At 44.4% G+C, this 71,884-nt stretch overlaps 2 protein-coding genes across 5 annotated transcripts; both read left to right on the forward strand.

Moving 5' to 3' along the window:
* Positions 1 to 22,142: 22,142 nt before the first annotated feature.
* Positions 22,143 to 53,442, forward strand: HOPX (HOP homeobox). 4 transcript variants are annotated; one of them, XM_043906678.1, is made up of 3 exons: positions 22,143 to 22,270; positions 44,754 to 44,913; positions 52,638 to 53,442. In XM_043906678.1, the coding sequence occupies exons 2-3, from the start codon at positions 44,770 to 44,772 to the stop codon at positions 52,713 to 52,715; spliced, it is 222 nt and encodes a 73-aa protein (XP_043762613.1). In that variant the 5' UTR covers positions 22,143 to 22,270; positions 44,754 to 44,769; the 3' UTR covers positions 52,716 to 53,442. The 4 variants fall into 4 exon arrangements, with proteins under 4 accessions (XP_043762613.1, XP_043762612.1, XP_043762611.1 ...); XM_043906677.1 differs by lacking the exon at positions 22,143 to 22,270 and adding an exon at positions 44,221 to 44,342; XM_043906676.1 differs by lacking the exon at positions 22,143 to 22,270 and adding an exon at positions 44,246 to 44,342 and having other exon boundaries at positions 44,757 to 44,913.
* An 8,444-nt stretch (positions 53,443 to 61,886) lies between these two features.
* LOC122696188 (40S ribosomal protein S11-like) lies at positions 61,887 to 62,360 on the forward strand. The gene has a single exon (XM_043905865.1). It carries the CDS (start codon positions 61,887 to 61,889, stop codon positions 62,358 to 62,360), a length of 474 nt encoding a protein of 157 aa, XP_043761800.1.
* The last annotated feature ends 9,524 nt before the right edge of the window (positions 62,361 to 71,884 follow it).

Below are 71,884 nucleotides of genomic sequence, written 5' to 3' on the forward strand. Positions count from 1 at the left end.
GAGTGCAGAGAGAGCAGCCAGCGGCACAGAGAGCTCAGAGCCAGCCTGGGGGCGGTGGGGGGTTGCTGTGGAGGCTGCCCACACCCCACTCCAGGACGGAATGACCCTTCCCCCAGCTTCCTGGAGTGCTGACACTGAGGCTCACACCCGAGTCCCTCCCCAGGCGTACAGAAGGCCGCTTTGCCCAGAGTGTGCCCCCTCCCTAGAGACAACCAGAGATTCTTCTGTGTGGTTGAACAAAGGTCCAGCCCTCTTGCTTCAACTTAGAATAACTTTTCGAGGACATTCCACGTCCAAGCTTCCTGAGGAGCTGGTGGGGGCATCTGCAGCAACTTCACCCCAGTTCAATCTCTCCCTCAGCCTGAACTTAGCTGCTGTTCCCCAGAGTTTCCCCATCCCCACGCCTTTCTAGCTTCTTGTACTCAAACATGCATCCACCTAAATAAAGGCTCCAATGGGTCCTGCCCCCTCCTGGGAAGACACCTCTGAAAACTGAGGAACGGAAGGAGTCTAGAGGGGCTCCTAGGGCCCCTGAGGCCCAGCCTAGTGCAGGAGCGTAGAGGGGTGATGCTCGACCTGTGTTGGCTGAGAAAGCCTGAGTGAGTCTCTCACTTCCCATAGGCCTGGGCTTCTGCTGGAACAGTAAGGGATCGCTGACCTGCTCAGGAGGGTCCCAGACATGGCACTTGAGGAGGTGGGTGCCATGGGCCTGAGGAGGCCTCAGGGGTGGGGTCTGCATGGACCCACACTGATGACCACATTTGAGTAAGGGGACCTCAGAAGGGGCTGCTATGATGGACAGCGATACAGAGAGCCCAGGATTCTGGCCCTTCACTTCCAAGTGTTGATACTGTACACACACTCCCTCTGAACTTCCTTAAGGAGAGAAAGTCAGCCTGGGGATGGGCAGAAATATAGTTTACATGGGCTATGAAATCATATTTATCAAACCTCCATATGACCTCCAAGCCAAAAATAAAAAATTAAACATAGATTAGGGGAAATATCCAGCAAACAGGAAGAAAACAAAGGATTATTAATTTTTTTATATATTTATCTATTTATTTCGCTTCACTGGGTCTTAGTTATGGCAGGCGGGATCTTTGGTTACAGCATGCCAACACTTAGCTGCAGCAAGTGGGATCTAGCTCCCTTCCTAGCAATTGAATCCAGTTCCTCTGCATTGGGAACTCAGAGTCTTAGCCACCAAACGACCAGGGAAGTCCCAGGACTACTATTTTTAATATAAACCATCCATACCAAGTCCACACTGATGGATGAGAAAAATACAAAGACCCCCAAATGGGGGGAGGGTCTCTTATTTGCATATATTACCTTATTTAGCTATTACTTCAGTTGTCTTTTAAGCAGGTGCTATGTTTTCTCTGCCTGAAGAATGTGACGGACAGGAGAGGATGACCACCACCCAGTGGTGGAATCAGGATTCAGACCAGGAGACTCACTCTGTAGACACGGTCTTGATGCGTATGTGGTATATATAAATATATGTATATACATACATATTTGCAGTTAAAATATTTATGAAGACAATTACAAACATTAAAAATACCAATGAGATAATGTTACCTGAAAGGTGGATGCACGCGCACAGTGATTTGTGATTTTCCGTGTACATGCATCTCTGAAGAGGCTGTAATCATGATATGCATGATGGTGATCTTTTCTCTTATTTGTAGAAGTCCAAAAAGTAAGTATCAATCATGAGCCGAGGAGTGAAGTCATTTGTACACAGTTCAGGTGTCCACACTGGACCAGCTCCCTCTCCTTCTTACTCTACCACCCTGCTGCGTCACGCCGGGCTATCATTGTTGGTGTCATTGTTTGTCTCCCCAGACAGCACCATTGGTTCAAAAGGGAACTAGGGATCAGAGAGGTAAAGTGTTTTGGCCAAGGCAGCACGGCTGGGAAGAAGACAAGCATGGACTTAAATCCAGGGTCTTCTAGATTTGACACTAGTTTTTCTGACTTCTATTAAAGTTTCTATTTCCATTCCACTATTCTACTTCCTTATCTATCTAGGAATTGAAGCCTGTTTTTAAAATACACTTTTTATTTTGGAATAATTTTAGACCTATAGAAGAGTTTCAAAGATAGTATAGAGAATTATGTATGGTCTTCTCCGGTTTACCCTAAACGTTAACATCTTTCAAACTTAACTTTGTCAAAGTTAAGGAATTGGTATTATTATTATTACTATTATTAACCAAACTCCAGACTTTATTCAGATTTCACCAGTTTTCTCATCAATAATCTCTTTCTGTTCTAGGAACCAATCTGCATGTGTGCATGATAAGTCATGTCAGTCATGTCTGACTTTGTGACCTTACAGACAGTAGCCTGCCAGGCTCCTCTGGCCATGGGGATTCTGCAGGCAAGAACACTGCAGTGGGTTGCTGTGCCCTCCTCCAGGGGATCTTCCCAGCCCACAGATCTAAACTGCATGTCTTATGCCTCTGGTGTTGGCAGGCAGGTTCTTTACCGCTAGAGCCGCCTGGGAAGCCAGGAACCAATCTAAGATACTGTATTTAGTTGAAACCCATTTTTCTTTCATACATTAAAAGCATCAAAACCCACTCTTTAATTCCAGTGGAAAGCACTGTACAATTCTGGCTGTGGTTTTCCACGTCTGCTCAAACAGCTTTCAGTTTTTTGAACATCTTTGGGGAACCATGATTCTGACCATCATGAGGGCTTTGAGCAATGGAGTAATGATCACTCTCGCTGCTCTGTTGAAAACAGTTGTGGGAAAGAAAACAGGGAAACTGGTAAAGAAGCTAAAGCAGTAATTCAGCAGAGAAATGCTGGTGGCCAGGATCAGGGGAGGGGTTGCGGAGGAGGGAGTTGAGGTTGGATAAGTGATGGTAGGTTTTGTGTGTCAACTTGACTAGGCTATAGTCCCCAGTTATTCAATCAAACATTGATCTGGGGAACTTCCCTCATGGTCCAGGGGTTAATAATCTGCCTGCCAGTTCAGGGGACACGGGTTCGATCCCCAGTCCAGGAAGATCCCACGAGTCATGGGACAACTAAGCCCGTGTGCCACAACAACGAGAAGCCCGTGCGTTGCAGCCAGAGAATAGCTCCCACTCCCGCAACTGGAGGAAGCCCAAGAGCAGTAAATGAAGACCAGCACAGCCGAAATAAATACATTTAATTTTTAAAAATTATTTTTAAAAAACCCCACTGATCTGGGTATAATTGATGTGATTATAACCCACCCACATTGATGTGATTAAGTTTCTACTATTCTGTTGCTAAGCCATGTCTGACTCTTTGTGACCTCATGGACTGTACCAGGCTTCCCTGTCCTTCACCATCTGCCAGAGTTTGCTCAAACTCATGTCCATTGCGTAGGTGATGCCATCCGATCATCTCATTCTCTGTCATCCCCTTCTCCTCCTGCCTTCTATCTTTCCAAGCATCAGGGTGTTTTCCAATGAGTCAGCTCTTCAAATCAGGTGGCCAAAGTATTGGAGCTTCAGCTTCAGCGTCAGTCTTTGCAATGAACACCCAGGTCTGATCTCCTTTAGGATGGACTGGTTGGATCTCCTTGCAGTCCAAGGGACTCTCAAGAGTCTTCTCTAATGCCACAGTTCAAAGGCATCAATTCTTTGATACTCAGCCTTCTTTATGGTCCAACTCTCACATCCGTACATGACTATTGGAAAAACCATAGCTTTGACTATCCGGACCTTTGTCAGAAAAATGATGTCTCTGCTTTTCAATACACTGTCTAGGTTAGTCATAGCTTTTCTTCCAAGGAGCAAGCTTTTAGTTGACTTTAAATTGGGGAAATCATCCTAGATTCAGGGTGGGCCTGATTCAATCAGCTGGAAAGCCTTCTGGGTGGAACTAAGGTTTCCTTGATGAAGAAGTTCTGCCCACGGACAGCACCTTTGGCTCATGCTGCGTCTTCTCCTGCCCTTCCTCATGGCCCACACCACAGATTTCAGACTCATCTAACCAGCCCTACAATCATTTAAGCCAGTTCCTGGCAATACATCTCCTGGTTCTGCTTCTCTTGTTGAACCATATATACAGATACAGATATTGAATACATTTTGTGATTTAGGTTGTTTTAAATATGAAACAAATTTCTAACGTGGAGCTGACAGGACATGCTGGTGGACTGGAAGTGGGATGTGAGGAAGAAAGGAGTCAAGGATGATTCCAAAATTTTCACCCTGAGCAGCTAGAAAGTGGCTTACTAGTCTCTTTCTAAGGTAGGAATCAATCAACTATGAAAATCATCCAAAGGAGCCCATTCAAATGACATGAAAAAAATGCCCCATTTCCTCCCAAGGAAGCCCCTTTTGAGAGAGAGGGCGTCACAGGCAGGAATGGGCAGGAGAGCCTGGCCAGCCTTGAGGTGGGCAGGCTTCAATCCAAGGGGGGAAATAGGGACTAGAGTCCCCCTATGTTTCCTGCCACTCATCCAGAGATAGTATGGTTTTATCCTGATTCTGGAAGAGCAGATCTTTTCACTGTCCCCTGCTGTGAACCCTACCTCCCCCACTGGTGTGCACTGTGTGGAAACAAGTTAGCTAAACCCTGAGCCAAAAACAAGCCGGGAGGGCTGAATAGAGACTTTATGAGTACATGCTGCTCTTTGGGCTTCTTTTTCCTGTGAAGGAACAGGGTGTGCTTGAAAGCAGAAAGTGACCTGGGTTTTTTATTTTGTTTTTTAAAAAATCTTCCTGGAAGGCAGAAAGGAAAAAGGAGAAAAGGAAAGCACAGCATTTGTTTGTCACTCGTTCGGCTCTGGTGAACACGGCGGTGGGGCCTCTGATCCCAACCTGGCCCTGAACAAAACTGAAGAAATGAAAGGGGCGTTTCCATAAGTCTGGCTGCTCAGAGAGACACTGAGGCGGCAGAGCTGTGAGGTACCAGCCCACACACCAAGACCTCCATTTCTTCTGCCTTCCAGAACGCAGCCAGCAAACTGGCAGTACTATTTCACCAAGCCTCCCCAGCACATCAGCCGTTCACAGAGAATGGGAACCTCCACCCCTGTGGGTCTGCAGTGAATGCCTCAGTTTCTAGCCTGGTTGTTGCCAGTATAAATGTCTAAGGGGTTGTCCAGTAAATAAATCCATGGATTTCCCATGTGGCACAGTAGTTAAGAACCTGCCTGCCAATGCAGGAGACTCGAAAGACGCAGGTTCGATCCCTGGGTTGGGAAGATCCTCTGGAGAAGGAAATGGCAACCCACTCCAGTGTTCTTGCCTGGAGAATTCCAGGGACAGAGGAGCCTGGAGGGCTACAGTCCATGGGGGTCACAAAGAGTCAGAGACAAATGAGTGACTGAGTATACACACACACACACTGGTAAATAAATCAATAGAGCATCTTTCATCTGAAGGGGCCAGAGACTGTGCTTCTTCAGTCTCAGATAAACAGCCAATGATTTCATGCCAGGAAGCACTTTGTTAAACCAGCTGGTTTCCAGAACCTTCTTTCTCCCTCTCTCTCCATCTGCACTGGACCTCCAGTGAGAAATCAGGAGCAGGCCCTTTGACCCAGAAAAGGATCAAGGTGTTTGTTTTTCCTATAAAAGCCAAGTCTGGAACTTCTCTGGTGGTCTAATGGTTAAGAATCCACCTTCCAATGTAAGGGACATGGGTTTGATCTGTGGTTGGGGAACTAAGATCCTACATGTCTTGGAGCAACTAAGCCCATATCGCAACTAGAGTCCATGGCCATCAACAGAAGATCCTGTGTGCTGCAACTGAGACCCGATGCAGCCAAATAAATAAATATTTTTTTAAAAAGCCAAGTACTCAGGTTTCAGGTGCACTTTGAGTGATTTCTGCAGGGTCATTGCTTCCTCTCCATCTGAAAGTCTCATTGCTGACGGAAAATTGGATGAGATCCTAATTGCTCAGGTCTGTGCTGCAAAGAAAGTGAAGTATTTTTGTCCTACCTCCCTCTGCCCTTGATCGCTACAGGAAAGGGAGAAAGCCCCAAGGAGTCTGGTTTGGGGTAAAAACATGCACTGTACAAGATTTTCATGAAGATTAGACAACTTGGGCCAAGGGCTTGACAACTTGGAAGCTGCCAAGGGCTCTACAGATGAGATATACAGAAGTCTTGGCTGAAAACCGATTTAGATTGACAAGCCTAACGCAGACACGAGAAGCTGAAATGGCCTCTGCAGTCTCTGGAGGGGCGGGGGGCAGGGGTTTTAGCCAGACAAGGATGGGAACAGAATCTCCCAAAAGAAGACTAGAAGAATTCTCAGCCCAGCAAAAAGCTGAGGAGAGGGGACTGCGAGTGATGTAAGAGGATCTGTGTGGTTTTCCCATTTCTAGTCTCCAGGGCTTTATGTGTATGAAGGACACACTCGGTGCCAAGGGCGCGGCCCAGGGGCCTGTGGGAAACCAGCCCCGGGAGCCCCCGTCATCTCTGTCACAGTGCACAGGGTGAAGGACATCCAGAGCGTGGGATCCCGGGAGCAGAGGGAATTTTGGCTTCTATATGGTGTTTCCAGACTAAATATTTCTTCCTTTCTGTTCATGAAGCTTCTTTTCTGATGATTCTGGCAATGCAAGCCAGCATAAGGACTGCGCTGACCATGCCTGTCCCACATCTTTCCAGCTCTTTCCAGCAGTGCTTGGCAAAGGAAAATGAGGATGGAAAGTGTGAAAGCAAAATGCCTCAGAAACATGCAGAAGGGCCCGCTGCTGGGGAAGATGAGGACAGAGCTAACGTACACTGACTGATGACCTGCTACGGGCCAGGCATTCTTCTAAGTATTGTTTATCATTAGCTCACTTGATCCTCAGTACAGTCCTATGAGGCAAGATAATTCTTGTTGCCACTTAATGCATGAGGAAGCCAAGGCATAAAAAAGTAATTCTCCCAAGGTCACGAGGGTAAAGTCAGGCTTTGAACACAGATCACCTACCTGCATAATCTTCCATTAAATGGATATAACATATTTCCCTAGCTTGTCATCAGAAAATGAGGAAACAACATGCCAGAAAGGGTAAGACACAGGGTGGACTATAAAGATGTAGCTAAAGAGGTACTAAAGATGTAGCATCACAGCTTAGAATGTAAAATGGTTTTGACTACTGTATCAGTAACTTACTCTACAAATAAAAGAATATCTATGGGGCTTCCCAGGTGGCGCTAGTGGCAAAGAACCCGCCCGCCCCTGCAGGAAACTTAAGACATTTGGGTTTGATCCCTGGGACGGGAGATCCCCTGGAGTAGGGCATGGCAACCCACTCCTGTATTCTTGCCTGGAGAGTACCACGGACAGAGGAGCCTGGCGGGCTACAGCCCACGGAGTCGTAAAGAGTCAGATACGACTGAAGTGACTTAGCATGCACACAGACTATCTAACCAAAATTAATTAAGCATAAAGACATTTATTCTTTCACATAGCAATAAACCTAGATTCAGTCCAACTTTAAAGGACTGGATCAAAGATGTCTTCATGGATCTAGATATTTTCCATCTCTTCCTGGGTAACTCAACCATGTCTCCTCCTACTCACAAGATGGCTGCAGCAGTCCCAGGCACCACATGTCAACAAGAATATATCCAGCAAAGGAGCTTCCCATAAGGCTCTCAGCAGATGTCACAGGTCAGTGGTACTAAATTGGATCTCATGCCTGTGCCTTATGCTGCAGGAGAATCTGAGGATGTGAGTAGCTACAATTCATAGCTCTACTGAAGGACAAGCACCTCCACCAAGTCAGAATGAGGTGGGGTAAGGGGTGTGGTGCCACTAATTCAACCAGCTACTTATTGTTTTTATATTTCACTCGTCTTTATCTCTAAGGTGTGGATACACGAAGAACAAATCAAGGTCATGACAACACTAATTGCTAAACCATGACCCAAAGCCAGCTCTAGTCGTGTTCCTGATCTGAGGCTGGGTTTAGATTTACGTAGCTCAAAACATCCACTTCCGATGCTGCTGTGTGGTTCCCTGAAGAGACGATGCCAACAGTGAGACCCCGTGTCCCCATGGTGTCATGGGTGGTGGCAGCCTAGAGTCCCTAATTTTAGTCCTACTTTTCCCCACCAATTTAGAAAGACTCTATGTTTCTCTTTTATTCCTCAATCAAATATCTTCCTGCTCACTCCAAAGAGAGAGCTGAACAGTTAAACTGGATCATTTCCTCTTAACAGAATTTTTGTAAAATCCTAGAAGTGTCTCACGGCCACCAGAGAGACGTCAGCTGCGTGCAGCACCAGAGTGACAGGAACTGTGACTGTTAGAATTAAGTTCAGCTGCAACAGGGATGTTAAACATGGCCTAAATATGACTGCTGTGTATTTCTGTCTCGTGTAAAAGTCCTGATTTAGCATTTCAGGGCTAGTCAGAGGGTTCCACAGCATGTTCCAGTGGTCATGTATGGGTGTGAGAGTTGGACTGTGAAGAAAGCTGAGTGCTGAAAAATTGATGCTTTTGAACTGTGGTGTTGGAGAAGACTCTTGAGAGTCCCTTGGACTGTAAGGAGATCCAACTAGTCCATCCTAAAGGAAATCAGTCCTGGGTGTTCATTGGAAGGATTGATGCTGAAGCTGAAACACCAATACTTTGGCCACCTCATGCGAAGAGTTGACTCATTGGAAAAGACCCTGATGCTGGGAGGGATTGGGGGCAGGAGGAGAAGGGGATGACAGAGGAGGAGATGGCTGGATGGCATCACCGACTCGATGGACATGAGTTTGAGTAAACTCTGGGAGTTGGTGATAGACAGGGAGGCCTGGCGTGCTGTGATTCATGGGGTCGCAAGGAGTCGGACATGACTGAGCGACTGAACTGAACTGAACTGAACTGAATGTTAACTGAGCTTTATCTATTAATATGTATCAGTCCTGGGTAGGAGCTCTTTACATATTCACTCATTTAATCCTCACACCACCACTATGAGGAAAGGATTGTCATTATCCTCATCTTACAGATGAGGACACTGAGAGATTTGTTGTTGCTCAGTTGCTAAGTTGTGTCTGACTCTGCGACCACATGGACTGCAGCATGCCAGTCTCCCCTGTCCTTCACTATCTCCCGGAGTTTGCTCAAACTTATGTCCACTGAGTTTGTCATAGCTTTTCTTCCAAGGAGCAAGTTTCTTTTAATTTCACGGCTGCAGTAACTGTCCACAGTGATTTTGGATTCCAAGATTAGGTGTCTTAATAAGATTGTGTCTTTAGTTAGTGCAGAGCTGAGAGGCGAACCCAGCTTGTGTGATTTCTGAGCTCGAGAGCATAACCACCCATCTGCACCACTGTACCCCACGTCACAGACCTCCCACCACCCCTCTCCCTCGGTCCTCTGGCTGTAAGACAGTCACAACAGGAAAAGTAAAGCATATGCTAAGAGCTAATTGGTAACATGAGACAGTAGGGGCTGAGTGCTGAACTCGTGGTGTGATTCGAACAGGGAGAGGCTCCAATCCCTGGAGTGAGCAGGGAAGGCATCACAGGGGAGAGGGGCTGAGCTGGACTGTGACAGATGGAGGTGGGTGAGCCGGGTGTGGGGGATGGAGTGGGTAAAGGCTTGGATTCCCCAGGTGGCTCAGTGGTAAAGAACCCTTCTGCAGTGCAGGAGTTTCAAGAGATACAGTTTCAATCTCTGGGTCAGGAAGATCCCCTGGAGAAAGAAATGGCAACCCACTCCAGTATTCTTGCTTGGAAAATTCCATAAACAGAGGAGTCTGGAGGGTTACAGTCTGTGGGGTCACAAAGAGTTGGACACGACAGAGAACGCACCACCACAGGCTTGGAGGTGGGGAAGGAAATAGCATGTTTAAGGAATAACAAGGAATCAGTCCTGGCTAAATCATAGGATTCTTACAGAGGAGTCCTGAGGAAGACATTTGGAAATGAAGATTGGAATTAGATTAAAAAGAAACTTGAATGTTGTTCTAGAAAGCTGAGCTGTATTCAGTAGACCCTGGGTAGTCATTAGGGGGTTTTGAACAGTGAAATCACATGATGGAAGCAGTTTCTTGAGGAATAATGTGGTGGTGGGAGGGGTGACATGGAGCTTGGGAGACGGGCTAAGAGGCCCTCGAAATGGTCTGGACATGAGGTAATGTGAACTTGAAGTGTTAGCATAAGGTATGGATGGAATGGAAGGGACATGAGAGGCATCGCTAGAGCAGAAGTGAGGTGACTGGTGAGCTGGGAGCCCGGGAGCAGGAGGGGCTGGGGGTGACTGCCAGTTGTTAAGGGTGAGTGATGGGAGAACACTGTTATAAACAGAAGCTCTGACTCTCACAGTCAGAGAGGAACCCCGTGTGCCATCCATCCCCTGAGAGGTCTCTATCAGGGTACCTGGACCAGCCAGTTGTCTTCTCGTTCTTCTTCGCTGCAAAGTCCCACTTCCTCCAGAGAAGAATCTAGGGTAACAAGGGAAAGCATGGATTTAAGGTCAAAGATAGGAATTTAAATCTTCCTTGATTGTTACCAGCATGGGCACATTTCTTATGGCACATTTCTGTCACCTTGGACACATTTCTTCATTTCTCTGAGATTCAGTTCTTTTAAGGAGGATAACATATACTTGATAGGGTTTCAGGGGGCTTCAATAACACGAAGCAACCCAGCTGGGGCAGTGGTAAAGAATCTGCCTGCCAAAGCTGGCAGTTTCAATCCTTGGGTCCAGAAGAGCCTCTGGAGTAGGAAATGGCAACCAACTCCAGTGTTCTTGTCTGGAGAATTCCATGGACAGAGGGGCTTGGTGGGCTACAGTCCATAGGGTTGCAAAGAGTCGAACGTGACTGAAGTGACTTAGCACGCACGCAAAACATTGTGAAGATTTTATAACTGAAAACCTAAACTAAGACTATATAATGAAACTGAGCACTAAATTGGGCTCTGAGTTACTCAGCAGCCAATGTGAAATGAGAAATAGGATGAATTTACTAGTATTGATTATGAAAATAAGTCTAAATGATTATATGCACATGCTTAGGATTTGTGTGCAAGACACAAAGATGGTACCTTGATATGAATATGAGATGCCTCAGTTTATATTCTTGCTCATAAAGAAGTCCACATCATGTGCTATTCCACCTTAGTATCATATAATCAAAGTATCATATAATCAAAGTGAAGCATACCTCACTAAATATACTTCTGTCTAGTAAAAAGCCAGTCACAGTTTTAAAGTAAATGACTAAAGAAAAAAGCAAGGAAAAGGTATGTTTGATACCTCAGGAGAGGAGAATGTAATTTGGTAAATGTAATTTTGCTTCAATGGTCTGCCTAAGAGGAACATGCTGGTCTGAGTGGCATCTTGAATTATCTTAAACAAGATAATGTGCATGCCATTGGTTTCCCTTCACTCGAGTATAAGACCAGCCAATTACATGCAATCTTTCCTCACCAGAGAAATAACTGAGAACTTTGTAAATACTACAGGCCATTATGTGCCTACCAGTCTTCAGGGAAAGGCTGCCACATAAGATGTCTGGCACCCTTTCCTGCAGAAACTTCCTTGAATTAAGAATAAAGGTTGCTATTATTGTTTTTCGCATAGCACAAGACCGAAGTACTGGGGGCGGGGCTTGTTTCTAATAGAGTTCGTGATCAAGAAGATGACAGTGTTATAGGACTAGAAGGAACACATTCCATATCTTTAGTAGTAGTATTACCATATGGCCTGAAGTTCCCAGATCTCACTACTCAGTAAGTACCAAAGAAATTGCTCTGCGATGCCCACCTGCTGACTCATATTCCAAAGCCTTTCCTTAAGATTTCCGGGCCTTACAGGGGAAGTCCTACAAACACTAACAACAAACCTACTCTCAGTGGGTATCTGCTAGTCATCCTCCTTGTTTGCTGGGCATGTACCAAACCCTGCCTTTCCTGCTGCCCCTCTAATGACTGCAGAGCAAGGGGGAAAGTGGGCATGTGGCTTCTGGGAAGAGAAGACAAGGATGTGGCCATGAGAATCTGCCCCTGGGCTTGCCCTGGACAAAGCTTTAGTTCACGGAATGGCAGACCTCTGTGTCTACTCCTGACTTGTTACATCACCTTGCACAGGTCACCTTGGTGCCTTGGCTTCAATGTCCTTTACTAAAAATGGCAAGAATGTTCACATTTTACAAAGATGTAGTGGGAACTGGCTATTAATGATTGGATGGTATTTTGAAAACAACAAGTGCAAGGTAAGTGCTAGGTCAGGAAAGCCAAAGACTTGTGGCTTCCCTAATGAGACAGTGGGATGAGCCTTTTTTTTATTTGCTTTTTTGCTTTAGGCATACAAAGAAAATAAAATTTAAAATGTGTGTATAATATTGAGAGAGACCAATATCAAATACCCAAAGTCAATAGATTATTCTTTCAGTCAGTTCAGTTGCTCAATCATGTCCGACTCTTTGCGACCCCATGGACTGCTGCATGCCAGGCTTCCCTGCCCATCGCCAACTCCTGGTGCTTCTTCAAACTCATGTCCATCGAGTTGATGATGCCATCCAATTGTTTAAGCCTCCTTAAATAAATTAAGTTGCTGCATATGTGAAACCCAGGTTACAAGGAGGATAAAGTCGTGAAAAATTCTATGCCGTGTGAAGTTACATAACTAGGGGTATTAGGACGATAGAAAATTTGAGAGGGAATGAAATCCCATAGACAACATTTGATCATTACATTTTAACAAAAACATTTAATCCTAAAATATTCTAATGGCATTAACAGCCTTAATGAAAACCTTTCCTTAAAATTTAAAGGTTTTTAGGAGATGCAAGAATACTGGAGTGGGTTGTCACTTCCTTTTCCAGGGGATCTTCCTGACCCAGGGATCAACCCTGGGTCTCCTGCACTGTAGGCAGATTCTTTGTCCTTTGAGCACCATGCTGCTAATGGGTATGGCTTAATAGGCTACTCTGATAATCAAATTTCTTGACTTTTAAATTAATTGTTCTAGATTTTAATTGTCTTTAGAAAAGAGTAGGGCACATAGGAGAAAAGATGATCTGATAACCTAGAAACATCTACTTCTCAGATTTCCCCAGAATTTGGGGGGCAGTTTTGTACACCCCCTAAAGCCAGCACTGTTGCTCTCCTTGACATTCTGCCCCTTTGTTAGAGAATGAAATGTGAAGGAGGTACTGTTAGCTGGCTTTGACACCTCTGGTTTTACTCCTGTTTGTGTAAATCAGTAAATTCCTCATTGCAGAGTTCTTTTTTCCATCTACTCCCAAATGTGTCCTAACTATGCAAAATTATTCCATCAGTTGCCTTGAACTTCCCTCGTGGCTCAGACAGTAAAGAACCCACCTGCAGTGCAGGAGACCCGGGTTTGATCCTCAGGTTGGGAAGACCCCTGGAGAAAGGAATGGCTACCCACTCCAGTATTCCTGCCTGGAGAATCCCATGGACAGAGTAGCCTGGCGGGCTACCATCCATGGGGTCACAGAGTCGGACACGACTGAGTGACTAACACTTGCCTTGGACACAAGCTAGTTAGTTATCATTGTGCCAGAGTCTTGCATGCTGAATTTTCCAACTTTTGAAGACTTCTATTTTCAGTTAGACCCTAGCACTAATTGTAATGATTCTTATTTCATTTGCAGTGAGGGTGAGAGGGCTGGAGTGGTGATGATGTTTATACTTTAAATAATCCCCCGACCTTGGGATTCTCCTAAAAAGGGCCACCTCCTGTCCTTAGCACTGACAGAACTCTGCTCCATTAATGAAAGACCATCTCCCCCAGTCATTTCCTTCCTTTCAGAGAAAGCCTGGTTCCCTTTGACACCTTCATGTTCCAAATACTCCCTATCAGCCTGTGGCTTGTTTTCTATAATAGCGTCTTTGATTAAGGCCTTCTTCTATCAGGGCATTTGAATACACAATCCCCACCCCCCACCCCCACCACCCCGCCTCTCTTTTGTCATCCAAGTTCTTGCTCGATGCTTCTGGTCTCCAAGACAGCCCTCAGCCATCTGCCAGGGATTAAGATGCCTGTGAAATCCACCCTTGTGCTGCATATGCCGCAAAGGAGTCTTTTGAAAACATTGACTTCTTTTCCCTTTTCAGCCCTGAAACAGTAGTTACCAGGAGATATTCGGAACATGACTACTAGGTAAGACACTCTGCAGACAATAGCTAAGGGGCAGCAAAGAAATTGAAGAGGCTTCATGATCCCTTATTTGTGCCTCCCAAGTGGTAGCTGCTGAAAGTGACTTCTGCAAACAGGCATCTGCTTCTGCCATTTACACTTAATCAGATAATCATAGAGCTGGGAGAGCCCTTAATCTGCCCTTTCACATTAGCCAGGGCCTGCAAGACTTTCTGCAGACTGTCCCAGAATCCTCAAGTGCTGTCCTCACGCCTACACCTGGAAAAGGAAAAACACCTGGGGAGATGAGACATCCACTCCTTCTGGGACCAGAGGATATAGTTTTTCTTACCCAATCCTCTTTTCTTCCTGAACAATCTTTGGGTGGATATCAACCCCAGTCCTCAAATACCATACAAGGTTGTTATCATTATCCTCATTTCACATATGGAGAAACAAATGTTCAAAGAGGTTAAATTACCAGCTTCCCTAGTGGCTCAGGCGGTAAAGAATCAGCATGCAATGGGGCAGACCCAGGTTCGATCCCTGGGTCGGGAAGATCTCCTGAAGAAGGGAACGGCAACCCATCCAGTATCCTTGCCTCCTGTGGACAGAGGAGCCTGGCGGGCTTGAGTCCATGGGGTCTCAAAGAGTCAGACACAGCTGAGCGGACTAACATTCTGACACTTTAGCTGACGTGAAAGAACTAGGGTCAAGTGAACATACCAGACTGCATAGGGCTAGAGGGTTTTCTGGGACAAGGGACGCTGAGAGCTAAAACCAGGACAATGCTGGGAAAGGCAGGAAGATTGTCTGCCCAAGGGTTGAACCAGGTCTCTAGAGCCTTTCCCCGGAACCCTGAATCATCCTCAGCCTGAGCTCTGACCTTGGAACAGATGGGACACCATGCAAAATGCAGAGTTCATTTCCCTTTGAGTCAGAGAACAAAGTCAGGGCCGTCGGATTTGGGAGATCAGCTTGGGACACCCAGTTGCAGGCTCCTCAGAACCACTGGGATGAAGAGTCCGGGAGCTCCCTCTGCAGAGAGGTGAAAGCCAGACACAAGAGCACGCACCAGCACTTAAATGCAGTTCCTCACATCATGAGACACTTACAGGAGACCTCAAATCACTGCCCACTGCGCAGCCAGGGCCTCACTACAGAAACCTCAGAGAAGGCCATGGAGGAGTCAGGTTTTTGCTGAAATGCACAGAGTAAGATTGAGCTGAATTAGTTTACAAAATCAGACCACAGCATATTTTTTTTCAGGGATGATCTACAGTCCCTTCCCTCTTTTCTCCCCTCACCCTCACCCCCAGGCTTTATCTTTCAAGATGTCTCCCTGGATGACAGCAGACTAAACAATGATTGACTAAACACCGTGGTGGAAGTGTTGTCGCTGGAGCCCAGTCCTGAGTGGGTGGTCCCCCCCCCCACACACACTGTGTCAGGTGTTACCCCCTCACTGCTGGATCCTGGGAGGGTAGGGGGTCCCAGGTTACTGAGGGGGAGGACCAGGGAGTGGATACTTACCAATGATAAGGGAGTGGCAGGTTCCAATGTTATAACAGCTAGTAAAACTGTGCCTGGGTATTGAGTCTCCTCTCAGCCCTAAGTGGGGGCGCCATACTCCCACTGAAGCTGCTGGGGGTCCCTGCTCTCCACCCACCCGCGCCTGACTCTGTCTCCTTGGAGGACAGAAGATTAAAATAGAAAGGGCCTGGAAGAGATCACCTAGTTGGACTCCCTGCTCACGCAGGGCTGAGGCGGGGGAGGAGCTGAGCGCTGGCAACGCGGCCAGCCCGGGCGTCCACAGGCGGGTGCCTCTGGGGTGGAGAGGAGGAGGCAGGAGGAGGCAGATCTATAGCTTCTGGTCAAAACTCTCCCCTCCCTTCTGCTGACCCACAATTTTAGCCTGAATTATTATTTTCAACCCTTTTTCCTCCACTATATAAAACATGCAGATCTCTCTGTTCTGTTTTGTCTTCAAACATCATATTTTTGTTAGCTCTGTCCTCCTTTCTTCCTCCTCTCTGTTCCCAACTCAAATCATTCACGGAAGTCAAGCGTCTTAAATAGACGGAGCTCAGAGCTGAGGGGCCATCGGGGAGGAGGAGGGGCCACTCTTCCTCTCCTTCTTGGGGCTCTGCAAGTCGCTGTTAGGAGACTACAGGCTCTGGGGCGCGTGGTCTTCAGTAGTTGCGGCCCATCGGCTCAATAGCTGTGGCTCACGGGCTCACCGCAACTAGAGAAAAGCCCCAGCAGCAACCAAGACCCAGCGCAACCATCAATAAATAAATAGACGTATTTATTTTTTAAAAAAGAAGTGGCTGTAAAGATCATCCCATGCAGCGGTCAGGAACGTGGACTGTGCCTGGGTTGGACACCCGGTCAAGCAAGTTTTTACCTAAGGGTTTTGCTTTTCTTTATTCCCCTCCCCACCACCTGCTTTCTGAAAGCACAGGGCCCGTCCCTGAAATTTCAGTAGTGGGTGTGGGGACTCTTTCCTCACTCCACGTGCTAGGGGATTACAAGCAGGCTGAGGTGGCCCCAACCTGCAACATCTTCCCATTATTCATGGACCAGGAAGCCTCTCCAGTGAGGCTCCACCCTGAGAAAGTCGCCACGCTGCTTCTCTTGCAGCTCATGTCAGGGATGGTAGGTCCTCATGCTGAGGGAGTCAGGGGTGAAACAAGGCATCTGGGCTGAAGAGATGCCCCCTCCATCCTCATTCCACAGACAGGGTGATGCTCCTCATTACCAAGGGCCTTTCCCCCTCTGACCATTAGCTGAATGGGACTTCAAAGGAAAACAAGGCCCCTGCCCTCCCCATTCATTAGACTCTGGATGAAACTAAATGGAATGAGAAGAAAAGTCATCACGGGCCACACCAGAGGGAACAGCCTTGCCCAGGCCACTTTGTAAATGGGTGCTGCTTACAGGCGGCAGCAGTCTCGCCCCCAGTCATCCGCTGACTCAGAACTCCGTAGGGACAACAGATGGATTAGGTAAGAGGATGGATTCCACACTGAGGATGGAATACCTGTGGTTCACCGAGAGAATGACCTAATCACTACTAGGTATACAACAAACTACAACGAACAGAGTGTGGCCATGTTGTAACCGCCAGCCCCACTTCACCAGGGAAGCTGTGACACCCACTGATGGGAACAGCCAAGGGAGACACTTCCTACCCAGGCCAACTGGCACCTTCTTCTGGACCCAGCTTCTCTGTCGTGGGCAGATCATTTTCTGCCTCCCACGCTGCTCTGTTCTGCACCCTGGACAGGCTGGACCAGGAAGGGCACGCAGGAGTCAGAACTTCCACATCACCTGTAGAGAATTCTCAGTCTCTCTGTCTACAAGTTCATACCCTGGGGGCAGAACTTCCAGCAAGTATGCTTCTGTATTCTAGTTACCCCCTCTTCCCCATCTGCTTCTGTACAAGTCAGATTTTGGCCTTGGGGAGGTTAGTATCCTTCACAGTGAATTTTCTTAAATGCTTTTGATAGTTTCCTGACTCCCAAGGAATGACCTCTCTCTGCAGTATTGCTCAGTTGCATGCGCTCCCCATTCATAAGGGGATGCACCCAGTGATGTCTAGCTTTGGATCGGAAGAGAACAGCTGTTCAGATATCACTGCCTTCTATGTGACTCTACCAAACACCTTTGTTTGTTGCAGTACTTGGGGGTTTTAGGCTCAAATACTTTATACCCACCATGTGTGGGTTCCACAAAGAAGACTAAGGAAAATCTGGGGTCCTGTTTTAAGTATTCGCAGTAGCTACTAATTGTTGATCACATACCATGTTCTAGGCACTATGCTAAGATAATTTACCTCTATTATATCTGGTCTTTATGGCAAACCTGTGAGATAAGCATCATTATTCCCATTTTACAGCTGAGGAAACTAAGTCTGAGAGAAGTTACACAACTTTCCATGGGTCACATGGATCGAAAGTGGCAGAGGTGGGGCTTAGATCCAAGTCTGTATGATTCAGAAGCCCATACTCTTTCCTTTCCACCATTTTTCCAGGCCCTCGGCAAAAACTTATTTTTTTTTTAACCAATTCCCGGACATTGTTCCTTCCTTGTAGAGCATAACATCTAGCTCACTTCATCCTTTATCCTAATTCTCTCTCTCTTTTTTTCTTCTGCTAAGACAGCAAAAGAGATGATTTATTGAACACGTTACATTCAGCCACAACTGGGAAGAGAACTAGCCCAGAGTATCACAGGTCCAGGGCAAAGGACCAAAAGAGACGGCTTTGATGTGAACAAGGTGAGTCTCCCAAAGGTGGTCGAGGGGATCAGAATGGCCATAGATGTTCCAGATCCACTGAGACAAGTTCTAGATAGTAGGCAATTCAACAATTTGTACCAGCGTCCCTGGCCTCTGGCTTCTCTTGTTTCCGCTTTGGTGGCTTCCACGGTGTACAAGTTTACTTGGACCTCTGCCTCATCTTTCTTCTTTTGCGCTTCAGCCCACACTTTCACTTCTTTCCTCCACTTTGCTCTGCTGTTTCTCAAAAGATGGCGCCAAGGCCAAGAGCCAGCCTAATTCTCTTGATGTTGACAACAGAGAATTCCCGAAGCTCACCACAGGGAAGAGGTCTAGAACAGCAAAGCAAGGGAAAGTAATTACCCATCTGCAGGTGTTAATTTGAAGTCTGTTAACCACCAGGAGAAAAAAAAAAAACCATGTGAGAATTACTGTATCAACCATATATTTCTAATTCACACATCCCAGGCAATAGCTGCAGCTCTCAGGCAGAGGCAGATGCAAACATGTGGGATTATGTTGTTCACCAAAATATAAAAAATATAATAGACAAGAGGAGGAGCAGGAAACTGAGCCTTAACCCCCCCCATACCTTGTTTTGCAATCCTTTTTATAATTAGTTGCATTATTGAACTTGATGTTTCTAAGAAGTCAACAGCTTCATCAACCCCATTTGACATAGGAGAAGATGAGAGGCTAATAGATTGTATGCTATTCCTTGCACATGCAGAAAATCAGTGGTCATATAAAGACGTAGGATCTAAATCTATAGAAAAAAACCACTATGGTCAGCTACTTCCCTTAATTGTGGGTTGATGAAATCATTTTGATTCTGCTGAGAGCCAAAGCAAGATTTTCTCATTTAAAACAGGTGCGTACAATGCATGCTAAGCTGCTTCAGTTCTGTCTAACTCTTTGTGACCCTATGGACTGTAGCCCCACAGGCTCCACTGTCCGTGGGGATTCTCCAGGCAAGAATACTGGAGTGGGTTGCCATGCCGTCCTCCAGGGGATCTTTCCGACCCAGGGATTGAACCTGAATCTCTTATGTCTCCTCATTGGCAAGCGGGTTCTTTACCACTAGCACCACCTGGGAAGGCCCCACTTAAAACACACCCACACAAATTGAAAACCCAATTTTTGAGGCCTGGGTGGTGCCTAAGCACTAAAGCCGTTGAAGTTATCGTACCTCAAAGGACTTCTTAGATTGACAGAACTGTTGGTAGTACTTCTCTACTACCTCTCTATTCACTGGACCCTGATTTTGTTTAGATAACAGGGAAACTTGTCTGAGGAATGTGGAACCTTTCCTCGGGGCTCATGAGATAAACTTTGATCAGTGTGATTCATTTCCTCTCTGCAGATAATGGATTTAGCCAATGTGGTGTTCATTTGATCCACTTCTCGGCAAGGAGACATAACTGGAAATCTGCTGATGCTTTCTGGATAGATCTTCCTCTCTGACAAAGAGAGATACTAAGGAGAAAGCCCACATCACCTCCTACCTGTCTTGTTGTTGCTTAGTCGTTAAGTCATGTCGGACTCTTTGCAACCCCATGGATCGCAGCACGCCAGGCTTCCCTGTCCTTCACCGTCTTCCAGAGTTTGCTCAAACTCATGTCCATTGAGTCAGTGATACCATCCAACCAGCTCATCCTCTGTTGCCCCCTTATCCTCCTGCCATCAGTCTTTCCCAGCATTTGGGTCTTTTTCAGTGAGTCAGCTCTTCACATCAGGTGGCTAAAGTACTGAAGCTTCAGCTTCATCTAAGGATGAAATATACCAAACTACTGCAGCAACCTTGCCACCATGAGGGGTGGTAACACTGCCACTTGAAGGCTACAGAATGAAGAATAGAAAAAGTCTGGGTCTTAAGGACCTCATTGCACCACTGGACAAACTGAAACCTCATGCCTGCAGAGTTCTTAACTGATGTAAAACTGCTCTATGGCTTCAGCCACTTTCAGTTTCATCTCCATGATACACTGGATAAAGAGAAACAGCTTGAAACCAATGCATTATACAAGAGCGAAAGAAATGTGTCTGGAGCAAGAGAAGACTCTGCTGATGTCAGACTCTCTGTCTCCTGGGATGCACAGCCTTCAGAGGAATTTAGAAACTGAACAAGCAGCGCATATTTATTGAGCAAGCGCCTGCTTTGTGCCGTACACTGTGCTGGGTGCTGGGGTTACAGGACTGGAAGAGTAGGCAAGGTCATTAAGGTCAAGGAAATCACATTCTGGGAGACCCATGATAAACAAGTAAATAAATAAGAATAGGTGAAAACATTCTTAGGCAACTTTCAAAATATTGCTTCAAATCAATCCTGAGTATCAAATCAACCCAGACGCTGGAACCAGAGGTAGGGATTCAAATTCTACCTCTACCACTTGCTGTGACCTTGGGAAAGTCATTTAATTTTTTCTGAGTGTCAGTTCCCTCATCTGTGAAATGATGATATTAAAAAACCTAACTCATAGAATTGTGAGGATTAAATAAGCAAGCAAACTCTCTGTAAACCATTTTGCCCAGATGCTGGCACGTAGTCAGTTTCTCTAGATTCTAGATGATGATGATGATCACCTTTACTGTCACAAGAATTTGTGCCAGGCACTGTGGGTGTCAAAAGATGAACATAGACCCTGTATTCAAGAAACCTGGGAGGCGAGAATCCAGATTTGGCCACAGAACAGTCAGAAGTTAGGCAATGAATTAGGAGAAACAAAAGAATTCCTCTGGTAACCAGGGATGGGGTGGGCTAGGCTCCCTGTCTCCGCTTTTCTCCCACACATGTTTTATGACCATTAACCCCCTTTTCGGAGAGAGAAAGAAATATTCTGAATGATTGCTGCTCTTCTTTCACTTACAGCTGCTGTTCCCAGGAGAATCAAGTGGGCCTTTTCTTTCTCCAGTGAAGTGAAAAATATAGGTTGTGTTTATCTGGATGGTACTTACCAGTATGGGCTACATACCAGCAAATATACACAGATACTCTCATAAATGATCTCACCAAACCCTGTCTCCCTTCCTTCATCCTCTTAAAATCAAACCCACTTAATGTGTTTAGTGTCATGCAGTTGACTATTAACTCCTGTATCTAGCTGTAAAATCCAGATAAACACTGACTACCTGGGTCCCCACACCCACACACATACCCTCACCCTGATGGCCACACAAACCACAGAACATGCGCCCTGAGAGTGCATCTTCCCACAGCCTTGCTCACACACTGGTTATTTATTTGAGCTCTCATGGGGAATCCTGCAACTCTCAGCTAGGAATTTCATTAACAAAGGGAGAGGAGGGACAACTGGGAGGACAGTCTAGATGCAGAGGGAAAGAAATTAAAATCTCTTTCAAAGGGGACCTCACATTGTATCATCCTACCCTGATCCTCCCTTATAACTGTTATTTGTACGTTCTGTGCCTGAAGAAAAAAAAAACAAAAAAACTTTTCATTGATTGGGCTGTTGCCCAGGCCTTTAGTTTGTCATCCAGTCCACGGAGCTGCAAAATCAACCTCACCGAGCTTTGAAACGAGGCAACATTTAACTGGAAGTCCATTCAAAATAAGGAGCTCAGGCCAAGGGTCCAGGGTCCTGCATTTCTTCCTTTTTCTCTCAGCAGCACCTCTCTCATCCGATCTTGGTGAAGAGTTCTCCTTTGCCAAGAAAGAGATCAGGGATAAGAAGGCAGTTCCATGAGACTCTCAGAAGTCACCGCCTGAATACCAAACCTGAATAACCAGGAGAGACGGAACTCTCGGCTGTCCTCCTCCTGCCCACGCTGCAGGTTTTTCAGGTCCCTGCTTGAGCGTGCACTCACAGGCGTAAATAAACGTGCTATCCACAGCCTGCGTCAGCCAACCCGGCTATTTAAGCAGGCTGGCATCAGCTAACTCAGCATCCAAATCCAGGGCTTGCTTTTGCTGCTTCCACGTAAGTAACTTTCAGAGGTTTGCCTCTCGGGCAGAGGAATGAACTTGTGTAGAGACTGGACTGAAATGCTGTCGTGACCGTGTTTGCTAATCTGATGGGAAAAGGCAGAGGCAAAAGGGAGAATTAAAGAGCCGGCCCCAAACAGGGAGCCAGAGAACGCTGAGGGGTGTGAGGCATCAGACGTTTGTAACCCAGCCTGGGGGTGGAGGGGGATTTGGAGCTGGGGGGAGTCTGTGATGACCTTTTGGCTAGCAGGTGAGATGTTTTTGTTTTTCTCTCCTATCTCTGAAAGACACAGTAAAAGCAGCGCTTGAAGGACTGTGCTCAATGCATATGAATGTCTATCCTTTAGAAGTCCATACTGCTATTCTACATCTTAGTCTAAAATCAGAAGTAGTATGATTTAAAAATATTTTTTGACCCAAAAGGAGTCAAAATTTCCAAAAGGGGAGGTGTCTCTGGGTTGATTAGAGGTGGCTCCACTGAGAATCTGCAATGCTGTTTGTTGTTACCTCTGGTTCTCATAATCCTTATCAGTGATAACAGTGAAAACATTGATCTTGTTTAAGATGAAAATAAATATGCTCTGGGGCGTTGCAGAAATGTAACTTTGTGATATTTGAGCACCAGGTATCTAGGCAGATTGTTAAGTGGAATAATAATTAAAAGGCACAACATACCACAAAGCTTAGGTGAGAAGATCTTAGACGAGGAATGCAAAAAAATTTCCATGAGGTAGCACGGACAGTCAACAGGGCCCTGGGGTGTGTTTAGTTCAGTAGGGTTAAGTATAACCAGAGTCCAGAAAACGAAACACAGGTACTGGGGATTGGGGAAGGAAAAAGTAGGGGGAGCAGTAGTAGGGGGTTTATAATTAGACATCATATTCATAAATGCATAGGACTAGAATAAGGAATGAAGCATGATGTGAATTCCATGTGTGTGTGTTAGTAGCTCAGTCGTGTCCAACTCTGTGCAACCCTATGGACTGTAGCCCACCAGACTCCTCTGTCCATGGAATTCTCCAGGCACAAATACTGCAGTGGGTTGCCATTCCCTTCTCCAGGGGATCTTCCCGATCCAGGGATCAAACCCGGAATTCCATAGTTCCTCCTTTTGGATCAAGAGTCTGGTGCTTAAAAATCTGGGGAAATCCAAGAGCTTTTTCCATGTAGTTCCCCTACCCTCTGTCCGCAACTCTCATCTGGATGCTCGTTTTCTGGATCCCTAACAGTCCATGACCCTAAATAAAGACTCAAGTACAAGGATATAAGAAGTCAAGCAAAAAATAGTACATACTGGATGGCACAAAATGACAAAATATGCAAGCTATTCTATAGTAACAGCAAGCAGCTCAGTGGTTACCTGAGTGGTTACCTCAGACAGTTACGCAGATTAGGAGGGTTTGGGGATGATGGGTTTCACTGTCGTGATTAGGCAACCATTTCTCACTCGTGAAAACTGATCAGGTCGCACACTTTAAACGTGCAGTGTTACAAGCCAGTTATATTCAACAGCAATAATTTAACAATTCACCTTTTTTTAGATAACTAAAAGCATTTCTAAGAATCTTCCTATGCAACATAATGAAAATGGAAACCGAGTATTTTGGGGAAAAATTATCTCAGTAAATAAAGTGAAGGCCCAAACCATCAGGGTTGTGGACGTTTATAGAACTGGAAGGGCCCCAGAGATCATCTGAGGCAGTGGTTGTGCACCTGGAGAAAAGTACCTGGGATTGAGCCCCGCCCCAGCCTATTAAATCAGAACCCAGGAATGTGTGGTCCCAGTACTACTTTTTAAAGCTCTGCAGGTGATTCTCCTGTGCAGCTGGGGATGGGAACCAGTGAGACCCAAACCACTCACGAGACTCGTGGACAGGGCAGGGCCTGCCCTCGGCCACACGGCCCCCAGCCCCTCACCATCGTGCCCCAGGGACCAAGGAGGACAGCGGTAGGACCTCAGAGGATGGCCCCCCAGCCCCTCATCACCGTGTCCCAGGGACCAGGGAGGACAGCGGTGGGACCTCAGAGGATGGCCCCCCAGCCCCTCATCACCGTGTCCCAGGGACCAGGGAGGACAGCGATAGGACCTCAGAGGATAAGGGATCCCCAGACCACTGCTTCTGGGTCCTCAGCACCACACTTCCAACTTGAGCCAGGGAAGGGTATCCGGCGCGTTTCCCACAAATTCTTGGAACCCAGACATGTTCCTGGTGGCAGGCGGGACGAATTAGTCAGAGCCTCAAAGGTGCATTATTTAAGGATTGTGCTAACGTGTGAGAAGGGATGTTTCAAAACTAAAGCTTCCTTTTGTTTTCTACATAATATCTAGTCTAAGCCAGGGGATTATAATTATTGAAGAGAATCAGGGCGGATGCACCAGGCGCTCTGCTCTGGGGGACAGCCAAGTCAGTCTTTCAGGAGCTAGCCTGGGTTCTCAGCATTGGGATGAGTCTATTTGGCACCATGGGTCTTTTCATCATGATTCCCAGGTCAGCTCGGGCAGAAACATGAGTGGAGAGGAGTCTGTGGTTTCTGCTCTTCCTGAGGGGCCCTCACCTTGGCACCTGTGTCCATGCAGGGGAGGCTCTGGGGCTGCCCTTGCGGCCACAGAGCCTCACCTGCTCTGCCTGGGCCACCTGCCATGTTTCGGGTGGTTTCTTCCATTTCTCCTCCAAGTCCAATCATTTCTAGGGTCTCATCCCCTTAGGGCTTTGCTTACCCAGCTCTGGAAAACTAATTAAAGTTATAATGTTAATAGACAATGATTGTTTAATGAGTTATGTCCCTCCCTGGCATATTACATAGGTCCCAGCAAGATAACGCATCTGCGAGTTCTTTGAATATAATTACCATTGGGAGTAATCAGCAGAATCAAAGTTTTAGGCAAAATGTGCTGTGCGGGAGACCTGAGTTTGATCCCTGGGTTAGGAAGATCCCCTGGGGAAGGGAATGGCAACCCAATCCAGTATTCTTGCCTGGGAAATTCCATGGACAGAGGAGCCTGCTGAGCTACAGTCCATGGGGTCGCAAAAGAGTTGGACACGACTTGGCAACTAAACCATCACCATCACCATAATCCCTATTACTCAGAATCCCAGGCAACTTGCTGGGGGAAATTATACCAAGATTGGGAGTTTTCAATAGAAGTCCTGCAGTCCCTTCCCCTATGGACCTTCTGACACATTGTGGGCCCTAAGAGATTTCTTTTTCTGAATGAGTCTATTCTTTGTTAAATGCATTCGTCCTCCTCAGAGACGGCTGCCTTTCATTTATCTTTCTGAGAAATGGAAAGTCACCACCAGGTCACTACAGTAGAGATTAAGAAGTCAATAAATTCTGCTCCCAGGGTTCTATAAATGCTACCTGCTTCCTTCTCAGGGCAGAAGGCTGGCCCTGGCAGAGCAACGTGCCCAGGCTTGGTGACGGGGGGCCTCCTCCCTTAGGGACCCAGTGCTGCAGCCTGGGTCCAGGTGTCCCCTTAGTTCCTGTGACTGACAGACTTTCTTCCATTTGGAAAGCTTGCTGCTGCCGCTCTTGTTGGCAAATGGCAGCTCTACTAGGTAGGGCCAGCTTCTGAAGAGGTGTGTGGTCAGGGTGTTCTGAACCTCTCTCTGGGGAAGCAGAGTCCGCCTGATACAGGAGCCACACGGCACAGAGTCCCGACTGGTGAGAACAGCCGTGAGCGCGGAGGGGAAAGGTGAGCATCGTCCTGGGCCCCTGGGGACCAGGAGACCGCAGACCCAAGCTCTTGGCAAAGGATTAGACTGTTGCCAGCAGAGTAGCACCCTCAAAATTTGGTTTAATGCTGCTGATGAAGCCAAATGTTTCTTCTAATCTTACCATGCAGAGTTTTACAAAAAAAAAAAAAAAATTTTTTTTTTAAATAAGTGACAGGTTTGCACCACTGATGAAATAGGGTTGTAAAACAATGACAGAATTTCTACCTTCTTGGGATGACATGTCTGAATTTTCCCTTGATCTTTGTTTCTAAATTCTCTCAGTGTGGAACGGCTTACTTTTCTTGGATACACACATATATTTTAAGGCCGTGTCGTGATCTGTCACCCAGGTCAGGTTTTGGATTTTGTTGACGGCTTCCTCCAACTTGAAAAAGCCAGGTGAACAGGGCTATGCCATGGTGACATTGTTGGAGGGCTGGCCTGTGGCCCGGAGTGGTTTATGAAGTGCTAACCTGCCTGTTAAAAACCAACACCTGAGGAGGGACTCCGTGTTTCCACGGAGGGGCACAGGTTCAATCCCTGGTCAGGAACGAAGACCCTGCATTCCATGTGGTGCCACGCCCTCCACCCCCCAGAAAAACCCAGCAACTGAGGATCCCAAGGCAGCCCCTGGACCACACCCATCCTGTCCACCAGCCTTGGGCATGGAGAAGAGGCTGGAGGCTGCGAAGGAAAGGGCCTGTCCCACGCGGGGGTTGCCCGTATCTGCCCTCTTCCTGGCCCGGCTCCCTTAGCCTCCCCTGCCTGCCGGGGACCTTGATGTGGCTTTAGGGTTTCAGTGCTGTTGATTCTGAACATGGGCAGGGTCTGGGGTGTATGCGTGCCTGACCAGGCGGGTGCAGATCAGGCTGTCCTTTTTCATGGCTGGGCAAGTGCCTTGATCTTTAGGTGATACAGTGAACACTCCTCCACAGATCTCCGGGGTAGACAGGTCCTCGCAGTGCAGACAGCCTAGAATGGGAAGCAGAGCAGGAGTCTGGTGGTCAGGAACCAGTTATATTTTCAGCTCTACTTCAGCTATCATGGAATTTTAAAGCGGGAGGGAAAAGCCTGAAGCATCAGTTGTTCCAGTGGATTACTACTACTGCCTCCTTTCATTCTCAAAAATACCTGACCTTGAGCAATATACTATTTGGTCACCTGTGACTACAGTATATGAAGGTACAAGAGAGTAGGGTGAGTTGCCCTGTATCTTGGGTTAGTTGGAGGCTGAGCTGACTGTGAACCCAGGCCTCCCCACTCCTCGTTCCGGCCTCTGCCAAGTCACTCCCCAGTGATTCAGGTTGCCTGTGGGAAGCATTGTATCCGTCCTGCCTGGCCAGAGAGCTGGTTTATTTATACTGGCGCACCAAAAAGAAGTTCAAAGTGAATGCTAGGGGTTCAAGGAAACTTGTGATCAACAAATCACAGTCAAGTTACTCTGATATTTGCTTTAGGCTCTTCTTAGCGCATGGCCATGTTTAGGACATGATAGAAGCTCTTTTGAAAGTAGAGAAGTTGAGTTTCTCAGGTGGTACTAGTGATAAAGAACCCTCCTGCCAATGCAGGAGACTTAAGAGACTTAGTTTCGGTCCCTGGGTTGGGAAGATCCCCTGAAGAAGGGCAAGGCAACCCACTGCAGTATTCTTGCCTGGAGAATCCCATGGACAGAGGAGCCTGGAGGGCTACAGTCCACAAGATTGCAAAGAGTTGGACACAACCGAAGAGGCTTAGCACGCACATTACTTTTACCCATCCTCATATAATTTCTTATAATTTACTTCTGGTGGCTTTGATAAAAGTGCTCAAACATAAAAATCCAGTCGGATCATTCATGAATGAACTATTCTATCTTTATATGTTAAAACAAAAACAAAGTCACATACAACATAAAGCAGACACTGATCCCTTCTAATCTCTTCATGTACACTGGGCAGGAAACTGATGTCGGTCATTCCAGCTATTAGATCTAGATGGATCATGAAGGAAGCTTCCTGTAATTCTTAAAGGGCATGACAGATCTGTTTAGATAGTCTAGTTTTTGTTGATGTACTTTTGTTTCCTTCCTGTGTGCTTGCTCCCTGAGGAAATTTACATAAACGATTTCCCCTAGTGCTTATATTCCCTCCCTCCTTTCCAAATTTCTAGTCTACTGGTCCAGGAGTGAAATCTGTTTTTAAAAAATCTTTAATTCAACAATTTATTCCAGGAAGTGTCTATCACTTTATTATGTGTTCTTCACGCTCTTTTTGAATAGTAGAATAGCATCCTTTGGAGCTGACTAGAACTGAGGTTTGTGAAGCATGTGTGAAGAAAGAGGAAGGTCTTCTCCTGCCTTCATTAGCCTGGTACCCAGTTCAGGATTCCACAGTTTAAAAGGAAAGAGTCTTTCAAACTAGCTCAAAAGAAATAAGTCTATGAGGAGTGGCAAAAGGCCCTATGCTGTTTAAACTGGGTGAGAGGAGGCTAGACGGTCATTTGATGATGGTACTGAAGAGCATGGGGTACATGGACATGGAAGTCAGTGGCCAGCTACTCACCTTGCCCTTCAGGGAGAAAAGTCAGCCCAGGAGGGCTGCGGCATGAAGGGTATGAGGTAAGCTGTGAAATATTTCCTCGTTATGCAGCAAATACATTGGAACAAATCATACAGGCAAGCTCTGAAAGATGGGGCAGTCCAACAATATTTTCGTCTTTGAAGTCTTTTTTTTTTTTGTCTTTAGGCTCATGTCAAATAAACATATTCCTTAATTCATAGTACATACAAGACTCTTCTTAGGTTTTATATCTCATTCTATTTCTTTTGCTCTCCCAGTTTCCCTCTTTCTTGCTCTCTCTTTTAACTCAACACCACATTTTTATGGTCTACCTATGTTGCCAATTATATTTCTGATACTTCCAATGTGTTATTTCTAACTCCATTTTAATAGTCTGCTACTTAATCCATTGGTTTATCTAATCCTCTAGTTTTAGACATTTCTTCTGCCTACAATTCTCACAAATGTTGCTATAATGAATACCCCCACAGGTATATCCAACCACCGTTTAGATCTGGTTGGTGGAAGACAGGGGAATGGAGTGAAGTGGGCTAGATGGCCTGTGTTTTCTCTAAGCAATATGGAATATTGAATCACCCATACGAAATGGAGATGCCTGATATTGTAAGTTCTATTAGTATTTCACAGAGAAGGAAATGGCAACCCACTCCAGTACTCTTGCCTGGAGACTCCTGTGGATGGAGGAGCCTGGTGGGCTGCTGTCCATGGGGTCGCACAGAGTCGGACTCGACTGAAGTGACTTGGCATGCATGCATGAATTGGAGAAGGAAATGGCAACCCACTCCAGTGTTCTTGCCTGGGGAATCCCAGGGATGGAGGAGCCTGGTGGGCTGCCATCTATGGGGTCGCACAGAGTTGGACACAACTGAAGCGACTTAGCAGCAGCAGCACTCTAGTATTTCAAACATTTAGAAGCTTCCCTAAGTTTCTTTTATAAGACTTTAAAAACTGATTGAAATAATTTTCTAGAATTTAAAGAGCATGATCTTCAGCAATCACTCCTTCTCAATGTTATTTTCTTAAACCTGAGTTGGCAGTTTTAGAAGCATTTCATTTCTTTGTGTTGCTGACTGATTACTGGACAAACTAAATGAAGTATTTTAAGAAATCTTATTAGGAATAAATCAGAGTGAAGTTTCTATGGTGTTTTGCTACATTAATGATCGCAAAACCTGATGTTATCAGTTGCCCAACGTTGTATCCTGAACCACTGAAAGCTGGATTAGAACCTTAACAATGGTATCTTATATCTATACCATGCTTATAATTTATAGTGATATTCATAAACTTAATCTGTCTCACTGAATCCTACAACAACCCTGTAAGACAGGTGGAGTAGGATTATAGCTTCAATTGTAGATGAAGAAATGGAGGTTCAAAACAATTAAGTGAGTTGTCCAAAGTCACTTGAAGACTTAAGTACTACTGTTGGAAGGAGCATGCAGGTCTTCTGATGCTCCATCCAGGCTCTTTCTGCAAAATTATATCTGATGCTCAGAGAAAAGATCTACTGCAGGTTCAGAGCTAGCTTTCTGGTGTATCTGTCCTTTCCAATTATTTTGGAATTGTGATGTTAATTGTGATGTTAATTGTGATGTTAATGGTTAGGCTAGAGCTGCACGCCCTCTGTTTATCCCATTAGCTGAACACCTGTTCATAAAAACCACTCAATGGGGGGAAAAAATAAGGCCCATATAACTAAGTATCATGGCAACAAGCAGCATGCATGGTTGGACTTTGGCATCATTTGGAGCTCTACAAAGAAACCAGGTGCGTTATTACTTAAAGTACAGTCATAAAATAAGAATGGTAGTTGGACCATAAAAAATAATAATTGATTCAAGTGTATTTGTGCAAAGAGATAATTCCATTCTATCAAAGAACCTTTCCAGCAAATGCACAAACAACCTGAGGAAGTTACGCCTGCTTGCCCTGGGCAGGTTTCAACGGCCTATGAGCCAGCAGCCAGAACATCTACTGATCATGCGTGTGTAGTCCCATGAAGATGCCCAACTACTGTTCCTTACTAGGTAATTAGGACTCAGGCAAAAATACTATATAACCCAGAATACATTTTGAAAAACAATAAATCATGATGACATGTCACCAGAATTACAAATGAACAGTGCTCTTCAGAGTCAGGCACAGGAGCGAGATTATTTTCAGAAGGAAACTAATTTTTTAACATTCTAAAGTGACAGAATGGCCACAGAGAAATATGACAATTCTACTTTATTCTCAATTATCTATGCATGGTTTAGAGGGACCAAATTTTTAAAATACCAGACTGATTTCCATCATCAGCATTTAAAGTTTATGTTTATTTTTTATTTGGCTGTGCTAGGTCTTATGAGGGATCATAGTTGCAGCATGGGGAATCTAGTTCTGTGACCAGGAATGGAACCCAGACCCCTTGCATTGGGAGGGCAGAGTCCTAACCACTGGACCACCAGGGAAGTCCCAACTTTTAAGTTTTTGAGCATCCTTCCTTTTCTATGCAACAAACACATGCACCTCAATACTGACTTAATATAATTAATGTTCTAAATAAAACATAATTAGGAAGCTTAATGGGTGACACAAAAACTAATATTAAAAATATACTCTAAAACATAAAAAGAATGTTAATCTGCCCTTTTGATTTATTTGTGCCATTTTTCTTCTCCACAAACTTCAGAAAGTTGATCTTTTGTTACTTGATTCTAAGTTTAGTAGTGCAAATTTCTCTTTATGTTTAATGGTTTTCTTTAGAAATACCATAACAGAAGTCTAATTTCTTCGTGTGTTAGAGCATCAGACATTTTTCAAAGAGAAGGTTGGATGATTCAGTTTTCTGCACAAGTCTCATGCCTCCTGTGTCATCTGGTTTGAAAAGGCTTGGCTCTGTATCATGGAAATCTCTAGTACAAGCCATTTCATGTTATTTATGTTTGATCATATGACCAATCTCTGTTTGATATGCAACAGGTATTCACACTTACTAAGCTCTAGTACAACTCTGCTAACAATACCCAAAGCAGGCAGAAGCCCAAGCATTATTCACTCTGTGAGATAAATTCTATTCTGTGTATTCAAACTGAAATAAAGAGGAAAGTTAGGAAATTTGAAGCTATAGTGTACCCTCTTACCTTTTAACCATAGAGCTGCAACAGTATGCTTTCGTGAGAGCAAAAAGCAGCCTCCTATTCAATACTTTGGGTAGGTATATGTGGTCTGTCCTCAAGATCCTAATAAGGCCTACATCTTGCTAATACATAATAGTAGCTCAGATTGCTAAATTCAAAGGAGAATTTTTACTATCCCACACCAAAGTGAGAAATTTAACATTTTACATGTAATGAGGGGATTAGACATCCAGGTTTGCCTGGATATTTTTGATATATGCCTATTGCTCTGATGTAATTATTCAAGTATCCTTTTTACACTTAAATGTCATCACTCAAGTGAAGACAAATTATATGACCATGTTAATTTAACAGATAGACTGAATATTTAAAAAGCATCGTGGCTCAAAATGTTTCTTGGATCCCTTGGATGTCCTTTGAAGTAGAAACTAGGTACAATGTGTTGAGTAGATCATGGACATGGCCTAGAGGGACACTGTACTCCCCTTTCTCAGACCCGTGACATCATTAAACTGCTGAGGAAGAATAACATGAAAATTCAAAACCTAGGCCATTCTCATCACCAGAATTTAAAAAGAAAAACGATCTCAGAGGTCATCTGACCCAATAACTTTACTTTTTCTGGCTGAAGAAATAATCATAACACTCTTGGAAATGTGTATGTTATTTTACAGCTTTCTAAGTTGCTTCATGAGCATGATATTCAGTAATTTCACTGGATCACAACCAGAGTAAATAGGCAGGAAGGGAAGTTTTTATTCACATTTTACAGAGACAAGAACTAAATTTCAAATAAGTTAAAAAAAAAAAATCCCCAAACCAAAAAAACCAAACCTCAGCCAAGGTAGTGTAACTATTAAGTAGAGGTGTTAAAGTTGAAATCAGCTCTGACTTCTTGCTCAGTGATCTTTCCATTATTCCATACCAGTTTAGTATTTTCACTCATTCATGAGGATTTAACATGTATCTCCTACATATAATTCATCTGTTAAAGAAACACAAACATTCCCTCTTTAACTAAAGCTACATACTCGAAAGAACTTTATTTCTGCTTCTCTTTCCCTTCCCACCTACAAAGAGCTCTGGCCAGCAACTAAACTGTTCTTGTCTGACAGCACCACTTAGGGACTGGCTAAGGAAATGTGAGGCACAAAATCTTTTCTACCCCCTTCTTCCTTGTGTCTTGGGCAAAAGGATAAGGAGGAGAGGACCATGCAACGTAACCTCTGTCTTTTTCTTTACCATTCACATCATTAATCGTATCCCAGATGACCTACTTTTCACATCAGTCTTTCTCAACATTCCCCTTTTCTTCTTCTTCCTCTTTCCCCCTCCTTAGTTCATCTAGGACACACAGACAAAATGTAGTTCTAATTACTATGCCTTCATATCAAGACAAAGAAAAGCCATAATTTTGGAGTGAAAATAAAGTTGAATCAACATGCGTTTGATCATAAGCCTTCACTGCACACCCAATAAAGTGTCAGGGACTATTCTGCATACTTCACATGCATCAAAGTTGTGCTATAAGCCTCTAATATTCTCAAAACTTTCCCTGCCAAACCCCTTTCATATCTGCACCAAAACCTCATCTCTCTAAGTCAAATTTTAATTAACACTCCTTTTTTTAAGCATTGCTTTCAAAATAAAGAAATGATTTCTTATTAAATTTCACTAGTATAATTCATCAGGATTATTTTCTATTCTTTTCTAGTTATAGCATTTCAGTTACACTCCCTTTTGTGGGTTAGCCTGGGATTCTATCTACTATCATTATAATACTATAGTTTATAGTATTATTTCTAGAGAAAAATTTCTGAATTCATAACAATCATAGTGGAAGTAAACCTTTGAAAAGCAACCTGCTTACAAAATGGAGATCTCCTCTAAGAAGATTGTGGAAATGGGATTGCCCTCTTTCATTTGCCAATTTCTTTCCAAGGAGGTACACTGAGTGCTCCACTTATTTCACAAAAGGAGTCTGAGGTTTTATTATTGATTTTCACTGTTTTCCCATGTTTCCATATACAAATCTTTGGATTAGAACATGAGTTGGGCTATCAGTGAAAAGAACTCAGTGTTCAGGCAAAGAATTTTATGTCCAGAGTTAATTAATGATTAATTCACTGCTGGAAGTCATTCACTTCCAACAGTTTTTCATATCTTGCTATTTTCTGTAAATGGCTATAGAAGGTCTGGACTGCTGAAGGATTTGTTCCAACAATAGTCTTAGGAGGTTCCTTAATCAAGTCAACAAAACTGTGTACATGTAAGGGTTAAAAATAGCAGCAATACTCATTAAGATCCAGCTGATCTGGTTGGAGCCAACCCATCTGACCCATTCTGTCAGATGCTGTAACTCTTTCTCATTTGTATACTGTATTATTCATATAATGTCATCTTTCAATTACATCTGTACCAATTAAAGAAGAGCATGTGGGGGGGAGTGTGGAAAGCTAGCCTGACTGGTGGTGCTGCTGGTATTAACTGAAATCACAACTAATCCATTTAGCTGGGTCAGAGTCATGTCTGGTCACCAGGGTTGAGAAGCGTGTCACATGGAGGAAGCTCTGCTCTCAGACCAGCCCCACCCCACGGAAACCGGAGCAGACAGGGGACACAGCCTCACTCCTCCCCAGAGCACCACTCAGCGTGACTGCCCCCTTCCCACAATCACCTGTCAAGGCGCTTCTATCTACCTGGCTACTTGTGCACAGAGGAAAGGCAGTGTAGTGGTTAAAAACATGGATGCAGAAATCACACTTTCTGCGTTTTAATGCCTGCTCTGCCACTCACTTGATTTGTGACTTGGAGAAAGTTATACACATCTCCTTGGGGGAAGTGTATAATTTCCATCAGTTTACACATGTATTAAGTGGAGACAATAAGAGTGTCTATCACATAGTATTATTGTTCTTCTAACAATTAAATGAGTCAATATGTCTAAGACATTTAGGACTGTGCCTGGCACATAATAATTACTCAATACATACGTTGTTGTGAGGTTTCTGTATCTGATTCGAAAATAGGAGTCAGCTCTGTGTTGTTTGGGGCAGTGAGAACCAAAAGGCATTATTAGGAGGCTAGAATGTTAATTTTTCCAGTGTTATGTTTTGGTTTTAAACATGGCCGGTCCTGATTGTTGAAAACATAGAGCACTGTCTTCCTAACTTTTATCCTAAATCAAGTCATGCCAGGTGACATTGGCTACATTCAGTTCAAAAGACACACAATGAGCACCTATTAAGTGGTAGACACGCCTAATGAATGCTGGAGAGATGGAAATGTGTAAGAGATGACATAAACACCAAGGAAAGCCTATAATTTGGTGGGGAAGACAAGCCCATGAACAAATTATTTCAAAACGACTTCAATTTGGTCTTTATTCTCATAGGCTAAGACAGACTCAAAAACTCTACTCACCAATTCATAGAATAATTGTTCCTGCTTATTAACTTCCTCACTACTCAACTTCTGTCCTAGTAATGCTTTCTCATTAGTAGATGAAAGTATAAGTTAGGGAGTGGTGGTGAGGAATGAGCAAAGAAACTAATATTTATGGAAAATATCAACAGCTAAGTTCAAATCAATATATAATGTGTAGAACTGCTAATGAGAAAACCTGCCACCCCCATCTGGTTAGTACTGAGAAGTTCCATCTAGGAATATCTCTTAAGATGGAGCAATATATACAGCATTTGATTTTTTTTTTTTTTAAAAGGTTCTGATTTCAACCATTGTGCGTTACCATTCCAGAAAGATAAAAAAGGGATTGAAACTCAGAAAGAGTAAAACTTACGATTCTTATCAGTTTGCTACCCAGAAGATGTCCTACTGAACTATGGTTTTTAAAAAACAATAGTACAAGGACTGGGGCTTCCTAGGCGGTGCTAATGGTGAAGAACCCTCCTGCCAGTGCGGGAGACACAAGAGACATGGCTTCTATCCTGGGTCAGGGAAGATCCCCTAGAGGACAGGATGACAACCCACCGCAGTATTCTTACCTGGGAAATCCCATGGACAGAGGAGCCTGGCGGGCTACAGTCCATGGGGTGGCAAAGAGTCAGACACGACTGAAGTGACTTAGCATGAAGACACGCATAAGGATTTCCCTGGTGGTTCAGTGGGTGGGACTCTGCACTCCCAAAGCAGAGAGTCTGGGTTCCATCCCTAGTCAGGGAACTAGATCCCACATGCTGCAACTAAAATCCCACATGCCACAAGGAAGATCCGGCACAGCCAAATAAGTTAGTTACTTTAAAAAATAGTATTTTCCATAAGCAAACACTTTACAGTTTAGAAACACTTTCCTTACAACGATATCATATGAATTTTACAACAGAGCTGTGAACTAGACTTAGGTGTGCATTATTCTACCCCTTCTTTCCATGAAAGAAATATGCAGGCTCAGCAAAGTGATATTTCAAACAATTAATGCCCAAGATTTCTAGTTGTTTGACCATTTGACTACATTAACTCAAGTTTCAGTTTGCTTTTAATTCTGCTGGGTTTCCTGAAATAGAGGAGCTTCTAAGGCAAGAGGAAAGCAAGTCTAAAGAGGAGGACCTGGAAAGTACTAATTAGTACCGAATTAGCAAATACCCAGAACCCAAATAAAAGTGTACATAGGATATACAGAACTTAAAGCAAGGCAGCATTTCATATTTTTAAGTCTTGGCTTAACTCCTAAGAGATATGCAACCCAGAGCAGGGCTGAAACACTGAAAACTAAATCTGATGATACCTTCGCCTAACAAAACTTTGAGAAATGAGAGGTACTTGGGATGGTAGCATTGCTGGTGACCAGTTGGAATGAATGAATTCAAGCACTCAGCCTTCCTGCCCCAGGGAGTCAAGTGCAGCATGTTTTGGGAGAATAAAGCGTGCTTGTCATTGTGAGCTGGCAGATGGTTCCATGTGTGCCCATAGCTGTTACGCTGGATCAGAATTTAAGAGTTCAGATCTTCCCAGAAAAACTTGAATGTTTCCCCAAAATGTACTTCAAAGTGTGGAGTCAGAACAAAACTTGAAAGGGGGTGACTTCATTCTCTCTGTTGCCTTGGTGTAGATACTAGGGCTTTCCCAGGACAGGTGAGGAATTCTGCAAGAGGGTTGGGCTGTGGCCACCACTAAGGGAATGAGACTGGAGAGACCAGTCAGTCAGAAATGGCCTGGCTGCCCCAGTTCCAGTTCTTCACTAAAGGGAAAGGCCATGACTATAACTGGAGCTCAAAGAGCCAAGTAGGTGATTTAATCATATCTTAGAATTTTTGTGACATCAAAAGAGTGTAAGGAGACTGCATTTTGGAAGTAGGCATCAATCTTGCTCATCACATCAAAAGCTGACGTTACAGCTGTGGCCAGAATAAAAAGAATTCTGAGTCTTCCTCTGATGCTGTAGATAAGTTAGTTAACGTTTCTTGACCACAAAGTGAAGTCGCTCAGTCGTGTCCGACTCTTTGTGACCCCATGGACAGTAGCCTGCACCAGGCTCCTCCGTCCATGATATTTTCTAGGCAAGAGTACTGGAGTGGGTTGCCATTTCCTTCTCCATTTTGACCACAAAACAGGACCACTTCCATTCTGATTTCTAAGAGAGGATTGTGAGCAAAACTGAAAGAACTAATAGGAACCCGCTTTTAAACTGGAAGGCAGTACCCCCATGATCATGGTATTGCAGTTCAAACACTGAGCACATTAGTTGATCTCACATGTTTATATCCTATTTTAAGCCCACAGCCAAATAATCTCTTTTATTCTTCCTGCCTATCCCTACCTCCTTTCTTCTTCCTTATTCAGTCATTTTAAGTCCATCTCTGTTGTGTTGATCTGGAGACTTTGATATTTGCTTTAAGGGTGCGGTAACAATAAACTGACATGGTTAACACATTTTTTAAGTGCAGAGTCAAGTCCTGACTCCCAGAAGCTCTGTAGAAGGAAAGATAGAAACATTTTTAGCATTATACAGACAAAAGGTCTGCTGTAATTAGTTTTCCATCCATCTTTCGTATTGTTCTTGGTGACAAGTGGAAATAACGAGCTAGCCTGAAGACAGTCTAAACTCTCCAAAAATACCTCACATCTCCTTCTGGGCTCCAGCAGGAAACACTCTTTTTACACACTACATAGTGAACATATGGAAACTTAGAGCATCAAGAAGCTAAGCAGGATGGAAACATAAACAGCTTCAAGAAGGTTTAGATATTGTTCGTGGACAAAAAAAAAAACCTAACCATTTTGGAAAAAAATTTAAAAGTTTGACAATACAAGTGTTCATGAGAATGTAGAGCAAAGGAAATGGTGTCCACTGCTGGTAGCAGCACAGTTTTTCTTATTTTTTCATTTGCAGTTTTTTAAAACTAATCTTTATTGGAGTATTGTTGCTTTACAATGTTGTTAGTTTCTACTGTACAGCAAAGAGAGTCAGCTATACATATATATCCCCCTTTTGTTTGGATTTTCTTCCCATTTAGGCCACCAGAGAGCACTGAGTCCCCTGTGCTATATTAGCCCCCTGTGCTATATTAGCTATATTAGCCCCCTGTGCTATATTAGCTATATTAGCCCCCTGTGCTATATTAGCTATATTAGTCCCCTGTGCTATATTAGCTATATCAGCCCCCTGTGCTATATTAGCTATATTAGTCCCCTGTGCTATATTAGTTATATGAGTCCCCTGTGCTATATTAGTTATATGAGTCCCCTGTGCTATATTAGCTATATTAGCCCCCTGTGCTATATTAGCTATATTAGCCCCCTGTGCTATATTAGCTATATTAGTCCCCTGTGCTATATTAGCTATATCAGCCCCCTGTGCTATATTAGCTATATTAGTCCCCTGTGCTATATTAGTTATATGAGTCCCCTGTGCTATATTAGCTATATTAGCCCCCTGTGCTATATTAGCTATATTAGTCCCCTGTGCTATATTAGCTATTTAGTCCCCTGTGCTATATTAGTTCCCTGTGCTATATGAGTCCTCTGTTCTTATTAGTTATCTAGTTTATACATGATATCAATAGTGTATGTATGAGCGGTATAGTGTAGTTTTGTTCAACAATTTTGGAAAAGAAGTTGGTATAATGTTGTAAAGCCACTAGTCAACATACTTTATGACCGGTTCCACTCCTAGAGAAATCCTCCTAAAAGTGCTTCAGAGAACATAATACAAAAATGTTAAGAGACACCATGTTCATAATAGCAAAATACTGGAGACAACCCAAATATTCACCAACAGGAAAAGACATAAATACATTGTAGTATATTCACTAAATGGAAACAACTGAATATGAATGAACTTCTCTACATGCTAAGATATGAATGAATTTTGGAAACATGTTGATGGACAAAGCAATTCACAGAATTATATATAGTGTGATATTGTTTTTATAAATCTCAAAAACATAAAAACTTTTTAAAAAGCTCTTTTAGGGATTCATACATATATGATAGAACTAATTTTTCCATAATATTGTAAAGTAATTAGCCTCAAATTAAAATAAATAAATTAATTTTTAAAACTAAAAATAAGTAAATAAAAAATAATTTTTAAAGAAAAATACTAAATCTTCTAATTTCAAGGTAACAAATATTAAAAAAGAGAAAAATATAAAAAAGAAAAATTTTAGGTCATCTGTAGTCCCACAGTCTAGATATAAACACTGTTAACATTTTGTTGTATTTTCCTCTTTTTAAACAAGTAAAATTGTAATCAATATAGCATTAAAAAGTCTTTTCCTATTTAGATTTGGAACCTTGTTTATCTGAAGACAGCAATGATACTATGTGTGTAGGTGTATTCATAATCTAATGTTCAGTTTTCAGCTGTATTACATAAATTGTCTATGTAAATGATAACTTAAAATTTAGCGTTTCCTGCATTGGAAAATTCAAGAATTTAGAGAATCGTTTGTCAAGGTTGACAAATCTCTTCCAATGTAATCTTTGATTTCTAAATCAATTATGGAAATTTGTATGGTAATAGGCTGGAAGGAATTTTCCTTATGATGATCTGCTGTCTTAATTCTACTCTTGGAGTTCCCTGGGGTCTCAGTGGTTAAGAATCTGCCTGCCAATGCAGGGGACGCAGGTTGGATCCCTGGTCTGGGAAGATTACACATGCCGTGGAGCAACTAAGCCCGTGGGCCACATCTGCTGAGTCCGAGCTCTAGAGCCTGTGCCCTGGAACAAGCGAAACCACCACAGTGAGAAGCCTGTGCTCCGCAACAAAGAGAAGCTCGTGTTCACCACAACTAGAGAAAGCCCATGCAAAGCAAAGAAGACCCAGCCCAGCCAAAAATAAATTTAAAAAAATTCTAGTCTAACACAGGAATGTCTTTTTCTATGAGGAAGGGGCTATATGTATAAACTTCATTGTGAAGCAGAAAGTTAACACAACATTGTAGAGCAATCGTACTCCAATTTAAAAAAAAGAAAAAGCTTGAAAGAAAAAAAAAATTTTTTTTTTTAAGATTTATTTCATTTTTTGGCTGTGGTGGGTTTTTGCTGCGGCATGAAGGCTTTCTCTAGCTGAGGTGAGCCGGGGCTGCTCTTCATCATCTGCTCTGACTTCTCATTCCGGCGGCTTGTCTTTTCATCCCGATGGCTTATCTTGCTGCATGGGCTCAGGAGTTGTGGAACACAGGCTTAGATGCTCCTCGGCACGTGGGATCTCAGATTCTTAACCACTGAATCACCAGGGAAGCCCAAGGATATGTTCTATTTGAAAAAGATTTTTAAAGGGTATTTTATTATTTCTGAATTTTTCAAAGCATAGTGAAATTTCTCATGATAATTCATATGAAAGGTAAAGTGTATAGTGTAAAGGTAAAGGTATAGTGTAATGTCTAAATTTCTTCTCCAATGTGTATTTTTAGGAGTTATTCCTTTAAAACTACCTCAACCCACTGTCTGCTCAAGTGTTGAGATGATATACAGCAGCAGAGTTAGAAGGTACTTTAAAGCATCTTTACAGTATAAGAAAGAAGAAGTCCTAAATGTTTATAGTTTATTTTAACGATTAAGTTGCAAAAGCTTGTGAGAGCCGAAATACTTTTCGTGTTTCTGCCATGCTGGCTTCCTACGGTGTGGTTTTGGTTCAGGAGGTCTGTAGTGGTCCTGGATGTTTCTACAGGTGATTGTAAGTCCCAGCACGCATGAGAACTACTGTTCTAAGCTTAAAGACATTAACCACCAGGTTCATATTTGAAGAACAAATGAAAACAAGAAAAGTCCTTTCCTTTAACACAGCCTTGTGTTAGCCTGAGGAAGCAGATCAATATTCTACCCCTGTGTGTCAATTTCTGAGAGACACTGGCAGCCGGGGTGATCCCCCCGGCACTCCATCCGGAGTAGCTCAGTAAGTGACGAGGGAGAAAACTCTGCTTCCAAAGACCCACCACTTTCCTTGGAGAAATGGTGGCTTGTTATTGTTTACACTTAGGAAAATACAGAATGCTTCAGGAGCTCGTTGCTCCCAGAAAGTCCACAGTGAACATGGAGACACAGGCTAAAGTAACTTGGGACATGACCCTGAAGAATGATCCTTCTGCTTCCTTGGTTTTGTCGGTTCACCATGGGACGGTTTATGAGGAGAATCTGCCACTGATCACTTTTTTTTTTTTTTCACATGTATTTATTTGACTGTACTGGGTCTTAGTTGTAGCTTATGGGATCTAGTTCCCCAACCAGGAATTGAACCCAGGGCCCCTGTATTAGGAGTGAGGATTCTCAGCCACTGGACCACCAGAAAAGTCCAGGAAATCCCATGCCACTGACAACCTTTTTCTCTTAGTTTGGTATTTGCGGCATTACAGAGAGGTCAGAACGGCTGGGAAGGGGAAGAGAAGATGGTAAATGTGAGCCCAGAGGGATTTCTGCAGGTTCCAGCTAGTAACACTCTCCATGACCTGGTCCATATAGGTAGATGCTTTCAAAAAAAAAAAAAATAAGTAAATGGCTATAGGATTAGGGGACAAAGGTAAAGCTGTAAGATTGGCACAAATGTCTCTCCAGGCATTGAAATTTATAAAAAAGCCAGCAGTTTTCATTTAACCTCATGCAAAGGTTTATGTATTGTCTTCTTGCAACCACAAAAGAAAACACAACCACAGGACTCTTTGAATGTTTCATAAGATATTAATAACCACAGCAACGATACAACTTATGCTGAGTAAAGTTTAAGAAGCTTTAAAATATTTTTAGTTCCTTTCATCTGACATTGTTTAGACTACCTTCAGAGATATTTTTCAACCGTTTCCTTACTGGAAAGAGTTGAGAAGTTTTATAAGGCCAAGGTTACTAGGGTGATGTGATTTATAAATTTCCTTTGAGAGAAAGAGAGGGAAAGAAGAAATGGAGGAGGATCAGCAAACACATGTTAACCAAAGAGAGCTGACACAACAGAGACTGAGTTTTGTGGAATAAAAGGTAGAGATCTCTACTGTGGTTAGATCTTCTATCCTCATTTCTAGAAATCAAGTTTGTTTGGTGTGCCTTAGAAAAGTAGGTACTTTCTAATGGTCCTCCCATAGCAACCAACCAAGTCTAATGCCCTCAGTCAAATAACTCAAGGAGTGCTTTAAAGCCAAGTGCACCTATCCATAAAACCTCATGCGAAGTCCTGTAACAGGGAGCCACAAAAATATAAGAGAAAATGCACCTGATTAATAACGTGTCACCTTTGAATCATATAATAATGGTTAAGAAACGAAAAGAGGAAAAGAGTACATGAGGAACAGTCCTTGAATCTGAGCTCAGTTTAGAAATCTGTGCGTTTGATGAACACTTCTGGAAGACCAGGGATTCTACAAAGCAGCAGCAAAAATTTTCCTGGAAGAGCCACCATTAACTGTGTGACTGGAAATAGTTGGATTCTTTCTAGGGCAAGGAATAAACTCAGAGGCAGCAGTTTCCTCTTGCCTGTGTTTTCTTTCTTTTTTTTTTTTTTCCAGGCAAAATGAGCAGTGGTGGGTGGTTCCAGTGGGCAGCTTTGGCTGGAGTGGGTATCCTATGAGGTCAGTCAATGCCCATTCAAAATAGCAACAAGCCCCTGCCTGATTTTTTCTGCCAAACTGAAGACAGGATGGCCTGTTGAGAAGGGTCTAGAAGAGCAGTGCTGAAACAGAAGCCAAGGCTTTCCATTCCAGGATGCTGGGCACCAAGGTTCTTTCCAGCTTGGAAGTTCTGTGTCAAAGAAAGAGGCGGACAGGTACCAACAGGAGAAGAGGCATTTACGGCCTGGCATTAACCTCTTCCTGCCTCAGCACTGTGACAGGCATCACTGGGACAGATTTTAAAGTTGGGGAGCACAGAACTGCCCAAAAACACCGAGATTTCACTATGACCTAACAACTGGTTTGACCCCAGGATCTCTCACAGTAGAATGATTTCTTGTCTCACCGGAAACCCTCTTCAAGTGACCAAGAGGAGACGGAAAAAACATTTAGGGAGCCCAGGATGCAGGTCACGGTAGAAAAGTGTATCACAGCCTCGGGGACGTTATGCAGGCAGGTCAGTGGACTGCGGCTCACCCTCAGGCACAGACTACATCAAAATCCACTCAGGATCGTGCTGACTGATTTTGCGATTGTTTGTTAAAACAACAAACCAAGGTGTTTCCCACACATGTGCTTGTCTTTTACTGTCAGTGATGGCAAGTCCTGACCTGTCTGTCCCAAGTCCTCAGCCAAGAACTTGAACACTCTAACTTCCTATATCTCAATACATCTTAAACTAGGGGAAGGGGAGGGGTGCACATCTGCCATTTTTTAGCCCCATTTCAGAGGCTACTTAAGTATGAGACATGCCGCAGGAAGTCATGTTGCCTCAAATCTGCTAGAGCAATCCATACATGCATGCTAAGTTGCTGCCGTCGTGTCTGACTTTGTGACTGCATGGACTGCAGCCTACCAGGCTCCTCTGTCCATGGGATTCTCCAGGCAAGAATACTTGAGTGGGTTGCCATGCCCTCCTCCAGAGGATCTTCCCTGACCCAGGGATTGAACCTGCATCTCTTATGTCTCCTGCATTGGCAAGTGGTTCTTCACCACTAACATCATCTGAGAAGCCCTTGCTAGAGCAATGTTTGGCTCTAAAGTAAGGAAATATAGAAGACCTTGAAGCTGGTCAAAGACCTGTTCTCTTGACTTTGCAGTTATTTTTAATACAATCACAGGGGATGTCTGATTTAAAAGATAGTTGCTGTAGATCCTCCTCAGCTGGGTTTGGGCTCTGTTTTGGAGATCCTCATCTAAAGAGGTTCATAGTGAAGTGGGCTCTACTGTACCCTGCTGGAACCATGTCCGGGCCACCCTGGGCCATGAACAGCCGGTTGACAGGAGGCTTCCTACTCACACCTTTAGTTTGAAAAACCTGGGCTAAAGGGATGGAGGAGGTTGCAGATTGCAGGGTGACTCACACAAGCCCTCAGGTGGAAATTTCTCCTGCAGCGGAGTCCCTGGCCCTGGGAAGTGCAGGGGTGAAGCGCTGCGGACCTATCTCCATTGTAAAAGGGAGAGATTAAAAGCGCCGCCCCCAGTTTCCCAACTTTCAAAAGTAACTTCTGTCCTCTGGGTCATTTCTCTGAAGGAGGTGTGGGGTGTACCGCCCTCCCTGGAGAGGCTGCAAAGTGCTAAACCGCTTTAGAGGCAGCAGGGCTTGCAAGGGTGAGGAGTCCCGCCGTGGAACCGGGCTGCCAGCCCAGCTCTCCGTCAGGACTGTCCCCAGGGCAGCTCCCTCTGCCCGGAGGAAGCGTTTGAAGGCGGTTTTTCAAAAATCACCGCCGCTCTTCCTCCACTCCTTCCTTAAAGCCTCAAGGCGGGGAGGACGCGGCCGCCTCCTCCTCCCGTTGTCCCAGAGCAGTAGCCCCGGGGAAACCTGTTGTAAAAACAGGGGTGAGGGGGGAGGCCCAAGGACGCGCAGGTCTACGGGGGGACCCCCTGGGCGCGCCCCCGGAAGGGCCCCGCGCAGGCTCCCGGCACAGCCTGCAGCGCTGGATACCCGCTGCACCCGAATCGCCGTTCCCCCCTGCACCCTGCCCACAGCCTCGCTCATCACCGCCGCTTCTCCCTCCCCAGCAGCCGCGCCGGGACCATGTCGACCGAGACCGCGAGCGGCCCCACTGAGGACCAGGTGGAGATCCTGGAGTACAACTTCAACAAGGTCAACAAGCACCCGGACCCCACCACGCTGTGCCTGATCGCGGCGGAGGCAGGCCTCTCCGAGGAGGAGACCCAGGTGAGCCCCGGCGCGCGCCCCGCGCGCCCACACTGTCGCCCCTCCGGACAGCCTCGATCTCGGGAAGGGGAGGGCCTCCCTCACCCTCGGCTCCCGCCTGGCCTTCTTCCCCCGGATCTGTCAGCGTTTCTGCCGCACCCCGGGAGCCCAGACCTGCATCGCTTCCCGCGCAGCATCCCTGCTTCTCGGCTCCACCCGCGCCGGGTCTGCCCTGCACCCCAGCCGCGTGTCTCCCGCAGGAGCTGCTTAGAAACCCCACGCCCACCCTCCCGTCTGCTTGATTTTGCTCTCTCCCCTACAGCCAGAGAAAGCACGCTCTCCTCCCGCCGGGCTGGGAGCCGCGTCTCTGGGCCCACGTTTGTCTCGCTTTCCCGGGTTTAGTTTCTCCTCTGGGCTCTGAGCGAAACCTTCCGGAGAGGCGCCGTGGGCGCCCACTGAGCCCGGCGTCCACGAATCCAGTCCCAGCGGGAGTGTCAGAGCTGGACGGGATCCTAGTGATAAGCTCTAAATTCAGTCCTCGGGGTTGGTAAACGAGGAAACAGATTCAGAGGGAGGGAATTGTCATGATGGCCCAGGTCGTTATGCATGCTCTTGCCACCACATCTCGCTGCAGCTTCCGCTCAGCTGCAGAACTAAAATTGCGGGGAGTCAGGGAGATTTGGTTCTGATTTTTAAAAATTCCACGGCTCTAAGGAGATCTAGGATCTTTTTTTTCTGGAGTTTTCTGACAAGGTAGACATCTAACATTACAACTGAAGGGAGTGAAGAAAGAGGTCACTGTAAGTGCATTGATTTATTTATTTTAAAAGCTTCTGTATTATCCTGAAAATCGTTTAGGACAGAGAATGTAACACTGCCCAGGAAGGAGTACTGGCTTCTTCAACCGACTGGTTTTTGTTTGTTTGTTTTTTAACCCTTGCCTAAACTCTGACTTCTATTTTCCCTTTGGTCATGGAAAGACAATTAGTTATGCTTGATAATACCACTTGGAACTCCTCTAGCATCTCTCCCATGGGAACCCAAAGCACTTCACACCAGTAGTCTCAAATCTAATGCAGAGACTTTCTTATTCTTCCCATTTTATAGACCAGGGCATCAGACATTTTTTCTCTCCTCACCATGAATCATACTTAGATGAAGCTTAAGAGCTTGTAATGGGTGCTTCAGTGGATCCTAGAATCAAGACCCCAAGATACATCTTGGATCCCAAGTCCAAAATGATTTTTACTAACTAAGCCTTTGAACGTAGTGGGCTACAGTCCATGGGGTTGTAAAGAGTTGGACTAACACTTTTTGGAGAATTTGCCTGTAGGAGATCCTCCCATTCCTAGGTCAAACAGAAAGTCAAACGTATCTTTTTAGAGAAGGAAACAGCTGTCTGGCTAACCAGAACCAGAACTTAATAGAAGGTGATTTAGTGTAACCCAAGTCTAACAGCTCATGTTTCTGTGAACCACCCCCTCTTTCCCCGGGAGGCAGCCTGCTGAACTTTTGTCATTTAAAATCCCACGCTATATTTAGAAAAGAGGAGTGATCAGAGAGACAGTAACTCAACTTCTTAAAAAGAAAGCTGTGGATTCACTGTGGGCTCTGTGAAAGTGTTAGTCACTCAGTCATGTCCAAGCTCCTCTGTCTGTGAGATTTTCCAGGCAAGAATACTGGAGTGGGTCACCATTCCCTTCTCCAGGGGATCTTCCCCACCCAGGGATTGAACCTGGGTCTCCCACATTGCAGGCAGATTCTTTATCATCTGAGTCAGATTCTCCCTTGGCAAGTTACTGTCATTCCCTTACCCGTAAAACAGAATAATTACGTTGACCTTTAGAAGAGATGATACGTGCCACCTATTGTTCCAGGTATCCTCTAAGTATTAAATCCTTTGTTTTCCACAACAATGCTGTGAAGTAGGTACTTTTGGCCCATCGCACAGATGAGGGAATGAGACACAGAAAGGTTAAATAATTTGCTTAAGACCACAGCTGGGAGGTGGCAGAGCTGGGATCTGTTCCCTGGGAGTATGGCCCCCTGGCCTGGATGCTGAAACACCTTGCTGTTTTCTCCCCACAGAAGAGAAATGGAAACAACTGGGTGGGGTGGGAGGAAAGGACTGAAAATTCAATTTATGTTCTCTTTCTTCCTGGGGGAAAAAAAAAAAAAAACTATACCATAAATGACAGTCATCTCAGGCTGCATTCAGTCTTTCCTCAGGATATATCTTATATGAGAGAACTGAACTGAAATCAGGTTTGAGGCAGGAAGAAAGAGAGGGCACCCTTCTGTAATCAAGGTCAGCCAGTTCAGGCCCCTACACAGCAGTTTCCTCCACCCTCTAAGGCAGCCCTTCTCCCATCTCACCTCTTCTTCCACCCTCAATGGGCAAATGGTCGACCCAGCTCAGAAGTGAGCCTTGGCGGGATGAGTCAGCCTCATAGCAGGGCCCTTCGCTTCCTTTTCCTGCCACAAGGCCAACACCTTCTTCCTCCCCAACATTGCCACAGCTTGGCTTTACCCCTCTGTCTTCCAGCACCAACCACAAGGAAGCATCTGAGACCCCAGAGCTCAGAGAGAGGCGAAATTTACCAATTTCAGAGGAAGAGGCTTCCTAGGTGACCCTCTGTCGTCTCTTATCAGATTGGATCTCATCTTCCAACTTCCTGTCCTCCCCACCACCCACTGCCATCCCCTTAACCTCTTGCCAGCCCTCCCACCCCCGTGGGCACTGGTGGGTGGGAATGGTTTCCCTGGAGGGACCCTTTAAATAACTGATGGAGGCCAACGTGTGCTGGGCCTGTGTATAGGCAGTGTCTGGTATCAATGCTTTCTCTGTTTCTTTTCTTTATTAATGTTGCCTTTTTCCATAAGAACAGATCGTCAAAGCCAAGATAATATTTATTTCACATGCTTGCTCCCTTTATGCCTAATACCACCCACTTCCAGAATTGGATTCATATTCTTTTTCCTAGAACAAGGAATACTAGAAAAAGAAAAATAAGCATGCTATGCTACTGTGAGATATTAACAGTTAACTCAAGCTGATTCACACTGCTGATACTTTGACAAAAGTAAGAGGGACTAAAAGGTTAAACTGTCCCCTGACTGGGGACTTTGACACCTTTATGGCTGTTGCACTGTAGGACAATGTTCTCTACTTGGAGGGGACACCAGCAGGAACCCAGCGTGACGTGAAGGATGCTCTAATGGGAATAACTTTTTAAGGTGCATTTGCTGGGATCCTTGTTGTTCAGTCATGTCTAACTCGTTGGGACCCCAGGGACTGCAGCACACCAGGCTTCCCTGTCCTTCACTAGGTCCCAAAGTTGGAGCAAACTCCTGTCCATCGAGACCATGACGCTGTCCAACCATCTCATCCTCTGCTGCCTTCTCCTTTTGCCGTCAATCTTTCCCAACATCAGGGTCTTTTCTAATGAGTCAGTTCTTTGCATCAGATGGCCACAGTACTGGAGCTTCAGCTTCAGTCCCAGAATGGATTTTTTTCTCATGACAGTAATTAGATTTCCCCTATATTTAAATTAGATAAACTTTACAGAATCCCAATCCCTGTGTCTTTTATTATTTTGAAGTCAGTGTGAGAAGGGGCTGGGAAAGCTCTCATCAATCCCTTGGGAGGTTAGGATGATCTGCCATTTTCTATTATCACTGATTCAATCCCAGTGTAGTTGGCATTGGTTCTTAGATTGGTTTCCAGAATTTTTATCTCCTTTTAACATCCTGGGATTCTTCCCAGAACGCTGGTTTTAATTGTTAGATGCTTCATCAGTGAAAAAAAACCTTTAAAGGTCTCCTCCTAAAAAGAATGAAATGTTAGTTACTGGAGAAAAGGATAGGAACAATGTTATTTTGCCTTAACCCTTCTACATCACAGGGTCTAATTATCATCTGTTCCCTTGGAGTAAATAAATCTCCATCAGTGGGTGAGGCTAATGAGGGCATCCATTTATAAGCAAGCAAGGGATGAATGTCTTTCCCAGGGGATGACTGACCAAAACAAAGAAGAGGAGAAAAACCAGGTGGAAAATTAGTCTCGACATGAGTGAGATGTGATAAGATTTCACTCTGAAGGTGAAAAAAAGCAAGCAAGGTGTTTAATGCTTTTTGTTGCTGGTTTGCTAAATTATTACACATGTGTGTGATTTAAAATATATATCTTTAGAAAATAGCTGAGCTTTTCTTGAGCCTCCCTGATCCCCCAATGCTAGGGTTCAATTTATTAAGCATTTGGATGCCAACTCACCAATTCACAGATGTGGTCATTGCTGAAGTTATTTTCAGTAACTGTATATTAATATTCTGCTTCATTACTCATGTAAGAATTGGCTCTTCTGAATGAGTCCAGCTCAATCATTTTGTCCTAAATGAATCCTGATAGAAAATGAGGCTTTCTCCCTCCAAATTTTAATTAGTTGGTCTGTAAAACTCTGCCGTTTATTCAGCTCTAGTAACTGGAAATTCTGTTGAATCAGACCTTAGAGCCGCAAAACCCCAGCAGAGGCACCTCGTTAATGAGACTGGAACCATACTGCCCTCACAGCAGGTTCCAGAGTTAACTAAATACACGCATGGATCACCAAAGCGAATATGCCCATCTTTAGCAGTAGAACATGGGCTGCAGTGTGAAGTGTTGGTCGCTCACGTGTGTCTCTTTTTGAACCTGTGGACTGTAGCCCACCAAGCTTCTCTGCCCATGGAGTTTTCCAGGCAAGAGTACTGGAGTATATAGCCATTGCCTTCTCTAGGGGATCTTCCCCACCCAGGGATTGAACCCCGGTCTCTGGCATTGCAGTCAGATTCTTTATCATCTGTGCCACCAGGGAAACCCAGAACATTGGTTAAGGCCACCAAAAATACATGAATTCTCTATTCTCCTTAAGGAGGGAGACCCCTCAGGAGTGAAATACTGCATCCAGAAAGCAAGCCCTAAGAGAAGGTTTCCCTAAGAGCAATAAGCTGCCACACCAATAGTACAAAGGTGTGTAAGACCACAGATCTCAGTGACTGTGTAACGAAGTCAGTGTGTAGACACTGTTGAACAGTTAGGGTGACATAGAGGCGTGGTCCCTTGCTGTTCAGCCAGCCGAGCCTTGGTGCAGACCCTCGACCATCCTGTCTCCTCGCTTCCTTCGAGCTCTCAGGCCTTGAGACACAGAAGCACTCCTCCCCCTGTGGTCCTTGCCCTTTCTTCTCATCTTGGGTGTATGCTGAAGTGCCCTTTGACTCCCTAGATCTCTGTAGAGATGAGGTCTCCCCCAGCGTGGCCCTGGAGCCCACCCTGTTTTTTGGGAGGCTGTGCAAAGTCAGAGACATCTAAGTGTCCCCACACACTCTCCACACCATCTCCATCAGAACATCCCAGGTCTGGCGTCCGTCCCACAGCTGTGTTCCTTCTCTCTGCTTCCTTTCTGTCCCCTCATCTACTGGCCCCTAGAATAGGTACATTTTAAGTTCATTTTGTTTTTTAATCTGTGTTTGTTTATTTGGCTGTATTGGGGCTTAGTTGCAATGCACAGACCCTCTAGTTGTGGTGCATGGCCTCAGTTGCTCCCAGGCATGTGGGATCTTAGTTCCCTGACCAGGGATCGAATCTGCATCCCATGCATTGCAAGGTGGATTCTTAACCACCAGACCACCAGGGAAGTCCCAGGAATAGGTAAGTGTTAGAAACCCAAACAGGACAATAGAAACTCCCTAAGCTTCCCTCTTCACTTATAGTTGAGCTGACTGGCGCTCTAACTTCCTCAAGTTCTCAGAGCCAGTTGATTAGAAGAGAGCTTCCTGTTGGCAGGGCCCAGGACTGCAGAGCCCCCAGCAGTCACCTGCTCAAGCAGTGAGGTGGAGAAACGGTGTGTCACGTTGTGTGAAAGGTTGGGAAGAACAGGAGAGTAAAGCCTAGAGGTTCCGTCCCTCCCATAGAGCCTTCTTCTCATCGTCTCCCATGTCGATCAACGCTGGCTGCTTCTATGCCTTTACTCTTCCCTCTTCAATGTTGTTTTCTTAAAAATCCAGATCCCTTCTGGCCAACCTTGTTCATACCCCAGACTCTTCCCCAGCATGGATCTCCTCATTTCCCCTTTGCAGAATTCTTCACCCCTCGGTGGTATAATAATATACAAGCATGTTGTAGCTCAGTCGGTAAAGAATCTGCTTGCAGTGCAGGAGACCTGGGTTCAATCCCTGGGTTGGGAAGATCCGCTGGAGAAGGAAATGGCAACCCACTCCAATATCCTTGCCTGGAAAATCTCATGGACAGAAGAGCCTGGTGGGCTGTAGTCCATGAGGTCGTAAAGAGTCGGGCACAACTGAGCGACTACCACTTACTTATGATCAGTTGTGTCTGACTCTTTGTGACCCCATGGACTATAGCCCCTCCAGGCTCCTCTGTCTGTGGAATTTTCCAGGCAAGAATACTGGAGTGAGTTGCCATTTCCTTCTCCAATGGTATAATCTCAATGGTGTAATAAAGGCATCTCTATATGTATAACTGATGCTTTTGAACTGTGGTGTTGGAGAAGACTCTTGACAGTCTCTTGGCCTGCAAGGAGATCCAACCAGTCCATCCTAAATGAAATCAGTCCTGAATATTCATTGGAAGGACCGATGCTGAAGCTGAAACTCTAATACTTTGGCCACCTGACGTGAAAAACTGACTCATCGGAAAAGACCCTGATGCTGGGAAAGATTGAAGGTGGGAAGAGAAGGGGACAACAGAGAATGAGTTGGTTGGATAGCATCACTGACTCAATGGACATGAGTTTGAATAAGCTCCAGAAGTTGGTGATGGACGGGGAAGCCTGGCATGCTGCAGTCCATGGGGTCAAAAAGAGACAGGAGCGACTGAGCGACTGAACTGAACTGACTGATATGTTGTAAGGCAGTTTTACAACATACGAAGAATGTTTTAGCCTTTCATCTGGGCCTTTTCTAAATCCATGGTTAATTTTGTGAGGTATGAATATTTGGGTCACACAAATCTAGAAGATTTTGAGTAAACGGGGAGTTCTACTCTATCTTTCCTCACTGCTCAGCGGCCCTGGAGCAGGAAAGACTGGGCCAGACCCCTCCATAGATTCCCCCAAAAGAAGTGACCCAAGGTTGGCCAGTGCTTAGTTTTTCATTCATTTTATTCGACAAATGCTAACGAAGCACTGGTGGATGACTGAGGCCCTTGGGATCACCCCACATTGATGAGGTAAAGCAGCTATATAGATTTATCTGGGGAAACAAGGAGATGCTTTGATCTCTTTTATCACTCAACAAACATTGATTAATCTCTGTTAAGCCCTTATGCGAGGGGCTAATAGTGGTAAGACGGATGCAGACTCTGCTTTCATGGCTCTTATCTTTTAGAACGAAATGTAGACTAAAAGCAAGTGAATGCACAAGTTAATGAATTCATTACAGATATTCAAAGTTCTGTGAAGGTAACCAAGTATTAAAATAGAGACTAAGGAGATGGATAGAGAATCTACTTTAGATAAAATGGTCAGGGAAGGCTTCAGTGAGAAGGTTTTATTTAAGCATAGGAAATAGCATGTGCAAAGGGCCCGAGGCAGAAAGGTAAGGATCACAGTGAGAAGATCCAGCCCCATGGGCTCATTCTTACTTTCCTTTTTTACAACTGGGTCACAGAAGCTACTCTGAGAAAGGGAGAAAGGGAATGGACATTTTTCAATCTATGACAAGTAATCTTGCACATTTTCCTCCTCCAGAAATGGTTCAAGCAGCGCCTGGCCCAGTGGCGGCGGTCTGAAGGCCTACCCTCTGAGTGCAGATCCGTCACAGACTGAGGAGGTGGTGGGCATTGGTGCTCCCCTTCATGAAGACCATCTGCTATTTCTCTTCTCAGCTTCATCAAGCTATTTTGGTTTTTCAGTGTAGCATTGTTGTGTCCCACTGTTAGTTGTCCTGCTATTTAACACAATGTTGTATTTTTTAAAATGTACATAACTAGAGAAGATAATAACAGTTTTTCTGTGTGCAAGCACGTAGGAAGCTATGTGCAGCAGCTTCTGTGTAAAGCAGAGGTGTGGCTGCAAATGATGTGGCTGGCATTTCCTTTTGAGTCATGATGACAGATGGTGTTAAAAACCACCTAAGTTTCCTTTTGACCATCACCTCCCAGTAACAATTTACTGTTAACATCCATTTCAGAATGGTCAAGGCTTCTGTTGAAAAGACAACATGACCAAGAGAAAGACGTATTTCCTTCTAATTCCACTAAGTCATTTTCCTTGTGTTTCATTTAATACATTGAGTGAGAATACAGAGGGACTTTGAGTCATGTGGATTTCATAAAGCAATTCCTTGGATTATAGCTGAATTAACTTGGAAAGCACTCAGGCTGGAAGACAGAAATTCCAACTGGCAAAAATCAAATAACTAAGGGGAAAAATCCACAAAAGTCTTGAATTTCCCTTATTTAAATACATTTGTCGATTTATTTTGCTAAACAACATGAACTGCTTTTTGTCTCTGAAATGATGTTCTAAATAAAACCTTAACATTTTGTGAAAATGCATTGAGTCCTCTGCAGATTTTTACCTGAATCACAAGCATATCAAAGGAGAGCAGAGTAGCTTAGCGTAGGAGCAGCCTGACAAAAGAGCTGTCATTTTCTAATCCTTGCTGTTCAAAGCGTGGCCCAGGACTGGCGTCATCAGCATGAGCTGCGAGCTTGTGAGAAAAGTGCAGAATCTCAACTCCAATCCAGACCTACTGAATCAGAATCTGCATTTTCAACAAGCTCTCCAGGTGATGAACATGCACATGAAAGCTTGAGCAGCACTGATCGAAAAACTCTACAGTCGATTTGCATCCATTTTCTATTATACATGGCACATGAAACGGCTTAGCGGGGTCTATCAGTTAAGACTATGTTTGAGTGCATGGAACAGTAACTTAATTACAATGGATTAACCAAATAGGCTTCCTATATGTTTGTTTAATTGACTGTTTTTACGTAAGACATCATCAGCAGGTAAGGGTGACAAGAAACTGCAGTCATTTTATTTTCCTACTTTCCCGTCTTTAGCATGTGGCTTTTGTGTTCATGGAGACCAGATGGGTGCATTTTAAATAAAAAAGGAAAAAACAAAGGCAAATGCGAGGTAAGACTCTTCCCTTTAAAAGTTTCTGGAGGCCCCTACCTAGGGACTTGCACCTACATCTCATCGGCCAGAATTGGGTCACATGGTCACTCCCGACTGCAAGGGAGTCTGGGAAGGTGAGCATATGTAATTGGGCATCATGCTGCCTTAAGAAAAATTAGGGTTCTCTTGGTAAGGAGACGAAAGGGGAGGATGGATAGTGGAAAGGCCACTAGCAGTATCTGCCAGCCCAGCCTAGAATGAGGCTGGCGTGCACGTCTGAACTCTTAACCGACAATGGGGACACAGCCTTTTCAGTTCTTTAAAAACAGCCCGGAATAAGAAACAATAACAGTCATTTGGAATACAAATGTTTACAAGATCCCATTGAACATCCTTGGCAAGCTTCCTCGTCCTTTACCTTAAAGCATTTCTTCTCTAAACAATTCACAGTGAACCAGCGTCTGAGCAGAACAGCCTCGTCTGGCAGACTCCGCTGAGGCCCGTCGGTGGTAGTCTGTCAGCACATGACTCGATGCTGACATCATGTTCTGGAAAGAAAGAAGGGAGATGCACAGGAATGTGTGCACTTCAGAAACACCTGCATAGGGAGAGCATTCTTTACTGTTCAAAGCGCTTTCATAGTCACGGGCTAACAGGGAAAAATGCACCGTTAGTATGACAGTAGGCGAAGCACACCCAGACAGGGCAGGAGATGTGCCCACGTCAGGCAATGAGACGCCAGGTCTCAGCCCCAGCTCAGAAGTCTAGCCAACACACCAGAGAAATGATTCAAGAACAAGCCATCCAGGATGAGAAGAGTTAACCAGCTGAGCAGAAAGCGCACCTTTGGCTTGGAGTTGAGAAGCATGTTTATGGTAGAGAATCACTTCCTGTGTTTATCTGGCCCAAGAGTCGAATCCTTGAATGGCAGGTGCTGGAAGGGAATGAGATCAGGCATCCTTTAACAAATTAATTATTCAATTAATATATGCTTCTAACTAGGGTCAGGGTTTTTGTTTGTTCATTTCTTGCATTTGAAGTACTCCTTGATGATATCGTTGTCATGGTCCTTAACCACCATGACACATGACCACAACTGCAACCAACCACTATGCCAGGTGTTTCTGTCAGTGTTTCAGCGGTCTGCCCACTGCCCTCATTTCTTGTTGTCATCAGCCTTAAGGCTGATTTAGTGTTTAGCAAGTGGAGCAAGCCCGGTCTGTGCTTCTGATGGACAGGCTGTGAATTGGAGGTTTCATGATCTTCTCCTCGGGGTGGATTGATTTTCCAGAGCAGCTCACAAAACTCGGGAAAAGTTTACTCCCTAGATTACCAGTTTATTATAAAGGCTGTAACTCAGCAAAAGTCAGATGGAAGAGATGCAGAGGGCAAGGCACGGGGGAAGAATGTGGAGCTCCCAGGCCGGCTCTGGGCGCCACTCTCCCAGCACCTTCTCCTCTTTACCAAGCCAGGAGCTCTCTGAACCTTGCACTTTAGGGGCTTTTTACAGAGACTTCATTATGTAGGTGTGATTGATTAAATCATTGGCCAATCATGATTAAACTCAACCCCCAGCCCCGATCCCCTCCCTGGAGGTCAGCAGTGGGAGGGTGGGAGAGGGCTGAAATTTCCAGCTAACCACCTGCTTGATTCCCCTGGTGACCAGTCCTCATCCTGTGGTTATCTAAGGGCTTTCCAAAAATCACCTCCATAACACAAACTCAGGTGTGGTTGAAAGTGAAGTGAAACTCACTCAGTCATGTCAGATTCTTTGTGACTCCATGGACTGTAGCCTGCCAGACTACTCTGTCCATTGGCTTCCCCAAGCAAGAATACTGGAGTGGGTTGCCATTTCCTTCTTCAGGGGATCTTCCTGATCTAGAGATTGAACCCGGGTCTCCTGTATTGCAGGCAGATTCTTTACCATCTGAGCCACCAGGGAAGTCCTTGTTATTCATGACAAGAGGTTCCTTTTGCCTTTCTCACTCTGGAGCTACTTCAGGAACTGGAGCTCTTTGAGGGCAAAAGACCAAATACTATTAAAAAAAAATAATAAGACGTTCCCATTGCTCTTATCACTTAGGAAATTACAAGGGTTTTGGGAGCTGCGTGCCAGGAGCTAGATGAAGAGCAAACATATATATTACTTATTAATAATCATGAGATCACAATATCCTTAGAAAGATTCTTCCTAAGGGAGAATTTGCTCTTTTGTTTATGAAAACACCTTGATGAGTTTTGGGGGCCATAAAAACGTAAGCCTAGAAGGGAAGAAAATGAAGAATTCAGTGGCTGTGTACAAGAAAGCAGCAGAAACTTGGGACTGTGTCCCATGGATGCTCAGGTGGGTGGCTAGCTGGGGCCCTCAGGCACCAAGGGGAGTGACGGAGGAGCATGATCTGGGACAGAGCAAGACTCCAGCAACATGCCCGCTGACCCAGAAGGCTGGTGGGGTTGACTCAGGGACTTTTAAATGCCATTTTATATTAACACTGCATAGCGGCTACCATTCCACCACTGATCTTTGTTATCCGTCACCTCGAGGACGGGGCTGTTGCACAAATTGGCCTTGCCTTGGCGATGCTTTGGTGGGTGGAGCGGGCAGGAGCTGCTTGGGCCATGTCTGTGGCCTGCAGTGGGCAGCAGAAGCACTTGTTGCGGTCTGCTGTCTTCCTGTGAAGGGGTAACAACACCCCTTTGCATCTGGGGAGCACCTCCCACTTCATGTGGTAAAGCAGTTAATCATAGCATCCCCATTTCCCCGCCCTACTCAGAGTTAGACACACGACCCAGGCCAGACAATCACAACACCACGTCCCTTCGCCCCTGGGGACTGAACCTAGATATGGGCTTTGGGTCTAAGCTGGGCCAATTAAAGTCCCTCACCTGAGTTTCCCCAGCTGGAATGGTAGGGGTAGTTCTCTACTGTCCTCATGCTTAGAAAGTCGTGAGGGTGGAGGCCTGGGGTCGCAGGCAGCCATCGACCCAGCTAGGGAGAGAATGTCATGAGAGAATGAAGCCAGGCAGAGATGGAAGTTAGAAAGAGAGAGACACAGAGAGTGAAAGAGCATCCCTGCCGTCCTAGGTCTGTGAACTAGTGAATCCCCTTCTTGGTGTGTATCTGCCATTTGCAGCAGAAAGAATCCTAACTAATGGCAGAGTGAAAAAAGGAAGAGATGAGTGCATAGAAGGAGGAATACTGGCCACTAGTGTAACTATGAATCCAGAAGAAGCAGGAATTCAGACTAAAAGAAAGCTAGGAATACATAGGCCAACAAACCCTAAAAATAACCGGACAGAACACCAGACAATTCTCAGTTGATGGGGACTTGAGAAAAAGGTTATTTTTGCATGTTAAAGGAAAAGATGACCACTGACAGGTAGATAACTTATGGACATTAAATATATACTTTTTGTAATTAAGTGCAAATGTTTGATCGATAAGATTTTGTTACCTTCTTGGGGATATTTGGCTACTCTCCCTCAACCCTGGCCATCTCCATGCAGCAGTCTTGTTCCACATATTCCACTTTCCACTAAAGGGTCATTTGAAAACCTCAACAAACTGTTTCAAATGTATCCCTGCCCAAACTCAATGCCATAGTAACTAGCAATAACAACGGTAATAAGAAAAGTCATTTAAAAACGCCATATTCTCGGACTTCCCTGGTGGTACAGTGGACAAGAATTAGCCTGATCCAGAAAGATCCCACGTGCCTTGGAGCAATTCAGCCTATGCACCACAACTCCCGGGCCCATGCACTGCAACTATTGAAGCCCGCCTGCCTAGAGCTCATGCTCCGCAACGAGAAGCCCCTACAATGAGAAGCGTGTGCACAGCCACTAAAGAAAGCCTGCTTGCAGCTACAGGGACCCAGTGCAACCCAAAGATAAATACACAAATAATTTTTAAAAAAAACCTTCATATTCTATTCCCATGATGGAAGTCCTAGGAGGTAGCGGGGTGCACAGAAGTCAGGCAAGGATACGGAACATGAGCCATGCTTTTATTGACAAGGCAGGAGAATAAGATTTCTTGGTCTTATGAAGCCCAGGGCTTTGATGGTATGGTGTCTGTGAATAATTATAGGCATGAAGAAGTTAAGGTTTCTAGAGAGAGTCTCCCTTCAGCTTCACCATCAGCTGTCATCTTACAAATATTCAAACACTGCTCCATTGGGGATGTACTCCTATAAACATGAGTTTTCATGTGACTTCTTATAAGAGTTTACCACCTAAACTTAGAAAAATATGAGAAACATTGGACTTGAATCTCAATTTATGTAACGCATCCAACTACCGAAATACTCATGACTAACTGACTCACAGTTCATGTGACTCATCCTTGGAGTTCCAGATGAGCAATGCAGAAGGATTTTCTTTCTCTTTCTTCTAGATGCAAGCTCCCTCTCCCCCTGCTTTTTATTTAAAAAAAAAAAAAAAAACAAGAAACCTTGTACCTTGGAATTCGGCACTGCCTAGGAGCGAAGAAGGCAAGTTTCTGACGATAGTGATGCTGAGGATAAGAATCCTCAAGGCACAGCATAGGAACCATAATACAGAAGCACAGAATCTTTTCAAGATACAGAATGTGTGTTCATGAACCAGGAGAGGAGTATGCACGTATATTTATGTCCCCTTTCTCCGAGGGAGAGCTGAGGCAGAGAACGCTGGTTGTCCCCTTAGGCCTTCTCTCTCTCTCTTTTTAAAAGAGTGCTTGCTGTTGGGTTTTTGTTTAGCTGGTTATGTGTACACTAGCATGTCTCTCTTTCTTCCTGTAATTTTATCTGAGGAGAATGGCTCTCCAGCTAAAGACTAAATAGTGTCATTTCCCATGTAGTTAGATTTTTTAGCCAGCCTCCATCGAGCTCTGCTTCCTGGTATTCACGTATTTGCATAGGCCCTTCTCATAAGGAACCAGGGCTGGTCTGTGTGGCCAGTTAAAAAAAAAAAAAGCAGAAATGATGTGTCACTGCTGAGATTAGTTTCTAAAAGATACTGCAGCTATTCTCTCTCTCTCTCTCTCTCCCCCTGCTTCTTGGATTAGTTGCTCTGGGGAAAGGCAGCTGCCATGTGGAACTGAGACCCCTGAAAACAGCCAGTAAAGATAGAGGTCTGCCGAGAACCCTATGAGTAGGCTTGAAAGCGCATCCTCCAGCCCCTGTCTAGCCTTCAGATAACTGCAACCTCAGAACCACAATCACCCAGCTACACTGCTCTTGAGATGGTTTGATAGGGTAAAGGTCTGTTGTTTTAATCTGCTAAGCTTTGGGATAATTTGCTATGCTGCAATAGATAACTAAAGCATGCATGTGACCAATGAAGTGATGTGTGCTACTTCCAGGTAATGCTCCTACGAAGAGTGAGTGTGCTCTCTTGTCACTCTTTCCCACTTCCCATGATCAAGGATATGAGTATCCCATGATCAAGGATGTGAGTGTCTCAGTAAGTGGAAAGCCCAGGTGGCCCAGTGGTAAAGAATCCACCTGCCAGCGCAGGAGATGCAAAAGACGCGTGTTTCAATCCCTGGGTCAGGAAGATCTTCTCGAGTAGGAAACAGCAACCCACCCTAGTATCCTTGCCTGGAGAATCCCATGGACAGAGGAGCCTGGGGAGCTACAGTCCATGGCGTCGCACAGCTGAGCACCATCCACACAAGGCTTTGAGCTGTCTCAGCTCATAGATGACAGCAACCCCTTAGGCTCAGGAGGGCAACAGAACAGAAAGAGCCTGGGCCTCAGGATTAGTCAGGAAATGCCAGGTTTAGCTGTGCTGGCAACCTCTGATCTCAGTGGCCTGAGAGCAATGCTGTATTTCTCACATCCACAAATCTGAGGCAGTTCTGAGAAACTCTTCAGGATGGCTGTCCTTCATGTCAATAGTCCTCCCTCAAATTTCAGGGGGAGGGCAAATAAGCACGAGAGCCTTGCACTGGCATCTAAATGCTTCGGTGACACACCTCACACTCATTCACATTGTTGTTGTTCAGCAGCTAAGTTGTGTCCGACTCTTTGTGACCCTACAGACTGCAGCACGCTAGGCTTCCCTGTCCTTCACCATCTCCCAGAGTTTGCTCAGACTCATGTCCATTGAGTTGATGATGCCATCCAACCATCTCATTCTCTGTCACATTTCACTGGCCAAAGCAAGCTGCATGACCACAACTAACCCCAAGCGGGGTTAGCAGAGAAGCACATTCCTTCCTTATTCCCAGAGGAAGAAGACTGGAAACACTTTTTCGTAGAACTAACAACCACCAAAGTACTCAACACCATCAACTCATTACACCAACCCTGGACTTCTATGCAGGATGATAACTGGTAGAGAAATAAACTTACATATTGACTAAGTAACAGTGTTGGGGACCTCTTATTATAGAGCCTAGCTTTTATCCTAAGCAATGAAGGCATATAGATTAATGAATGGACCTATATTTTAGTCAAGGCCACAGCTTCTGGCAGGAGGGCCTTTCACAGCTATAAGTCTCTTCAGCTTCCAGTAACCTCTTCCTCTCCTTGATCCATTCTAATCCAAGAGGTAATAACTGTTACCAGCCCCATGTTTCACTTCCTTGTTGGTTCCCTTAATACCCCTTACATCCTTGTAGAGTCCTTTCATTCAGTTTAGTTCAGTAGCTCAGTCGTGTCCCACTCTTTGCAACCCCAGGGACTGCAGCACACCAGGTTTCCCTGTCCATCACTCCCAGAGCTTGCTCAAACTCATGTCCTTCTCCTAATTACTTCTGATATCTATTTCCTGTCAGTACCCAAACCAATACAATACTCCTCCCTGGACTTATAGCTGTTAGTCAAAATAAGCGATGACATAAGAAATGGGTAGATGTGAAAATCTCAGAAGGATGGTGATGATGTTTTAGATCAACAGTGAAATAAAAGAGCAAACAGGGATTAGCACCCAGATCTCACAGTGCACGGGAAATCTATCCCCTCTATTGGCATCATCAAGATGGTGAGAAGCCAAGTGGCATGTTAAATACTTGCAACTTTACACTAAAACTGTTCCAGCAAAAGCTATTTGACACACTTATTCAAAAATTAAAGCTTATCCCCAAATATCTCCATTATTCATTTCAAATATCACTGGCTTACCAACTTAATTCCTTAGCTGGAGTTCAACTGAGTTCAGCCAGGAAGCTTTGAATTAGAACATGGAATTTGCCAGGTTTCTGTTTGAACAAGATTCAAGGCGCCTCCAAATTTCACAGGTCACAAAGTGTACAGCTCACAGCCTAACTCATCTAGGGTAAAAGAAGGAAAGAGAAAAAATAGTGAATGAGAGAGAGTGTGTGTGAGAGAGAGTGGTGGGGTAGGGGGCTAGGGGAAGAGAAGGAGGAAGGTTAACGAGAGAGGGAGGGAGGAAGGAAAGAAACTGCCTATCAAATTCATAGTAAGAAAGGTGATTCTTCAAATGAGGAGCTGCCTCTTCCACATTAAAAAACCAAAATACCCTCAATTTGGAGTGCTCCGCAAGGCCAAACAGCTAGGGGACCCAGTAGAGAATGCAGCTTTGTTGCCAGACACATCAGCTTCCTGTGGAGGGATCTGCAGGGGCTGAAGGAAGAGACAGATCAAGGAAAATGACTTTCATCCATAAAGATGTCTGGGATATAAATTCCTCTAAGATCAAACAACACAGTGGAGAAGAAAATGAAAAATATGAGTCTTCATCCATTTATTAAAATATTCACTCTTTCTAATACAAAGCAAACAATGCCAACAAAATCATGCGTATTTTGTCAAGATGCTTTAGGCTCCAAGTGAGTGAATATCCAACTGAAAGTGTCTTATCAAGCTTTCTATTTTCTCATAGAAGAAAGGTAGGCCTTCTTTTTTTCAGGAAACGGGGAAGATGGCAGACATTCAGACTGACCATGCGTGCCAAAAGCAACCAACCATCTTTCAAAATAAGAAGAGGGTCCTGCTTAGAGAAACTGGCAAGGAGAAGCTCCCACAATACCACAAGAACATAGGTCTGGGCTTCAAGACACCCAAGGAGGCCATTGAGGGCAACTACATCGACAAGAAATGCCCTTTTACTGGTAATGTCTCCATCCGAGGGCAGGTTCTGTCTAGTAACCAAAATGAAGATGGAGAGGACCACTCTCTCATCCTTCCAGACTACCTCCACTACATCGGAAAGCATAACCGCTTTGAGAAGGGTCACAGGAACATGTCTGTGAGCCTCTCCCCCTGTTTTAGGGGCGACCAGATCGGGGATGCTTTCACAGAGGGCGACTGCTGGCCCCCGAGCAAGACGGTGCCCTTCCACATGCACAAGGTCACCAAGGCTGCCGGCACCAAGAAGCAGGTCCAGAAGTTCTGACACTGGACCCCCTGCCCACTCCTCCAAACAGAACAGTTATTTTCCCAGTCCAAAAAAAAAAAGGAAGAAAAAAAAGTAGGTGACTCTAGGTTTGGCTAATTCGACAACCTAACTAGGCCAGAGTGCTGTGTCCTCCTCTCTGAGTTTCTCTTCTCTTTCTCCTCATGGTTGCAAGATTACTATTTCAGTTCCAAGCATCACCTCTCACATGACACCATCCTGACACAGGAAGGGAAAGCCTTGGCTTTCTCTTCAAGTATCTCTCATCTTACTCTCCTAGAGAGAAAAAGCCTTCCCCAGAAGCCCCCAGCAGTCTTCCCCTCGCCCCTCATTGTCTGGAATTTGCACCGCATGCCCACTCCACGCTTATAACTAGCAAAGATAATCAACACTTAGAGCAGACTGGTGCATAGCAGGAGCTCATTTACCATTTGCCAAATAAATGAAAGGTGAATTGGACTGACAGGGTTGCCTTAGACTAATTACAGTCTGTTTCCTAGAATTCATTTTCCTAGAACACGTCGTTAGGTGGCTGAAGGAAATTTGTATTTTCTTATCAAGGAAGAGGGAAGGGGCTCGTCTAGTGGCTTAGTGGTAAAGAATCCGCCTGCCAATGAGGGGACGTGGGTTCAATCCCTGGTCTGGGAAGATCCCACATGCCTCAGAGCAGCTAAGCCCACTCGCCACAACCACTGAGCCCACGTGCTGCAACTACTGAGCCTGCACCCCAGAGCCTGTGCTCCGTAAGAAGAGGAGCCTCTGCAATGAGAAACCCATGCACAGCAACTATTCATAGAGTAGGCTCCGCTAGTCACAACTAGAGAAAAGCCGGTGCACCAGTGAAGACCCAGCACAGCCAAAAATAAATCAATAAAATTATTTTTTAAAAAAAGGAGGAGGGAAGAAAGGATTTTGAGCAGTCAGCAAACAGCATGTGCCACATTAAGTCATTTATTTTTTTTTTAATTAATTAACTTATTTCTTGGCTGTGCTGGATCTTCGTTGCTTTGGACAGGCTTTCTCTAGTTGCAGCAAGCTGGGGCTGCTCTCCCCCGCTGCGCTCGGGCTTCTCATTGCAGAGACTCCTCCTGTTGTGGAGCATAGGCTCCCAGTGCTCGATCGTCAGTAGCTGCCACACACAAGCTCAGTAGCTGAGGCTCACAGGCTCTAGAGTATAGGCTCCGTACTTGTGGCACATGGGTCTTGTTGCTCTGTGGCATGTGGAATCTTCCCGGACCGGGGATTGAACCCATGTCCCCTGCACTGACATGCAGATTCTTATTCACTGTGCCACCAGAGAAGTCCAAGTCATTTCTTTTCTTTCTTCTTTTTTTTTGGTCAAATCAAGTGGCTTGTGGGATCTTAGTTCCTCTATCAGGGATTGAACTCAGAGCCCTGGCAGTGAAAATGCCAGGTCCTAACTACTGGACCACCAGGGAATTCCCGCACCATTTCTTCTTTAAGCAGAGAAAAAGAGCAACCTAAGAAAGAAATTATTACTAATAGTTACTTTAGGAAAAAATCGTTCTTTGGATTTAAACAAATTGTTCATGCAAGGGAGTAGTATATCTTATTAGGGGAGAAGTTACCATGTTCTAGAGAGAAATGAACTTTTTTCTTCCCCAGCTGAGACATCAGTTCCTTTAGGATATTCTCTGCCCATACCGAAAGGTTGTTGCTGAACAATAAGACCCCGGGATTCTTGGCCTCTGGAGGAGACGAATTCAATCCGGGGCCAGAGACGAGGCTGGATCGCTCAGAGCTTTTGTGTAATAAAGTTTTATTAAAGTATAAAGGAGATAGAGAAAGCTTCTGACATAGGCGTCAGAAGGGGACAGAAAGAGTACCCCCCTGCTAGTCTTCAGCTGGATGTTATATAATCACTAGCAGTCTGTTAATGAAAAGAAAGGAATGTCTTAAAACTCAGGATGGCACCAGGCCTCTCATCATAAATTGCATTTTGTGATAATCTTGGCACCAGATGATTCATCCCAGGCCATAAAATGATTGACTTGAATCTTGTAGAAGGGCAGATTACCAAACAAATAGTTTTGTTTGCATAGATTAGGGGAACACTATCTGAGTATAACATACTGGTCTGTCAAGTAGGTTCTGAGCCATTTGGAGGAACTTACAGAGTCTGGGGTAAATGCCTAGCACATTAACATAGCTTAAGACAAACATTTCCATAAGAAAAATGTATTGGTTAACTCAAGGTTTTGAGAATAGTTAGCTTCAGGTGAAACCAGGTGTCATGGCAAGACAGTATTTTAAGAGAAACCTCCTTTTAAATTTGTATAGAGAACGGAAAAAAAATATGGCCAGTTTGTTTCCTCCTGCTGCTTAAGAGAGATAAAAATGTCTGGCACTTGCAGCCTATTTCCTCCATTTGGAGACCCCCGGCCTTCCTGCCTGTTACCCTCTCAATGCCCAGTCTGGGTTAGGTGTCTTTCCCGTGTATTATCAAAAGCACTCTTTACCTCCCCACAGCATAGCACTTGCCACACCAGATCGTACGTCACTGTCGACCCCTGCTGTGGAGACTGTGTGTGTTCACTAAGCTCTTTCCTTTGTTTTCCATGCGCTCAGTTATGTTTCCCAACCTCCCCTGCAGTTAGCTGTGACCACGTGACTCAGATTGGTCAATGTGGCGTGGGTGAAGTGATGTTTGCCACTTCCAGGCTTGGCCTTATCATGATAACTACCCATGCAGGCTCCTAAACTCTCTTTTGGATCTGCTGGCTGAATGGAGAGGGTTCTGTAGACATAAAAGAATGTGGAAGGAGCCTTGGACCCAGAAAGACCGCATGGAGCAGAACACCTGTCTTCATGCTTGAAGAATCTGGGTTTTTTTGCATGTGTGCTAAGCCACTGAGAATTAGCTGTTTGTTTGTGTGTTTTTGTTAGTGAAGTCATCCCACCCTGACTAACACAGTTCCACATTAGAATGAAAACCTCTTGAGAATAGAAATTTCCTCTCTCTTTTCCACCAGGTATCCCTTGCTTTGGGTAGACTCTGGCAGTTGGTGATGGACAGGGAGGCCTGGCGTGCTGTGGATCATGGGGTCGCAAAGAGTCGGACACGACTGAGTGACTGAACTGAACTGATTCCTTGCTTTAGTATAGTGCCTATCACACAACAGGCCCTTAAAGCATTTTTTTTTCATTATACTGGGAAATATTTCACTCTTTGGCCTCTTCCTTTGTTCTTTGAAATAACCAACTCTCTGACCCTCCCTGGTTCAATCACGGCCACATAAAGGAATTCCTTCAACAGCAGCTTTTTACCCCAAGGAAGCAAAGATGACAAGTGGCTGACTTTTTTTTCTGCTATTACTCTACCCCCAGTACCCCATTCTATTTCTGCTCCTCCATCAAAATCGTCAACATTTTTTTTAATGAGATAAATGTAACTGTCTCAACATGTGTCAAGTACCTGAGTGAGTGTTAGTCAATCAGTTGTATCCAACTCTTTGTGACCCCACCGACTGTAGCCTGCCAGGCTCCTCTGTCCATGCAATTCTCCAGGCAAGAATAATGAAGCGGGTCACCATGCCCTCCTCCAGGGGATCTTCCCAACCCAGGAATCGAACCTAGGTCTCCTGCATTATAGGCAGATTCTTTACCATCTGAGCCACCAGGGAAGCATCAAATACCTACTATATGCCAAAATAGCTTTAACTTTGCAGTAATGTATCAGTAATTTTTGATATCTCCTCACAGCTCTACACTGAAACTAACAGTAAATCCTTTTAAAAGAGGACTGGGGCCCCCACGTTGATTGTCCTCCTTGGCAACGAGGAAGGGAGGAAAGAAGCTGACTCTCACATGTAAACTCTGCGTTGCGAAGAAGATGACACCCGGGGGCAAAATGAAAGGCAGAAGCTTTCCCCCAATTTTTATGTGTTTAAAAAGAATACTCAACAAAGCATTTAAGGATCAAAAAGATCAGTGTCAACAAGGTGCTCTGATGTAAAATGAGTCAGAAATATTCTTGCTATTACCCCCAGCACACATTACATGCAAGTATTACTGAACCTCTAACCAATGTTTTGGAGTAGTATTTGAAACACCAGTGATATCACCTGGGGTATCTTTTTAGAAAAATATTTGTTTATTTATTTGGCTGCGCTGAGTCTTAGTTGTGGCACATAGGATCTTCAATTTTCATTGCAGCATGGGAACTCTTTAGTTGCAGCATGTGGGATCTAGTTCCCTGACCAGGGAGTGAACCCATGCCCCCTGCATTGGGAGTACCAAGTCTTAACCACTGGGCCACCAGGGAAATCCCTGGGGGTAACTCTTTAAAATTGCAGATTACAAATTTTTAATTAGCTTTCCTCCCAGTAAAGTTCGAGGGACATTGCTACTTAGCCTGTTTTTTTTGTTTGTTTTTTTTTAAATCACCCATTTTCAACACACAAACTGGAAACAACTATAGCATCTCCCATTCTGTCAAATCCCTTTCCCTTTTATTAATAACTAGCTAATGTCCCTGCTAGGAAACCACCCCAAAATAGCTGCAGGATTTTCTTCCTGCTGCATTGGTTGGGGTGGGACAGTCACAGGTGCCCTCCATGGCCTCTGCGTATTATTTTGCTTTCATCACTCAACTGCAAAGCATGGCCAGTTCATATCCCACAGGTCATGGCAAATTTATGCAACCAGGAACTTGGCTCAGGTTAAGGTATTTACTGATTTTCTTTTCATCTCAAAAACACCCACTGGAGTTCTCAATGTTAGTGAATGTGTCAAATGATACAGCCACCTCTGAAAAATTGTTTGATAGTATCCACTGAAGTTAAAACATATCTTCTGTTTAACTAAAGATAGTTAAACCTATTTTCTGACCCATTGGTGGGAAAGTTCTTTACCTCTAGCGCCACCTGGGAAGCCCCATAAATACTGTATCAGTTCAGTTCAGTCGCTCAGTTGTGTCCAACTCTTTGCAACCCCATGAACCACAGCACGCCAGGCCTCCCTGTCCATCACCAACTCCCGGAGTTTACTCAAACTCACGTCCATCGAGTCGGTGATGCCATCCAGCCATCTCATCCTCTGTCGTCCCCTTCTCCTCCTGTACTGTATAGATTGAGGCAAATACAATGTAAATGATATGTAAATAACTGCTTACAAATGGCAAATTCAAGTTTTGCTTTTTGGAACTCTGGAATTTTTTCTCAAATATCTTTTGATCCATGGTTTGTTGATTCTGTGGATGTGGAACCCTGGGGTTCAGAGGTCTGACTATATTTACCCCCATCACCTACCACCAGGTGGGTTACTAGCTAAAACCTCATTGCCCTTCTGTAGCCAAATGTAGCTGTTGCTGATCCTTTCTTCATGTCTCTTTGAAATCTTCTAACTTCCTTTTTTTTTTGCCCATTTCCATCTTTTTCACAAATTGGCTTCAGCTTCTAGTACCTTGATTGGTGGATTTAAAAAGGACCTATGACCAACCTAGACAGCATATTAAAAAGCAGAAACATTACTTTGTCAACAAAGGTCCATCTGGTCAAGGCTATGGTTTTTCCAGTGGTCATGTATGTATGTGAGAGTTGGACTGTGAAGAAAGCTGAGCGCCGAAGAATTGATGCTTTTGAACTGTGGTGTTGGAGAAGACTCTTGAGTCCCTTGGACTGCAAGGAGATCCAACCAGTCCATCCTAAAGGAGATCAGTCCTGGGTGTTCATTGGAGGGACTGATGCTGAAGCTGAAACTCCAATACTTTGGCCACCTGATTTGAAGAGCTGACTCATTTGAGAAGACCCTGATGCTGGGAAAGATTGAGGGCAGGAGAAGAAGGAGACAACAGAGGATAAGATGGTTGGATGGCATCACTGACTCAATGGACATGGGTTTGGGTGGACTCTGGGAGTTGGTGATGGACAGGGAGGCCTGGAGTGCTGTGGTTCATGGGGTCGCGAAGAGTTGGACATGACTGAGCGACTGAACTGAACTGAACTGAACTTGTGGTTTGGGACACAGTCCACATAGATTTGCCAAACAGAACGAATGTCATACAAAAGCAGCTTGGTGAACTACTGGCAACGGCGGGTTTAGGACACTAAAAGCTAAGGTTCTGGGAAGCCAAGATGAAGATGGTTAAATAAACTATTACAGTTAGATAAGAAATACAAAACAGAGCACATAGGCCCGTGAAAGTCCCCATATTTCTAGCTCCTTTCATCTTAGCTTTTTGCTCAGAACTTCACAAACTATAAAATGCAGGTTTTTCAGGGCAAAAGTGCCAACCCATTTGGACAGAATTCAACTTTTGTTCCAAAGGGAACAAATGATTCTCTGCCCACAGTTGAGTCATAGCAAGCTAATCCAAACTAAGAAAAAACTTCAAAGCATCAAATATCCCTCTTTAAATTACTGAACATTCTGAGTCACCCACGGAAAGGAAAATAATGGTGAATTAGGAGAAACTAAGGGACCTTCTTGACTTGGAGGAGGAGTCTGTCCTTGAGGACAAGCAGCTATCTTTGCTGATTAATGTTAATGGAAAGAAGATAGGGCATGAGAGTGGTCACTTCTTGAAGGAACCCAGCTTGCTAAGAAGTCACAATGCTCTGGGCTTCTTAAGTGGCTCGGTGGTGAAGAGTCTGCCTTCCAATGCAGGAGACACTGGAGACATGGGTTTGATCCCTGGGTGGGGAAGATCTCCTGGAGGAGGACGTGGCAACCTACTCCAGTGTTCTTGCCTAGGAGATCCCATGGACAGAGGAGCCTGGCTGGCTACAGTCCACGGGGTCACAAAGAGTTGGATACGACTTGGCGACAGAACATGCATGCATGTTTGATGCTCTAGGCTGGTGGTTCTCAACCTTGGCTGCATGTTGGATTTCATATGGTGCCCTAAAAACCACTGAGGTCTGGATTCTACCCTAGAGACTCTGATTTAATTGGTCTGGGCTGTGGCCTGAGCATCGAGATTTTTAAAATCTCCCACATGATTTCAATGTGCTGCCAAGGTTGAAAACCACTGACTTAAGTTCCAGAACCCAGCAGGGAACTTAGCAGGCTACCAAACATTCAGTAAATACTTGTTACCATTGGTCATAATAATTTTAAAAAAGAATTTTTATTGAGATAAAATTCACATAACATAAAATTCACCATTTTTTTAAAAACTTATTTATTTTTAATTGGAGGGTAATGCTTTATAAAATTGTGTTGGTTTCTGCCATATATCAATAGTCACCATTTTAAAGTATTTAATTCATGGGATTTTAGTATACTCACAGAGTTGTGTGACCAGCACTATTATATAATATCAGAACATTTTCATCACTGTAGACTCTGTATCTATTAACAGACAGCCCCTATTCCCCCTTCCTTCAAGCCCCTGGCAACCATTTAATCTGTTTTTTCTCTTTATAGATTTACCTATTCTGGACATTTCACATAAATGGAATCATACAGTACGTGGCCTTGGTGTCCAGCTTTTTCAGTTAATGTAATGTCATCAGGGCTCATTCATGTTGTTGTATGTATCAGAGCTTCACTCCTTTCTATGACTGAATAACATTCCATGGGTATACATTCATCAGTTGATGGACATGTGCATTATTTCCAATTAATATGGAAATTGCTGCTTCAATCATTCATGTACAAGTTTTTTTTTGTGTGTGTGTGAATGTATATTTTCGTTTCTCATGGGTGAATACGCAGCTAGACGTGGCATGACTGAGTCACACGGTAAATCTGTATTTACCTTTTGGAGGAACTGCCAAACTGTGTCCACAGTGGCTGCACCATTTTATACGTCAGCATGTGAGGATTCCAGTTTTTCCATATGGTTGGCAACATTTATTGTTCTCCATTTAAAATGACATATAGTGCCTATGAAGTGGTACTCATTGTGATTTTGATTTGCATTTTCCTGGTGAATAACTTGCTGAGCATTTTCCATAAACTTATCGGTCATTTGAATACCTTCTCTAGAGAAATGCCTGTCTAAATCCTTTACCTATTTTTAAAATGGGTTATTTGTTTTTGCTTTTTAATTGTTGAGCTGTAAGAGCTTTTCATATATTTTGGCTGTTGGATCTTTATTCCATACATGGTTTTAGAAATATTTTCTCCCACCCTATGGATTGTCTTTTCACTTTCTCAATAGTGTCCTCTGATGCATAAAAGTTTTTAGATGAAGTCCAATTTACCTATTTTTCTTTGATTACTTGTGTATTTGGTATCATATCTATGTGACACTAATTTTGATAAATAAAGCCATTTTTTTCTCTTTAGCTGGGGCAAGCAGCATCTGAGACGGCTCCAAATCCCGACGCCGGAGATTCATGCTCTTGTGGAATCCCCTACCCCTGCCTGGGTTAGACCCCACGACAAAAGTGATGGGGTGTCACTTCCAAGATTGGGTGACAGAAAGACTGCTGCTTGCTCTGTTTTGCTCACCCTTACTCTGAGGGATCCTGCTGCCCTGTGGAGAGGCCCACACGCCAAAGACTGAGGGAGGTTTCCAGTCAACAGCCAGCCTGGAGCTAGGCACCCACCTAAGCTGCACCCAGATTCCAGACCCACAGACACTGAGTAACAAACGCTTATTATTTGAAGGCAGTGAGTTGCAGGGTAGTTTATTACACAACAGTAGATAACTCATACGATGACTTTCTGCAAAGGCAAAACAAGGAAAAATGATCAACTAGACTAAGGCCCTGGCAGCCAAGCACTCTTGCCTCTGAAGTGCTCAGTCGCTTCAGCCACATCCGACTCTTTGTGACCCCATGGACTGAAGCCCGCCAGGCTCCTCTGTCCATGGGATTCTCCAGGCAAAAATACCGGAGTGGGTTGCCATTTCCTACTCCGGGGTATCTTCCCAACCCAGGGATCAAACCTGTGCTTCCCATATTGGCACACGGATTCCTTACCACTGAGCCACCTGGGAAGCCCTTAATATAACATACATTATATGTTATATTATATATTAATATATTAAATGTAAAGTAATATATTTATTAATAAATTAGGCATGTGTTCATAATATATTAATGTACTGTGTATTAATATAATACATTAAATTTAATACAACATGTAAATAGATGTACATATTAATATATGCTATGTAATAAAAATAAAATATAAATAACTAATTTTAGATCAGTAGTACCCATATTTCCAAAACACTCATTCAAAGCACCTCAACCAGTTTATCGCTTCCCTTCTTCCTCTTACCCACAACTGTTTGCAGTACCTTCAAACTGGTATGAGGTTACAGAATACAAGTAGTTATAATATCTGTCTAAACACAATAAGGATAGGCAAATAACTTCATTATCCAAGTAATATGCAATATAAATAAAGGGACCATATAATACATTCCCAAGACAGTCTTGATTTCAAACCTCCTTTTTCACGTTAATCACATTAAGAAAACAGTTTGCCACATATATACCACAAGGTCAAACAGCAACCATTTAAAATCTATTGCAAGTTTAAATAATTCAATTGCATCTCAACTAAATTACTCCATTTGCACCAATAATTGGGAGCTACGAGGG

The sequence above is a fragment of the Cervus elaphus genome, chromosome 6, assembly GCF_910594005.1.
Source record: "Cervus elaphus chromosome 6, mCerEla1.1, whole genome shotgun sequence".
NCBI classification, from domain to species: Eukaryota; Metazoa; Chordata; class Mammalia; order Artiodactyla; family Cervidae; genus Cervus; species Cervus elaphus.

What these genes read in the sequence shown, in the direction of transcription:
- HOPX (XM_043906678.1), top strand. Translation starts at nt 44,770, where the DNA reads ATGTCGACCGAGACCGCGAGCGGCCCCACTGAGGACCAGGTGGAGATC. An exon ending in TCTCCGAGGAGGAGACCCAG is followed by an intron (nt 44,914 to 52,637) that starts GTGAGCCCCGGC and finishes TTCCTCCTCCAG; the next exon opens with AAATGGTTCAAGCAGCGCCT.
- LOC122696188 (XM_043905865.1), top strand. Translation starts at nt 61,887, where the DNA reads ATGGCAGACATTCAGACTGACCATGCGTGCCAAAAGCAACCAACCATC.